The 65,510-nt window shown below is 43.2% G+C and overlaps 1 protein-coding gene across 1 annotated transcript; it reads right to left on the minus strand.

The window, feature by feature from the left end:
• Positions 1–40,496: 40,496 nt before the first annotated feature.
• LOC128716217 (protein pellino) lies at positions 40,497–57,907 on the minus strand (the record flags this gene model as incomplete). The annotated part of the gene is made up of 7 exons (XM_053811140.1): positions 40,497–40,623; positions 40,706–40,883; positions 40,971–41,124; positions 41,219–41,506; positions 44,589–44,780; positions 51,105–51,336; positions 57,810–57,907. Coding segments are annotated over 7 exons (1,269 nt in total), but the record flags the coding sequence as incomplete, so codon positions are not given.
• Between the last annotated feature and the right edge of the window lie 7,603 nt (positions 57,908–65,510).

Genomic DNA, 65,510 nt, shown 5'->3' on the forward strand with positions numbered 1-65,510 from the left:
GCAATTTTCAATTCCCCTCACACTATCAAGTTACCAGGCACAGGCAAATGTTCCTTTCACTCACTCTTCATTACTGGTGCTTCCATCCATACTTGATGCAGTTCGGTTTCCCGTTCTTATCTATCTATCATCCAATGTGAAGCGATTTCCCGGCAATACTGAGTCGAATAACAGAAAAAAAAGCATGGAAATCCTCACCCTAATTCACCCTCAACTATGCAATATGGTATCATCCACATGCTGAACGCTACTCGGCAGAACGCGGAAGTACTTCAACTGACGCTGTATATCGCCATTACACTCGCTTATGGCCGGAGCAGCATTGTCTCGCAACGTTTCGCGACTACCATTCGCCGTTGGTCTGGTTGAATCAACAAGCCATAGTCAGGCCACTAGATACTGGTGAGTGCCCGTCCGCGATGGAGACGGCTTCACATCGTCTTTGAAATGACTCCATTTCGCTGCGAACGTACAAAACATGGAAAAGCTTCCACCTTCGCAGAAAGTTGTGCATCCATTCAAATGGCGTTACCTTCGGCTACCTGTTGGTTTCTTTTTTTTGTGTGTGTGCCACCCGAAGATATCGACACCGTTCTCGGGCAAAATGTTCCACCGAAACCGATGCAATGGCATCGTCTTCCTGCCCGTTCGTGTGCATTCTGGTGTAAAAGAAACAAAAACCCTAGCTGAGCTAGCGGGTGTTGTGATTTTTTATTGAGGAAATAAATAGAAAAACGTCCATCCGTACCATCCGGCACAATTGCAACGAACACACACTAGTAGGGCTTTCGAAGAGGTAGCCCATTTCTAATACTAAATCACACAGCGTTAACAGAATTTCATATTTCAGCCAATTTTCGATCAAAAATGGATTTCGTAGCACTTGCGTTCAATTTCGAATATTCGAGCCCGTTAACGTGAAAGCAAAACAATATACAGGATTTACGATTGTACATGGTGAAGTTGGAGCTTTCTGGGGATTTCTTTGTTTTCAAATTTAACTTCAAGACTGAGCAGAAATATATCCGGAATAATTCCGGGAATTCTGGACCCTTCTCAAAAAGCAGCTGATTTCAGCTGATGTAAAGCTTTCAGTGCGTCGGTCGAGCAACCTTAGATCAGCTTCTTTTGCAGGAAGTCTAAAACGGAAACCAGAAAAAGTTTCAACTTACCAGATACAATCTTAAATGCTGTAATCTGATGCACTTTTCTAGGTGCAAGAATAAGGTACAAGGTTTTTAGCTTATTCTAGCCAAATTAGAGCTAATTCTGAATATTCTTGACTTGGATCTAGAATATGCCGCGGTAGATCTGAACTCCTCTCATAGATCTTGGATTTTGATCAAAGAATTTGCGACTGACACACTAAAAGCTATAAATTTACCCATATTCACTGACCTGACGATCTGCAATCATTGAACATTGAGCAAAAGCTGTGAAATTGTATGAAAAGTGTTTGTTCATCGAACATATTTCCCATGCGATTTGACAGTTCTTGCTCAATGTTTAATGTCTATAGACCCCCAGGTGAGTAAGTCGTGAAAGCTATTTAATCTATTTCCCATTGCAAAGCAACCATAAAGTGCATAAGCTTCCAGATGCACCTGCCCGCAAGTTCAGCGTCCAGATCCCAGAAAAGAAGCCGATTTGACAGGTTTAAAACGAAAATCTTTTGTCATGTTAGTCAAATCGCTGGTGTTATTCGTCCATCTCCTGAGCATATCATAATTCCCAGTAAAAAAGAAATATTGTAATAACCGTTCGAAATCAGAAAACTACTTTGTACCATTATGCATAAGCATCAAAACGCCTGTGCTGTCTCTTTGATGTACCATTCGATTGGTGATAAAAAATGGTTTATTATTGTTATCTTTAATCAAATCACATTTTTACCGGTGTAGAAATTTTACATTTGCGTTTCTCTGTGCCCGTTAGTAGCAGCAAGTAGCAAGTGCAAGGAAGGTAAAGGTAAACCAAATTCAATAACAGATACGAAAACAACCATTTCCCTTCGGCATCATGTTTCATCGGATGCTTTCTCTAGTTTACGGTTCGGTGTTTTATTGTCTTCCTCTCCATACTCGACATATATTTGCAAATCGATGGCCTGTGCTACTGTTCGTACACACACACACACATATGTATATATTTAGCATCCCGCTCGACTGCCATACACGAAATGTGAACCTCATAGCCACAGTGAACCCATTCCAACCAGCGCCAGAGCCACTTATCCGTGCGATTTTTACGATTTCTCCGAATGTCTCCCGAATGTGAGCTTCCAATGTTCCTTCCAAGGCAGTATTGCCTGGGACCTACCGCTAGGAGAGCAAACGAATTTAGATAAAAATATTGTTGAAGTTTATTGGAATTGCTTTGCTCTCAGTTCGGTCGTTCAAAATCCCCAGCATACGGGGCGGCGTACACTCGATACTCAAGATGGTGGGAACGAAAAAAAAAGAGTTATCGCAAGTACCCCACGGCCATTCACTTGCCGAAGCGACTCAAACAAGACAAATTTCCATCCACCTTTCCCGTGTGTTTGCCGGTTTCGTTGCGCATTAGGCCTGGCTCTGCAACTCTTTAAGGCGACTCCATTTTGGCACACAAATAGCAAAAAGAAGCAACAAGAACTACAGGTAAACCACCAAAGTGATACATAAAGAAAGGAAAGATGCCTAAGCGAAGGATGGTCTTGGGACGCACACTCAGCAGCTAACACGGTAAACAAAATCGATATTCTAGTAACTTGAATGGCAATTTCAATCCTCTCTGGGCTACAAGAAAAAAAAAAACAATTGCAATCGAATGAATGGGACATTCTTAGCGGCACGTTTACCATCACGTTGCGCACGATCGTACACAGCAACAAGAAGAGAAATGAAACTAAATAAAACTCAACAGAAAACGAGACTTTCTCTCAGTACCACCAGTGCCGTGCATGTTCTAGAAATCATGATTGGAAAATTGAGTGCATGGAAATTATGTGAAAAAAATGGGAATAGGCTACCGGTTTGTAATTAAAACAGCGAACATCACGTGGGCTCCGGACATGTTTCAACAATACTGCCAATAATTGCACAATGTTCTTAATTTTTTGCCAATACAGCACACGCTTATTGGTTTCCTGATGATCCTCGATGAAACCAGTGAATGACATTTCATGCTACGCTCCATATAGCATATGTCAATTTTGAGCGTTGCTAAGAAACATCAGTAAAAGAAAAAGAAACACCATTGCACGCGCCAACTAAGCAACCGCGAACGTGGGAGCGTGTTTGTGTTTGCTGTTTCGCGTGGGAAAGAAACGATATCTTTGGCTAATTCCTTTCGAGTTTTTTTCAACAGTATATTGTTCAAAGTAATTTCCTAGAAAGAAAAATATGCAACAGCTACTGGATTTTAATAAAGCCACTAATATCTCGTGGATAAATTTGGCCTTCTGAAGAGCATCGATTCTTTAACGATCGATGTGCGCAGAAAAGAAACACGGACTTCAAATGGTATTTTTTAACTATTAAAGCTATCAAATAGTATTGTTAAACCGTACAATCTGTAGCTCGCTACTTCTATTATTAAAAGTAATATCCTAGGAAATGGATAAAGCACCAACTATCGGACTATTGAAAAAACTGGGTGCATCCAGAGGATTTATTCGGTTTCTAGAAGGACTATATGCTGGTTGATTAATGCAATATGTTCCTAATGTAAATACTCTCTCTCTCTCTCGTTCTCTTTTCTCCCTTGCCATTACCTACAAGTTTACAATGATACGTAAATTAATTGAAAAGGATATAAATAAAGCAAAATTTTTGAAATGCTAGCAAAACAAAACCTAAATTATATAAGCATGCAAAAGAAAGTAGAAAACTAAAATTAGAAAAGAATGCAACCAATTTTGCAAAACTATTAAAAACAACACAATAGTGCATCTTTGCTCCGTACAATCAGTAGGACATTTAATAAAACGATGTGACCTAAAAGGTTTACAAAGACCCAAAAAGCATCAGATTCACTTCTTATTCTACTGACACTTTGAAAGCTTTGCAAATGAGTAGGGTTAAGAAAGCTTTGTAAGATTATAACATTTTGTACAATGTTCAGCACGTGAGAAAAATTCCTTGTTCATCTCATTCTCTCTTCATCTCGTTCATAAGATACACATAAATTATTTCAATATAATTATAATTTCAGTAAAAGTCATGATTAAAATGATACATTTTCAGCCATTTGTTACTGCAGAACTCATCGCAATTTGTTTAAGCCATTACCAAGCATCGCCAACATTGTTTGTGATGGCTAATCGAGAACGATTAGCTTAGCCAGAGGAAACGAAAAAACACCGCATCAAACAAACCCAATCAATGTGCTGAAAATATGCTACCACATGCTGTTTCCTAACATCCCGACAACTAATAACTGACATTGATCCACATCCGATGGTTTGCCATCGATAGGGTTGACTGATTTTTACACAATGGCTGAACACCGCCATGCATAGCAGTTTAGTTTGGCTTTGCATGCAAATGTTGTTTTAAGTTGCCGAATGCTTTTGTTATCCCTTTTATCCTCCCAAATGTCCACCGCTGCTACCCAATTTGTCTGTGGGCCACATAAACGATAATTGAACGCATCAAAACTAGAGGCCCTAGATTCCCAACGATCAATTACGTCGTCATGCCATGTGCCACCAACACTCAGCCAGCATCGCCGGAAACACATGTCCGGATGCGAGCAGCCGTGCGGGAAATGGATACGCATGGGTTGTAGTGTACTGCGAAAAAGGGATCCATTCCCCGACAAACAGGAATCGATTAAACGTCAATTTAGGTCAAAGATGAAACCTCAAATCCACGCCCGTGTCGGTACGGGAAGCTGGCATCAGGTGGGTGGGTGTTTGAAGCACATGCGAAACCAGCAGCGGCAGCGATTGCGACCGGGCTGGGTTCGTTGGCGGAAAATCGTCCCTTGCAAACGAGAAACTACGCGACCAATATGCCATTGCAATGATATTGTTTCCAATTTTATCAAATTGATTGGAAAGCTCCGGGAGTAAATTGTTTTGCTGCAACGCCTTCGTGTCCATTCCACGGACGGGATGCATCAGCATCCCCAAAGCATCGGACAACGCTTTGCTGTCCGACACGATCGCAAACAAAGTTCCAATTGCATCACGACTAACGACAGATATCGCTGCTATCATTGGCGTTCGATAGATAGATAAAGCGAGCGGGAGGGCGAAATGACGGAACCGGAAAGGGACGGGCAATTTCTATGACTTATTTCTCGATATAAACATGATCCATTTATTTGTCACAGCCTGGTCCGATACCATGCAACACACCGAATACAATCCTGCCAGGTGGTTCTAGCGGACAACGGGCAGAGTTAATGCTTTCGGAAACCTCATTACCGATGCACTACGAGCAATCCATTGTGCGTCGGTTGTAGAGCGCAACAAATTTCTGAGTGGTTATTATGAATAGCCGCGACGTAAAACACAATTATGGATGATATGATTCTCCATTACCGTCGACAGAGTAGGCAAAATAATTCCTTCAAACCAATCACTGACTTGTGTTACTTCAGAACACTGTGAACAAGTGAAATGAACCACACTGTGCAATGAGCTCTGGTTACGAAATAAGAACCTTTTTTTGTCACATAAACAATAATTCTTTCGGTAATTCGACCAAAAAGTCAAAACTAACAAATGTTCTTTACAATTTTACACAACACACAGGATGTCGTTGGCAGCAGCATAAATAGATACAGATATTGCTTAGTCTCGCTTATCGCTGGCATCAAACGAACCGATATCGTGCATTAGCTACCGAAGGCAAAAGAATCCACACCGCATCGTATCTGGCAGTATCGCTCGGCAAACATACACATATCCCTAACAGCTTCGCGGTCACCCATGCGATCGGCACACGGGAAAGGAGCGGAATCCCATCGGTGGCGCATCGGTGTAAATCTTCAAAGACGTGATTAATTTCGCTGCGGTTTCGCATCCACGGAGCAACGGAATCGAAACCACAGCCTCCCACACACACATACATACACACAAGACATGAGTTAAAAGCAACCACGCTTCACTACAAAGTGCCGGGCTCAACGTGCCACCGTAAAATGCACTGCGCCAGTTTCTAAGACCTGCTTTCCTGCCCTCCCCGGGCCGACCACTTTCCAAAGCCCTATCCGAAATGGTACTCTGTTGGAATTTGTTTCCTTTGAAATTTTGCGCTGCTTAGCAGGAACCAACCATCTACCGATAATGCAGATCGTTCAGATTTACTGCGAAAGTCCCATCATCCTCTGCCCAAGCGTGTCGATGTTCGGCGAAATAAAGAACGCTTAGCGTATGGAAAGCGCTTGGGGAAACACGGTTGTGCAATCACACGCAAAAGGTGTCGCTAGCTCGCTTTCGTAGAAAATGCCTCTAGGAAGATTGCCTTGTAAGACAAAAACCATTTGAAACGGTGAAGAAAAAAACTGTTAAATCTTCTTACGAAATCCCATCAACAGCAGAACTCTGAGAATGTAGCAATACTCTGAAGGGTCATGCAAGAAATTTACAACAGCTGCTGGATATGAATGCCCCGTGGGAATTAAGAAATTCAGTTCCCAAAATCTACTACCACGGTTCGTACACGTACGCGGCATGCTTTCAAATCCATCCAATTCCTATCGTTGCTGTTTGTGATTATTTTTGCCGGAAGTGGAACACTCACTTGCCACAACAACCACTTACGGATGCACTTTGCAGAAATCTTCAGTAGCGGGAAATTTCTCCCACAAATTTCTTCTTTTCCTAATTATGCGAGTATGAGCTACAAGTCCCGCAAGTTTAAAGCGCCAATGCGACAAAGAGCTTCGAATTCTATTTGCAAATTCTCCCTTCCAAGGGACGGGAAAATTGGATTCTTCATCGATCGGTTGCCGTAAAAGCGTAGTCAGCATTAAATACTCGTACGTAACCGTTTAGATTCTAGATGTTCTAGGTTGTTGGCTTCAACACATATCACCAAACTCCCGGTTTTCGCATAATGAGTAAATCATTTTCAAAATCACATTTGTCTTATGGCATTCTTACGCATCGTACCGTATCACACAGATGGCAACGTTCAGCGTCGCTATCTTCATCGCATGATAAGCCCGTTCGGTTTTGATTTGGACACCGGAAATTGACAAAAGTAAAAGCTAGCCAACCGGTTCACCGTACCTCGAGCAAAACCGGTACCGGTCACAGCCGGATGGTAGGCCGCTGTCTACGCTTGCCACGCTCACTTCAAATGGACAGGAAACTAATCCTGCTCTTATCATGAGTTATCAGCCAGTCGTTTTGATACTTAAAGTACACCGAAAGCTTCGGGTTCCTTTCCAACTGACCGAGAACCATACTTGAGGCATAGCAGTGGCAGCAACAGTAGCGTCAGCAACACAGTTCCCCACCACCCCGGACGAAACATCAAAATAATGTGTAATAACTTGATCCAAAATAGTATTCACTCAGGCGTCAAGTCGTGTACATGCGCTTCCTGCTTGCCTGGCATCGATAATCTCCTGCCCTACTAAACAACACCCGAGACGCAGTCGAACTGTGCGATGTACGACCGGTATGGTTTCGTGCTCCGGAAGACGAACTTCAGGATCGGTAAGGATTTTAGAAACGACAAACGATAAGCACTGCTAAACGAAAGTTCATATCGAGAGTGCAAGGAGTTGAATCCTTGCTGAGGTTTTTTTTTGTTCTTTTTTGTTTCCCATCCACCGCTTCCACCACCGTACGCTGAGCAGAGTGCTGTTGACACTGCTGGACGAATAAGTGGCAAAAAGTTCGATAAGAACCCGAAGCGGGTGTCGACCGATTCGTATTTTGGCAAAGCATTCGAATGTGGTCCTATTCCATCTCTATTCAATTTCGTTCGATCTGTGCCATCGCTTCCCCGGCCTCACGTGGCCAGCTCCACTGTTCCACGGCTTCATCTTTCGCACATTCAATAAGGCAATCGTTGATCATTTTTACCGTCCGCCTGCCATGCGGGACCAGCGCTCTCGGAAGCGCCTTATATGTTGTACCGAGGCACATCTCTGCCCTGAATCGAATCGAGACGAAATGCCGGCCAATGAAGTTATCTGGTTTTACTGGTTGTACGAAGCGTTTTCTACCACGGCTTCAAATTAAATCTCCTCAAGGACACAAATCAAGAGTATTAGAATTGGAGTGTGCGCTCATACAGTGCTAGGCTGTGTTGCCGATTTGTGATTGTCGCATTATTCATCAGATGAGGATGGTTTGATTTCAATTTTGGGTTCCTCGATTCGATTGCCGAGCCGATTCAATTTAGCTCTATAGTTTGTGGCTGTTTTGTCGAAACGCTTCGACCGTGTACAGTGACATCGTTTCACTTTCATGTGAGCGGCGTACTTGTTAGTGCGATCGTTCGCTTCGTTTTTATCACTAGTGGCGAACTTAATAAGAGAAGCTAAAATATTTTCGTTGCCGAGGAGTGCCGATCCGATTGAGTAGCTGCATATCATCCTAATATTTTTCGGAGTATTAAATACGTTCTATCTAGAGCTGCTTACTTGGCTGTAAATCTTTGCTGATCGTATGTTTTCATTATATGTTGAAGAGGGCTTTAGGAACTCAATTTACTCTGAACCAAAATTGTCAATTAGATAACTTAACTTAAACTCGCAACGTTCTGGACGAGCTTATGAACTGTGTCTTAATTATTAAAGACTAGGGAGTTTGGTTAAATCTGCGGTTTTCATAATTTTCAGCCCCCGGGCCGCATTGGCCGCACTGCGATAGCGTGGGGGCCACCTACGCATTATCTTACGGGAAATTTACATAGATGTTGCGCTCGAGATAGTTTTTTTTTTACAATTTCTTGTGTTTAATGTAACTGACTATTACAGCAGTGTATATTTGAACAGTTTAAAAATATTACCACTTTTTTTAATTGGACCATTTTTCTAAAATAACAAAAAAGCAAAAAAGTTAAAAGAAACAAAAGCGATAGCGTCGCGGGCCTAACTGGAGGCTCTCTAGGGCCGTAATTCGGTGACCCCTGGGTTAGACAAAGCTCTTGCCGTCAATTTTCAAATCGACTCCATAGCTAGAGAGCTTCATCGAAGCTGGCCTTGATGAGACGAATTGATCGCGATTTATCGAAGCCCCTATGCTTGAAAACTTCGAAGCATTTATTGATCAGATCTATTCTGGAGCACTATACAGTTGCATGATCTCCATCCGCGAAAACTCACTTTGATCGTATTGAGTGGGTGCAACTGCCGTTCACTAGGTTTGCTGTAAACGTTTCCTCGCTGCCTCGATAAGTAACCTTTTATCTATTGCTCGAAATGGATTCTCTGGAAGTCCGCCACTGGCATACTTAATTATCCTTTATTTAAACTGTTCTTCCCGATCATACTGAACCTTTCGCATTACTTCAAATCCATTCTATTTTAAATCCCTTCTCTCTTACTCCGTAGCCATCCCGCACTAGCTACTCCAACTCGGTTAACTTTGGAAGGTCATAAAGGTCCTCCTCGTTGTCGAACTTATCGTTGTAATTCTGTGTCCCATATGATCAATTTTCAACATGCCTTGAAACCACTCGTCCCTAGCTGCTTTGAGTAAAAGTTAATTAGTAAAAGTAGACTTAAAAATTAATGGATATGCAATAGTAATTGTTGTACATATCATTTCTGAATGCGATAATCTGTTATGGTACAAAACATAACTTCCTTTTGCAGCTACTACAATTTTTTACATTTTTAGGTTCGTTTTAGGACAATAATTCCTTTATCAATCCCAATTATGCCATTTATACGAACAAACTGTGCTCAAGAACAGACCATAAGTTGTCGAATTGCAGCAATGAAAGCTCAAGTTGCTCAAGGCAAAAACCAACACCATGTTAGGACTAGTCTTGTTATACAAAAACAAAAAACAAGCTTAATAATTCACAGTGAACCGGAATCCCAACCTTTTCCGACCAGGTATTCGACTTATCTACTTTTCCTCGTAGATAAAGAAATAGATTTGATGCAATTTGCCACATTTCTCAACAACATCAAAACAGAAACACTTTACTGGCACTTGAAAACTACGGTTTGTTCCGTTGCCGAAAAATTCATCATTAAAATTGCTCATGGAAGTAGAATCACTGCAAACCATTTCATGATGTGCTAATGCTGGTTTTGTAACTCAATCGCTTACCCTCCTTTGAGAGTTCCTCCGTAGTCAATTCAAATATCTCGCCTACTCGCCTAGAGATTTGCTCCCGGTCATCCTCGGTCCATGTTACTCCACAAAACCAAACCCGACTGCAACCGGCACAACACGTTCGCAGTACGTGCGGTGTAGTGTAGCATCGTAACAACCATACCATCATCACCGGGTCCCCGGGTACACGGTACGGTACGGTCAATGTACGAAAATTAGGAATATCACATTCACCCATTCACGTAATAACGGGATAATTTAACTTTACTTCCGCTCCGTCGGACACACATGTGCCGCCCGGTCAGCCGAATTAGCCACCTTAAACGATGCTAAATTCACATTTGTGAGCATTTTTCGACAAAACGGATTGAAGCTCGTGTCTCGTGGTGCTCTCCACATACACGCCCTGGGAGTGTGTTTCGCTGCTATTAGCTGGGGAATTTTGGGGAAGCTTTTTGGAATGCGGTGGGGCACGTGCCGACCATCCCGGCACGAACCCCGTGTGTGCCGAACCCCCCCCCAAAAGGCGAGTCTACGTAGACAAAGAAAGCAACTTCGGCTAGTGTTGGGTTTTGCTTTGCGGATCTGTCGCTTGGAACATTTTTAATTATACAAAGGATGCTTCAAACAACAAAAAATAAATTTAGACCCGCAAAGTTTTATCCACTCTCAGCACATGTGTGTGTGTGGGGGGGGATGAACGTGCGCCCGTTAGACGTTTCCATATTAACGAATATTGTTTCCAACGATCCCATGGCTTCGTTCGCACATAAAAAAGGCAAAAAGTGTGTGCGTGTGCGATCCGGACCTCCTCTTCTGAAACTCCTCTCCTGCGATGTGCCCTGTTAATTAAACTTTTACAACAAAATTCACAAACTTTAACCAACCGAACCCCAGCTGCCCTATCTGCGCCCTCTGGTGGTGTACGAAAACCAAAAAAAAATAAAACAGAACAGGAATGGGAAAAGGAAGAGCCCGCGCAGAATATTGCACGTCATCTCTGCTCCGCCAAATGAGTCTTGGGCTGAACGGCGTAAGGCGCGTAAGTCTTCACCCCAAGCATCAAACGCCCGCTCAACCGCACTCTCCCCCCTCCCCCCCAATGGTATGCCCCCTCGTTCGTCATTAGTATCAAAGACAAACTCCTAGCGCCACATCGCCGACTCCGTGTCCCAACCAAAAGGGGAATTCCACGCAACGGAGTCGCAAGTCGTGCACAAAGTTTGTGTTATTTGTATGTGTGTGTGTTTGTGTGTGTGTTTTCACTATTATCTTTTGCTTTTCTCCTCTATGAAGCAAAAAAAAAACACGTTTGCAATAACAAGACGCGAAAGAACTGCCACAGTGCCACACCGAACGGCAGTAAAGAACGGCGACAAACTGGATAATGAAGTAAAAATTCACTCGTAAATAAACATAATTGCCGCCCAGGCATAAGGGATGGAGGGGCGAGTGGGATGTGCCCGTCGTTCGATGTGCATTTTCCGAAGCCAGTTCCTTCGTGGCTTCGCACACACACACACACTCCAAGAAGCAGCTGAAAGCAAATGGCGGAAAGGCTGTCGGTGGCAGTCTAAATTACGGAGCTACGAAATGATGCTTCACGCGCGCGTTTGGCTGTTTATAATCCAAACCCCGTTGCGTCTTACCGAGTTTTACGCCTTTCCTACCCTCCGTACTTCACACTCGTGCATCCCTGGCAACGGGCCCGGTGCATAATTTGATCGCAGAAAGTAGTCGCGTTTGATATCGCGCGCACACTAATGAAATGGCAACGCCGAAAAGGTCGTAACTTTGTCCTTTTTATTCTAATTACAACAGGGAAAGCGTCCGAATAAGCCGCTAGAAAAGTGAGTGTGTATGTGTGTTATGAAGTAAAAATAAAAATACTTCAACACACACACACAGAGAGAGAGAGAGACAGAGTGGAAGTGAGTTACGACTCCGTTGCCGTCGGGTGTGTCTTTCGAGGGTGGAAAACTAATCAACCTAACGCGGTGCAGCAAAAAGCTACCACTTTGCGAATCCATTCGGTCGCGCACTTGCCTATCATACATTAATTTGCGCAAAAGCTCGGTAAAACTGCAAACGCACGCAAAGAAAACTGTTTCGTCAAAACCGGTCGCTCAAAGCGGTGTAGTAGTTTGAGATTAATTGGAACTTTTCCTGCCATTTTTTTTTTGGTTCTTCTGCGCCTCGCTTTTCATTTGCAGCACACGTCGTGGGGCCACACTGTGCTGAATTTAATTCCCTTCCTGCTACACTGTCACGGCAGGGATGGCAACGGAGAGCAAGGAAGAAAACAAAAAAAACTAAATGATGAAGCACATAAAAACAGAGTGTAAACATTATTTCACAACAGCAACGATAAAAACAAAACAAGAAAAAAACGCAGCAGGGAACGCCCTTCGAGACCAACCGCTTCGCTACGCCACGCTGGAACAAACGAACAGCGTAATGAATGCAGCACAAATTACGATTCATCATCTCATTGCACTTGTCTTTTCATTTTCCCACTACGGTGCTGGCATATCAAACTTCCGCTTCAGGAGCGCGTATTTTATGTCACCTTGCGAAATGTGTGCTGCTCTGCGTGTATGCTGTCCTTTTTGCTTCCATACCACACCATTCCCTGGAGCGTGTGTCAATTGCAATGCCAGCATTTGCATTTACGTTCCCTGTTAGCTTTTTAATGGCAGAATGTTAAAAATCTTACCGAAACGGTACACAATATGCATCCCATCACTGGGGCAGATATTAAATGTAGAGTTATGGCTTCGGCGAAATGGTTTTCGGATCAATCGGTCTCAGGGCAATAGCCCATTGAAAATGCAATCAAATATGCAACCGCCATAAAGTAAAACGGGATGCACCGTGAGCGAACGGGCGTCGCGCAACATTCGAAAGCACGCGTACCGATAAAGTGAAGGAAACAAATTTTGATTTAATTCCTGAGCGAGAATTCATTCAACACCAGCACCAGGGTTTAACAAATAACTCACTTGTTTGTTCGCCGGGTTTGTAATTCTACTCCACCCGGCACGCGGTAGGGATCGATCAGCGATCGGTTATCGATTACTAACGAATGCGTTGATTTTCTCACGTTCCATCACGGTGGAGGAAAAAACAACAACACCAACAACATCCACTGCAGCTTCCGATGCCAACTGGAATACAAAGCACTGCAATCGATTGCAATCAAATCATTTCCCGGGCATGGTTTTCACCTGAGGCGCCAACGAAAAAAAAAGCGAACCCACCACAATCTGTGCCCGCTATCGATTGTTTGGAGGTTTTATTTATTTGTCTACCCCTTACTAGCATTTCTTTCCCATAACCAAATTCAATTCGCATCGACAATCGTAACGGCACAATGCCCCATTCCATTCCATTACGCCCAACCATGACTGTCGTCTAACAGGAGTACATCGCAACACATAGACGCACGAGCCAAACAAAAACTATCCGACATTTGACGGGTTTGTGTAACGCCCGGAGAATTCCAACCTGCATTATATCGACGCAACCAGTCACCTGCAGCACGTTGCCTCACCGCCATCCGCCCATACTACCATCGCAACGGAATATTGTCACCGAAATTGAATTCTGCTCCCGACAAGAAAAATCTATTACCCACCGAAAAACCCCCGGCCACAGCCGTTCCCGGCCGCCCCGTTCGGCTTTCTTTCGATCCACTGCGTCGCCGATCTGCCAGCGCAGCGGATCAAACGCGTCAGAAACACAATTTTCTAATTTCCCTACCTGTGCGGCTGCATCGGCTGTTACGGGGCGGCAAAAGGATTCAGGGTAATCTTTAGTGCCGCTAACACTGCGGATACGTGATCGGAATGCACACGCGGGTGACAAAACATTTGCTCCGGGCTTCCCAAACCCAAAAAACGGCACCAAACGCTCGTCGACGGTTGACGGCTAAAGCTACCGAATCGATGACATTCATGGCCAAATCAAATGACAAAATCAGCACAGCACCAACGGGTGAAAGCTTACGGGTTGGGTTGGAAGTAGTAAAACTGTACTCCATACCGAAAAGGCGCAAGTATGTTCGTTTACAAATAGTGCTTTCTTTGAATGGGCTTTAGTAACTGTCCAATAAGCGACAGTCATGAATTCTAATTTGTCCGGACGATATCTGGATGGTACCGGTGGCAAGTTTTTCGTGCAGATATTGTAATGTTCTTAAGATAACAAACTTATGAATGTGTGAGCCATTCTGTCATACTCTGGGATAGGTTCATTCATAGACTTAGGGGTGCAAAAGATGTTGGGGGAATTTTAGATCAAAACACTTGACACCATTCATGTCCAAGACTCTTTGTTTACGGGAAACAATTTAAGTTGCTATTTAACGTCAAATAATTCTTTTTCTGGAAGGAATTCCAAGGTAAATAATATCAGGTTCAAAATTAATTTCAATGAACATCCATGGTGGTGGTTAATAGGCATCCAGGACTCTCGTGACTCTAAGGATTTCTGCTAGCACAGCCAGCAGAACGTACTCCTTTTTCATCCTTACAAAACATCCTATGGTACAATAGTTGACAGAAAGCGATTATTGTTTGCCGGCGAAACAAAATGCAACAAATGCAATGTTAGAAGCATTTTTGGAGTATTCCGAAAAATGAAGCAAAATATTAAGGACTATTAAGGCAAACTTAAGGACTATGAACTCAGAAGGACGAAGTAAATGTCACAAACCACGCATCACTCCAACAAGTTTTCTTGCCCCATCCTGTACTTATGTTCTTCTCGTTTTTTTTTTGGTATAGCAACCTACTAAGATCAGACCGTATGTTGGTTTACTGTACATCTACACTGAAATACAAGACCTTCAAGTGTGAAATTTGTACTCATGGGGCCACAATTCATTCCACACTAAATTTATACATGTCACGAAATAAGAAAATGTGTAGATAGTAAACCCTTGTGTACATACATGTGTATGTTGAGTGTGAGTGAATATTTGTTGAAACTACTATAAAGTAGTCTTTCATCGGGGGTTATAAACATGCGGCTGTAAATCAACGGTCAATTTGACTGACAGCTGCCCGAGCCCACCCAGACTGAAGATTCGACGATAGATGGCGCTGAAAGAGACTGCGATCGGTGACACACGTTATTCCCCGATCACTAGGGGGAATGACCGAGTGGCCTTGGTGGAAAGCACCCGGCCATCGAACGGCACTTTACCAACGAACTCGGGACAATCGAGGTGATTTTTTAGTTTCGCATAATAAAGAAAGTTGCTAGAATACGCGATCGTCTTTCATTAATTTCGGGTGACAAGAGTCGGTTGCCGCGGTGGCAACAGCAATTATTTTGGTAAACGTTTCACTGATTGAGTTCTTCTTGAGTTGAGCTCACCATCCTTCCTTCCCTGTCTTACGGGTGTTTAACAAGCAGTAGGTTATTCAATCTCCTTGAAATGCTTATGATATTTTCAGATTATTCTTATCACATTTGAAAACAATACACGGAAAACCGATACCACCAATCAATGAGATAACCCATCAAAGTGCTTTGTGCTACAAAAAACCGGGCAGAAAAACAAACTTCCACTTATCGATAGCACGGATATGCAACAGTTTCGGGATTGATTCAATTTCTTGCTCCTTCGGCAAGCAAGCGGCCTTAAAAGCCCACCCGTCTCGAGCAACGCTTGTTTGATGTTACGCAGCGTAACAGAAGCAGAGCAAATAAAATCACACCAGGCTAAAGGCTTGCGGTGTACACAAGCCGATGTGTTGAACAAATCCGGGTGGTTTTTTTGTGTGTTATGTGTGTGTGTGTGTGTGTGTGGAGAGGCCGATCATTCTGCGCTTCGTATCTGTTGCTTTAAAAAGGCAAACCCTTTCATCGTGCCCGGCCACGTTACCGTTGAATGGAAAACGATCGATCACCCACCAACGCCGGAAGGGTTTACCGTTAAAGTGAGCAATTCCGATAGGCGTCTTGCTTTGTAATCTTTCAAACGATGCCCGGCCCCGGAGGTGGTGGCATCTTGTTTGCTGTTTAGAACAAACGGGCAAAAGCAAAAAAAAGCTGCTCAGTTTCTTTCATTTCTAGTTGTCTTTTCTTCTTGCTCGCAGGAAGCGATGTGCAGCTTCCTCAACCTTTCCATCGGACGAATCTTCCGAAAAGTCCATTTCTTTTAATATGTTCTTCATTTGTTCACCAAGCCTTCCTTCGGATGGTTCAATAGGCGCTTTTTCGTGCGGGTTCCATCCGTTCGAAATTCAGCACGATGGCATCGGACCATCGTGTGCCTACATTCATTCGCCTTGGAACTCGGCCAACAAAGCCAATAATATTATCAATGCATGGTTCCCTTTTGGGAACCTCCAGCTTCTGCTACCCGCACCGTTCCGCACGCTCCTTCCCACCCGACAACCCATTTCCCAGCAAAACCCCTTTGGTTGGGAAGATTTCGATCGCCAAAGTTTTAGCCAATCGAACAATGTGCAAAGTCGATTGTCAACGATCTGTGCGAGGTAAGAAGTAACGGGGACGTATATCGTCGGTGTGCGATGTGCTTGTTTGCAATTTTGTTCACACATGATTGGAAAGCAAGCAAGCACATCGATCAAAGTCGCACAAAAACGCAATGGAAGCCCCCAAAATGGTGTCAAGCTGGGGTAAATTCAATGCCAAAACCAATCATTCGTTGATAAGGAGATACTTTGCTTTTGTTTTTGTTTGCTGCTGATGTATCTTTTCACGCCAGAAAGGGGATTGTTTAAGCGTGGTATTGGTGAAATGCACGCTTTTGTAATTATTGTTAAATGATGTTTGCACTGAAATTTCTTTTCGACTTTCCTTAAAGCCTGAAACAAAAATCTGATACACTGGAATTTTTACATGAAATATGAGTGTAAACCCGTGAAATTAGAGCCGAACAGTTTCTATCATTCATGGTAGACACAAGGGACAAACCATTACAATATGGTTTACGACGAATTTTATCTGGCAATTTGTACTATAACTTGACTGCCACTTTCAATAATCATAAAATAGCATAATTCACAAACCAACTAACACTTTTCACCCCGTCACCAGTTATCAATCGATGCTAATTTTAGTATACCATGTTTACTGAATGCAAAACCAGTTTGCATCGTGAAATTTCTAGTCAGCTTTGCGCGTGGCGGCAAACCATGCAGGAGATACGATCATTGAAACGGTGTGGTTTCACTCACAACATGTTATCCGCCCGCATAACTACGCACGCGGTCCCAACCGTCAGCTTTCTGATGCTCGAGCAGCGGCAGATACACCCGCACCCAATTTAAATGTCCCATAATCATAATTTCTGCTGCTTTCAGCAGCTTTCCTAACTTTTCCGTGCGTCGGGAACTCCCTCCCAGTGAGTTTGATCAAAACCGGAATAAATATCAAATAAAATACTTTATCCTTCGAAGTCATTTCGGGAGATGCCCATTCTGAGGACATAAGCTCGGCTATGTCGTGCGCCCTTCTTGCTCGAGCCTCCGGATCTGCCCCTTCCTAATCGGCGATGATAAACAAAGCGATCCGAAATCTGATTCCGAACCCACCCCTGGACGACCCCTGGACGAGCATCTGAAACTGGAACGTGTGATTCAGCGCCGAGACCTTGTGCCGATGAAATGTTCCAAAGCCGTTTCCGATGCCAAAATGGATCCATCGCCATCACCGACGGTTGCCAAACGGAACAGGGGATCGCTTCTAAACACAATGCTCCATCCCCCAGCGGATGCTTCTCCCTACACCCGTGCTGCATGCGGCTGTGCACATCATGAATCATTGGATTTTATTGGCAAATAAAACGATTTTCATGAATTTTAATTATTGCTCATTAATTAATTTTAGCATTAGTCGCCGCAGCATCAGCACACTTGTGCTAATGCCAGATTTCGCTGCATACCAATCGGATCGTCCCACGTGCATACACACACGGAGTACTGGTGCGCCATTAACTTCCAACATCGAACGCCCATTGTCGACGATGTGACTGTGAGGTTTAATTATTCTACACGTCATCCGAGACGCTAATGTACTTCCTGCCAGCGCGCCCCAAAAATGGAGCCAACGCAGCATTTGCATCAAACTTCGATGCGAAACGAAATTAGGCTCATTTTTGTGGTGGGTTTACACTGTTTCGGCCGTATGTTTTGCATTGAAAGTTTCTAGCTCCCGCAAAAACTCGACGGCAGTTTACATAAAATTTGACGAGTTCCACCCATTAAGGATGCACGGTTTTGCGAAGCAAACCAATCCCACCTCGTACGGTTCACAGCAAAGCCATCGGTCGGTAACGGCTTGCCATAAATCGATTTGCTCTCGTGAATCGATAAAATTAATTTCTATAAAGCAGCAAAATTGAACACTCGCTCATCTGGAAATGTCCGGACAGGTGGAATGATTTCCCATCAACAGGATTTATACCTCCGCGTTGCTTCTGCACTTGGTATTGCCGTTTCAATTTCAATACAACCGATCGTAAACCCAAGGGTACTATTTATTTAAAAAAAAAATCAATTAAAACGATCATTGAATCGGACCTAATGTACAGCTTGTTAAATGGCAAAGTAAGCCATTTAAGTCCCTTTATGATTGATTTGTAGTCGTGACAAATTGTTGGCTGCATTTAAAATTATTTCAAACAGGACAGTTCGTTGGATAAGTCCACTCGGCAAACAACCACATGGTGTATTAATTCGCAGTGATTCCGTTCCGTTCTATTTCAATTTTAATGTTGAAAGATATTCGTACATAATATTGGATTTAAACAGGTTTATATGGCCATTTTTTTTATTAAAATTTCATAAAAATCAAAAATTCTTTACCGAATATGAATAATATCAACAGCTACATAAGGAGAGTCGGTCATTCTCAAAAAACAGCTTTATAGACAGCAGTTTTTCTTCAGTAGCTGGTTCACCTTCATGCCGCATACAACAATACGGTCAGTGTCGTTGTCGGTGTCAGTGTCGGACACAATGTTGTCCATTTAAAGCCCGCTGTACACCCACCGAAAAAGGATCACTAACTTGGAACAGCAGGCCTTGCGTCTCGTCGCAATGAGGGTAAGCACCACTACCTGTCTCATTCGCCATGCAGATGGAGACAAAATAAGGCTAGACAAGGATGCGGTAATAGGCGCGAACTTCCCCAATTATGAAATAATTTAGATTCGAGTTAGGACAAGCTGTTGATGATCTAAAACATACCGGAAGAATTGATTAAAGAAGAAATAAGGATAAAATACAGGAAACTATTGGGTGTAACAAATTACTAGCAGGAATAGGAAATTTGGCGGATATCCCCCAAAATAACTCAAGCTTCAAGCTATTTACTCTCACTCTCTATAGTCCTGCTGTGCTGGGAACAGTCACGGGTAAACTGTGCGTTGCAATTAGTTTCTTTTTGGAAGCTGGTATATTCTTATCAGACACAACAGCAAGGCAATAAACCGGGGATAATGAGATACAGAGGGGAAAGTGATCTCTTCTAAAGTCGTTCAAATAACTTGTTTTTGTTTTTGTTTCACTGTTCCCTGTAAGCTTTCCTATCGCTCAGGCTTAAAATCAAAGGTCGACGAGTTGCTTGGCCAACAGTTTTTATTATTATTTTTACCATTCCTACACAATGGCAATGATTTGATAAAGGAACAGCATGAATAAAGAATAGCAAAAGAAATCGAAAAGTCACTATCAGTCGTTTCCAATAGGTTTCCCAAATAAATACGGAGGATCTTTTCGGTTACCAAGAACGCGAAAAAGCAATAAATGATCAGTCAGCAGATGTAGATGGGAATACAAAATTTGAGCAACAAGTTGAAGAGGTGTATTGACAATTTATGAAACGAAATGTAAAATGCAGCATTACAAAATGGGAGGCGCGCTAATGGATGATCCTGGTCACGGCACCACTAACTTTGCTTTAAATATTTAATTTACATATTCAAAAAGATGCCAAGAATTGTAATATATCTTCGCGTGAAATGCGTGAAAGAAATCAACAACAACAACAAAAACCAAGATCTAGCATCTTTTATCCCATTTCCCAAAGAATAGCTCTTCGAAACAACACGCATTCACCAATATGAAAATATCGCCTTTCCGTAGCACTATTTACATCTTTTGGCCATATCGGTACCATTCGCATGTGTGCCCCATTCGCACTGCATTGCACAATAGAATGGGGCAAACAAAAAAGTGCCCATTTGCTCTCAGCACGCTTCGCACAGCACGATTTTAGCCTGTTTTCGATCTCGTTAAGCAGATAACACTGTGCCCTGGTTGCCACCGGTACCACAGTAACCGTAGCATCTAATTATCTTGGGCCCTCGGTGGAAAGTTGCCAGGACACCGTCAAGGCATCACCGTCACCACCAGACGCACTGTAACCCGGTAGAACACCAGCAGGGACAACACCACAACCACAGCGCTGGAGTACAATATCATCATCGTCGTCATCATCATCATCGTACCTCGAGATGCCGCTGCAACAAGCAAGTCTTCTGTTTCACGCCCATACTTGGTTTCTCTATTACGTTCGACAATTTGCTGAATGTTTTTGTTCATTGTACCAGGCGCAAAAGCAACGACATCATCTTTGCCGCATTGCTTTCGGTTCACATTCTCTCCCGTAGATTCGTGGCCCATCGCACGGTGTCGACTGATATTGTTATTAGGATTTATGCTACTCACATTACGCTTTGCGAAACTTTTCGCATCCCACCATTTGCCAGCTGGGGCTGACACGGAACTTAAAACAACAGACGGGAAACAACACCAACCGTGGGGGAGAGCGGGGAAGCGGTGGACAACGATGGTAACGTGAGCGAAGGAGTGCAGCGAACTGTTTTGTTTTGTTTGGCATGAAAAACATGGAGTAAAATTTATTGTTAACCGTGCTTTAACCGAAAAGAAACCGGTACTCATCGAGCATAACAAGTGTAGAGTGGTTGAGTGGCAAAGCAAAAAAAAAATGGAGCCCAGCTCGACCCTGCTTTAGGTGAGCGTCTTTCAACGGTTGCACCACGTACACCAACAGGATCAATTACGGGGGTGCATCTTCTTAACGAATTTTTCTGATCCACACAGTCTGATACATTCGCCACCGTAGATGAGAAGCACTTTTCTTCATGTTGCACCAGTTTGATGTAAGCAAAGCAGAACGCTACCTCCATTTCCCTGACTAATTCGTTTACGAAAAGTCTCTACCCACGTGCAACTGCACCATGGCAAGGGAAAACACACATACAAACGCATGATCAAGAACAACAGCACGTCACAACTAGTTTGAGGCATGAGAGGTACGGCCAGCCAGCCGCAAGAGCTTAACCCCAGCTGCCAGCAAACTACTACCGGCTGTTTAATGTGCCCACAAGCAGCAAGCCATGATCTTCCGAGCCCTGGGAGAGGGCGGCGTTCTGGGGTGAAAGTGAAGCCAGTGAATCTATTAACACAACCGAATATGCTGCAAACCACGGACGGAGTTGAAGGATATTGTCCGTACGCACGGCTCGAGTGTCCTCCCGGCTGCCTGGTTTCGGCATTATCGTACAGGGTCGTTCTTTTTCATTAGTGTTCGGTGCGGAAAACTACCCCCAGGAAACTGCCCCGAACAGGGCGGCACCCCGACAGTACATCCCGGATAATAGTGCCTCCGTTTAAGAGATCGAGCGGATGTAGGAAATGGACCATATTCCCACGCTCCCGGACGGAGGGTTTCACCAGTCTCAAACTGTGACATTCAGGCGGCCCACAACCACACTATCGTCGTTGTTTTCTGGGTGTTCCTAGGTGGGGCCGGTGTTATTGGTGCACGTGGTCTGGCAACGTGTCACGGAAACTGGTTTCATTCTCCCAAAACGGTCACTATGTGTGTGTTTGTATGCAACTCGTACTGGTTTTCTCAGGCAGTAAACCACAAGATTCCAGTAATCTGGTTAGACCTAACGCTTCCCTTCATACTAACCATTGTATTTCACAAGCGTTTAGTAAGTGGGATACAATTTTGTTTCTATCTGCTTTTTTTTGTTACACCCACTACAAGAATTGCTTTATTTTCCTCAGGTACTACTTCATCTCAAGTGATGTTATTGCTCAAAGGTCTAATAATCTCGTACTAGGGATTGTATTAAAAAAAACCTTTCGTTGATAAAATATTTCGACAAAAACGAAAATCAATTTTTGTTGTAATTACACTAAAAATCTCGCTCCTGTTTTGATGGCTTAGATGGCTTATGGACCGTCTGGCTGCACTAAACTTCAGGAACTTACTATCAGATTTGGTTAACAAAAGAACATTTCACGCGCTCATTAATAAACAATTGCCAGCTACTCAGCTTCAATAACTGACCTTCACTGTCTGAGGTAGCTAATCGGTTCGTCCTTACGTAATCTTCAGTTGTCAAGTGTACTTACTCTTTTTGCTTAAGTCAGCAAACTGTATTTTGGCTAAAGAAATACGCTCAATTAATCAAATGATCAGAGGTCAGATGGTCAGATTTAAAATAAATACTTCTTTCACGAAACTACCGCAGAATAAACGTTTGAGGCTTGACTATAAAAGTCATGACTATTACTCGAATAAATTTAATAAGGTCGGTACGTTTATCCTGCTGAGAAGGACAACTAAACAGTTCAGTGCCCGGTAAGAGAATCAAGAGGTGAAGGATATAAATTGAACCTGGCCCATCAAAAGAACGGATCAAAGATCTATTACCCCTACCACAAGCACCGCAAGCAACACCACAGCCAGCATCTCAAATCGGTCTGCAAAAACCAAAAAGGATATACGTAAACAACTAAAAAACAATACAATATATAAATAAAAATTATATAGACTAAATAAAACTAAATGAATAATTTATAATTTATACTATTATTATAATTTTATACATAAGTGAATAGATACCACATAGTGGAAAGTGCACACATAACGGATGAATACATTAGTACGATAATAACAATTCATAAACAAGAATCATTCGAGTGCAACCTGACGGGCCAGACCCCGCTTTGAGCAATAAACAGCCGCCGCAGCCGCATATTGTGTGTAAAATATTCACGAACAAATCCCACCATGTCAATACACACTTCACGCAGGATAATTTACGACGTAAACTCGTTGCCAGTGACGGGATAAATATCCCCCGCTCAGGCAACGTGTACCGCCGGTATCCGGCATTCGTTCGAATCAAACCGGGAGGAAAAGTCGAAGGAATTTCTAACATTTCCCGGGGATAAGTCTTATTTGCATGTTGAGTGTCGGTCCCGGGGGAGCGATGATGGCTGAGGGTAATTTGGGTGCACACAAGGGGTAAATCTTTTGAGGCCACACCGGTTCGAGTGGCGGCTTTTATCACTCTCTTTTCAGCGTCACCTGCCACCTCCGGTTGCGAAGAAAGAAGGTTTTCCCCTCTCGGGACGGCAACTCATCCTATGATATGTTTCGTTCGCCCGTCATTTCCCCGTTCCTTGTGTGTGTGTGTGTATCATCCTACCCAGGAGATAGCATACGCTTTTCGTAGACCAACCTGATAGGCCAATTCAAATGGGCCAAAGAAAACGCCGGAAAGTCGGAATAAAAAAAAAAACCCTCCACAGAAAAAAGCTGTGCAGACTAAGATGCTCATGAGCTTGATTATCATACTTGCCGAAAGCATGGATAAACGAAGCACCAACTTATATTTGTATGCAAACAAGTTTCATTTTCTTTTTAGAATCCACCTTTTTGGCCTTTTTCTTTTTGGTTTAATCTTTTGCAGGCAAACGTTCCTCGCACATACACGGGAACGACCTATCCGGTGTGGCGGTATTTTCGTCCACCTTCGAAACCTGGCTGAATCACCCCATTAGGGTGGCAATCAAGGGACACCAAAGCGATGGAGACTTTGCAAACGAGCATTTCTTTGCAGGGCCTCCACAACAGCCACATATTTACGTACAATAACAACAACAAGGACGAAAAAAAAACTTTGCACCCAACTTCTCCTAACCCACACCCCCCGAATCGTGTGCCGTAAAGGTCATCCACATCTCTACGCCGGCTACACAGCGCATATGTATGTAAATTTTTTGGCCAACATTTCCAAGGGATTTACGGCCAAACGTTCGCTTTTCGCTCCGGTGTGCGCACGAATCGGGCCCATCTTCAGCGAATTCATCTTCCGTGCTATTTTTCCGACAAGAAGATGGCTTCGTTCGATGTAATGGGCAGCAATTTCATCGTGCCGGGTTTCTTCTTCAGCTATCTTTGGTTGTTTTCAGATTGCGAACCCTCGAAGTAAGCGACACTCATTACCGCCTGTATGGGCATGACCTACATTGAACACGGTGAGGAAGTGTCGTGCCAATCTACGTGAAAGAACAGAAACCATGGACGATCCATACCAGCGAATGATGGTTCTGTGGCTTCAACGAACGAATTCCCATCACGATCCATTTAAACCTTCTGCTCAGTGGGTTGATTGATACGCGAGGTACGGAAAATTATAGTAGTATAACAATGTAATTTTCTATGTTTATCGAGATTTTATATTACTTAAATAATATTAGTTAATGACATTAAACAAATATAGGAAACAAGAAAAAAATGTATAAACAATATAAAAACTACAAGAAAGTAAATGTGCCTCACCCAAATATATCAAATAAAAGTAAATTACCCAAACAACAATAAGCAACCAGCACTGAAACAAGTTCGGCCACTTAAATAATGAAATAAACGAACGAACGGTATAAGTACTGCCACCGCTCAACGTATCGTTCAACCCTCGCAACGTTCTCAATCATCGTCAAGCATCATCGAAAGTTGCTTTCGTCAATTTCTTACCCACTTACTAGGCCTACCTACCACACAATCATGCAGGTGTCAACCGTGAGCACCCGCACAAATGGCAAACCCCGTTGCGAAAACGGACGCGAAGCGTAAGGAGAGCCAGCTGATGTATGTTAAACCATTCACCTTCCCGGTGTGGCTTTCTTCCCGCATCAAATTCACTCTGCCAAAGGTGAATCACAAATGTCACTACAGACCTGATAGACAGCACAGTACGGACAGCGTACGGACAGGGCACAAGCGCACCGGGAAAAAGCGCGTTATGCTTGCGTATTCCATTTGATGTGCAAATTTCGCCACCATCCACCCAGCCCAGCGCACAAACGTTGCCAGTTTGCGTTTGTGTTCGGATTGTGAAATTTACCTTTCCTCCTGCTGGTCCACACAATTCATCGAACAACGCTCCGGAAAAGACGCTTCATCTGCTTGCTACCGCTCTGCACGGAAACGTAATTTACATCGCTGCCGAGTTGAACGATAGTCGTGCTGTAAGCACACCAAGTGGTGACAAACACAAAAATACATCCTTCAAAATGTCAGGATGCATACGAAATGCTTTCATACCTTTGAAACGGATGCCTTCCGATTGCGATGATACACACCCAGACAGCTTCCAGCAATGGTTGAAACCGAAAATCTTTCAACCCCGATTGACATCTTGACCGGGTTTCGTGTTGCATGTTCGTTCATACCATCCGGTACCGGTGTGTACGATTACAACTGTTCGATCAGGCAAGAGCATTCCTCAGACTCGATTGGAAGTCTTTCAACCTGTCCACCGGTAAAAGCTTCTGTTCATGTAATCGAACAGTAAGAACAACCGCTTCACCGAAATGGCAAACGTTATTGACAGCTTTTCATCACGAGCCGAGCCGGTTGGTATTGTCGATGGCTTGTACTAAATGAAACCTCATTAGTATATGACTTAGCATTTTTAGCCTGGACTCCTGGACGATACAAAGTGTCAGGGTAGCACTGGCAATACTTTTAGGAACTTGTCTCAAAAGAACATAACGAACTAATATATAAGATTATAATGACTTTTTCTATTTCATCATGGAGTAATTAATGCTGTATTAACTATGTGTGTTATTGTGCTTTATTTAACAGGTCTTTTCTGTCCAAAGGTACACCCTTAATTGCTTTGTGTCACAAGGAGGAATAAGGAGGAATATTAAGCTATCGTAGAACATAATTATCAAAAACATGACTTAATATTTCGAAAACGATCTCCATCCAAAATTAATCTGAACTCTTAGGGCAATGTTTTCTATTTCCATACGAGCCTATTCCTTGCAGTCTTTATTTAGGATGAAGACTGGCAACTGTGCTTTTTCAAGCCTGTGCCAAAGACAAATATTATACATAATATTTAATTACAATACAATAAAAAATAAAAAAATAAAAATGGATTGTAACAAAACTGCAATCCATAATTAATCCATAGTAATTATAATATTACTATGCCCAGAGAAAGTATAATATTGGTACGCAAACAAACAGTTTGTCTATTAGCGGAAAAATGACTGACCTGTGTTTAAAAAATTTAAAAAAAAGATCAAACGCGTCGTGTTATTTCATTCGCCGTGTTTCATCGCAACATGACACAATTACAAATTTATTCAACAGACCATTTTTTAATAACATTTTACTACTTTTTCGAAACCAATGTACCAAACGATACAAAGTGAATGTATGTTATACGATTCTTGTACAAACACGCTTGATTTCAATTATTTTGTTTCCGGGAAACGATGAACGCTAGTTGAATGTTGATAAAAAAAAACAAGTGTTGCAGAATTTTTTAAATGCCTTTTAAAGCGAATTGTGGAAAGGTTTCACTCAATAATATATTTTGATTGAATAAACTTTTCATAACGTTGGTCGGTTTGTGTAGTTTGGAAACAGTAAACAAGCGCGTCAGGCGCATCGATGAGAAACACTAGGCGCCTCCACTAGAAACACCAGGCGCCTCCACCAGAAACACCAGGCGCCTCCATAGTTTACCATCTGGCCGGCACAGCTTAAACAGCTTGTCTGTTATATCAAGAAACATACATAGATTCATTCGTCGATGTGGCAACGTACAACTGCAGCACAACAGCATGCACTTAAAGATAACATCAGCACAATCCAATCCACCACTAGCTAGAGAGAAAGATGGAGAGTTGGATGCAAAGCGAGAGAGCATAGTGCTCGTGTGACCCGGTATACATTTAATACTATCAATTTACATTCGATCACTCGTCGTGTCCGTATTCTGCCGGCTAACCTCACCGTACTACTGCGCAGATCGTCTGTACCGTGTGTGGCTAGAACTGGGGATTTAATTAATTGCGATTTGATGTTTGTTGTTTGCTCACCAATTACGTTCATTGAAAGGAGTCGTCAAACAGCGGCAGAGGATGGTATGGTCCGTGCCACAAACCGCACCGGGACACGGATGAGAACGGATGCTCATTCTTATCAGCAGCGCTCAGGTCGACACATCCATAGCGATGAGTCCCGGTAACATCCTCACCAATCAAATCGGTGCGTTACATTAAAGATTTTGCTTCACTGTTGGACGCTTTAAACGTGCCACCAGTCGTCTAGGTGGCCCTCTTCAAAACGCTAACAAGCAAAGCAAAGGAGAAAAAATCACACAAATTGCATATCCTTTCTGTTTTCCCTATGTTATCCTACACACAAAATTCCCCAGTAAAATGACATTCGGTAAGGGGCCAAGAAAGGCGAAGGGATCGTGTTTATGTATCCAATTAAATTGTTAACATCTCGACACAAACGCAAAACCCATCGTCTGCTGCAAAATCCAACGAAGCACTTCGGGGCAAGCAAGACTGTCGCTCGATTGATGGATCCGCTTTGCACACCCGGGTTTTGCACCGGGTCGGATAATCGGGAATGAAGGAACACAAGCAACGGTACGGAAACGAGCAACATACGAATCCAGCGATAGAGGGTGAGGCATCGGGATGGATGTATCTTAAACCGAGATGCGCTTATGCTGCCATTAGTGGTTTAAACTGTAAAGACAGCGTAGCGAGGAACGCAAACGAATGGGTGCGAAGCTGCTCATCTTTAATCAAAGACCAACATCATCGACAGCAGCCGCATCAGCAACAGCAACATCGCTCATGTTTGAATTAATTTTGCCAATTGAAATTATGTGAATTGTGCACCTGGTGCACAAGCTTGCCACGGTGGCCCGCGTGGAAAATGATGAGCGTTGCGCTCGGGGGGAAGGAAATCGTGCAGCCAAGGAGAAGATTAAAGCACAATTTTACTCGCTTCACTAACGCGGTCCTGTCAGCGTTGGATAGATCGACCGGTAGGTGTATTACCCTCCGACGGTACCTGCAATCTTATCTGGGATGATGTGCATGTTTAATCGTATCATCCAGCTAAAACGACTCAAGTTGAAGGATGACGACATGCAAGAGGAACAGAACAGCAACAGATATTCGCTTGCACCGGTTGATTGTATTGCTTAACGGCGTGGGCATTCAGCGGAAATATTTTGTAATTATTAATATAAAAACCTTAAAAAATAATAATTCCTCAACAGCACGCAATCAAATCATCCCAGCTGCTGAAGAATTCAAATATAACCAAAGAAGAAAATTTTCAATCAATTATGTACATTACTTTTCCTTAAGACATGTACTTAGCACAGTAATGACCAATGCACTACGGGAGCTTCGCTACCTTGGAGCAATGGAAGCAATGGAGAAGGAGGCAATCCACCTGCAAATTACAAGTTCAATCGAATCGAATTACACGAGCATCTTATGGCCAGCTGACTTCGTCGGACGGTTAGTCACTTGGGGAGGAGTTGTACCCGCCTGCCGTATGTGACCAGATAAATGCTGAATGCAGCTGGCCTTTTTGAGGAGTTCGTTAGCTTTTGATGATGTGATGATATCACATGACCGTTCACATGATGTAAGTGCTAGACAAAATAAGCTCCGTCGGTCGTGTTTGCCTCGGCAGATGCTTCCGGTGATCCGGCCCCATTTTCTGGTGGTAACCGAACCGGACCCACTTCCTCCCACTGGACACCGGTGTTCTTATTAGCACAAGACGATTACATTTCAATAGGATTGATCTTTTGAAGGAAGCACACACACGTAAATCACCATCGACCGTACTGACCTCAAACAATGGCCCCGCGGCCACTGAACCGGAGCCCCGGAAATTGTCCAGCATAATGTGACACCCCGGTGCTGCACCCGACCGACCGATGTGTGTAATCGTTTCTGCTCGATTTAATGCAATGCGCACGGCAGCGGAATCGATACGCATTTATCTCTCGGGCAGTTCCTTCTTCTGCACGGCTGGCAGCAGATGAATCATCACCACCTGGTTGATTATTTGTCAACTACTCAAAAGGGCTTACACGCACTACACTAATGAATATGAATAACAATCTGATAGATCATGCGTGATGCACTGGGAATGAGAATGTTTTGTTCCTTTTCCATTGTTTTGGTAAGACAATAAGTGTGCAACACGTTGGAGACTGGTGCATGGACTAAGCATGGGGTCCATGGTATATTCAGCCAGTTCTTTCTTATGCGCGTTTTGAAGTTGAAAAGATTGCAAACAGTTAACTTTCTGCATAAACTCATAGCGACAAATTTTAATCCTTAAATTATTCTTTCAAGGTATTTTTTTTATTCATGAGAAACAGGCAATACTGGACTACACTTTAGTTTAGAGACATTTCCGTCGCCAAACAGTGAAATATCGCCTTATTCCGGATGTATTCGAACGAACTTACTGTAGTTCGAAAGCATTTCGGTAAGGCTCACTCTCGACAAAGAGTTGTAAAGAACCAATCACTAACAGCTACATAACCTAAAGTGCCAAATGTAGGCCACAGTATGGACTTCAAACATTTTGCTACAACCGCACCCAATTATCGGAAAATAGAAGAAAATCCTAAACACACTGAATAATTTTGCATTGCAAATGTAGGTCTACCCAAGGAGCGTCCCGGCATAAACATCCAACAATAATTTTACCCCACCAGCTTAGCATTGATCGTTTCAAGTTGTTCACAAACCAAAATTTGATTTGAATATCAATCTTTAATCTAGAATGATTATATATTTTAACACAAAAAACATTGCCTCAGAGCAAGTATTTCGCAATGTTTTTGTTTGCCCTCCCTCGCAAGTTAGTTGAAGCCTTGGGTAGAGAGACCTGAAGAAGCCTGTATTCCTGACTTCTGCTCAACCGCTACGAGAACTAATCACAGCACCAACTTCACCCAATTCCAACCACATCCCACACCTATCGAACCTAACCAAGTGAAACGAAAACAGTTTGTGAAAATTGCAACCGAACAGTTACAGTTCGTCTGTCGACTGCGCTCACTGGAACCAACGCGAAGCGCCACCGAGCCAATCCGTTGCACATAGACACTTAAGATTATTTAAATTACCACCAACGTCTAAACCACTTATTCGCTCAATCACGGATACCCGCCACCCATCATGGTTCGGACATGGTTTACCATTACACATCGCGAACGAACCATTTCGTGGGTTATTCCACCACAGAGGCGATTGAGAGGTTAGGACGAATGGTGTAGCACAAGAAAAAAACAAACAAAATAACACAGCTTACGCCACCTTGGTCATCACGATAGAAATCCAGAAGAAAGGGAACACCAGCGAACAGCTACAGAAGCGAAAGAAAGCACAAAAAAAGTCTCACCAGCAAAAAAAAAAACAGAAACAACCCCCCACCGTGACACACTCCCGTAGACCGAAAAGCGCCTGGATCGCTATTCCGCTTTTCACTTTTCGCTTCAATAATCCCGAGCATCGAGACAATTTTCCACTTTATTGTCATTGCTCGTTTAACTACCGAAAATTTGCATGTAATTTTTGAAATTGTTTCTCTTTACGGTCACCTCCATCCCTTGGGTTTGGGGTGGGTTTGGTTGGCATTCAAACGAAACACTTGGTGGAGGTTTGAATCGTGGCCGTGTGGCGTGTTCCTTCTCGGTGTGCCTGCGCCAAATAGCGGAAAGCTACATTCTTCATCTTCAGTGCGACAGCATCGAAGTGTACGAGAGTAAGAAAGAGAGCGACGAATGAAGCGAACGAACAGACCAACACACACACACACACACATACACACATCACGACAGACACTGGTAGCGGTAAGTACCATTACGATTAGCCCGAAACGTTTACCGGGAAAAAGGACAGCTAGAGCCAAATAAGCAGCAATCTGTTTAGGCGGGTAGACGAAAGCCCAAACGAACGGTACAGGGCATGGGCAAAACTGAGCAAAAAAACGCTCGCGTTCCCATTCACAGCTGGTGGAACGAACCTCAGCAGGCGCTGACATTTGAGCGATCCCTCGGTGCACATTCAAATTCATATGCCCCGAAAACACCCAAGTACCAAAATAAAATAATGAAAAAAAATAACATGCAGACCACTCGCCCTCTAACCCCCACCTCTTGCCCTCCCTCCCTTCATCTCCCGCGGTCAAAACTGCACACGTTTAAACATTCACGAAAGGAAATTATCCCTTACAGCCTGGGACGCCTTACACGGCAAACGCGGGACGGTTCGGGAAGGACAGTAAAGTTTTCGCTACCAATTACCATACACCCACGGCAGTATCCGCGACATTCTCGCTTCCCACAGCGATGTCGTCCTCCGAATGCCGAAACGAACTGACAAAAATGATATCCCATATCGCTCGCAAAGTTTTTCCCGCCCACACCCCCACGAATCCCTCCAGCCGGAAAGTGGCTGTGTGTGTGTGTGGTACTGGATCTATTGTCCACAATTGGGGCCCCCTGTTCTATTAGGGGAGGTGGGTGAACGAAGTCCGATAAAAAACTCCAAACTTTTTCATCCCCACATCGGGAAGGAACTTTCTTTTGATGGTGCGATTTCCAACCGGATGTATTCCTCGTGTGAGTTCTTTTCTTGTTCGCTCCCTCTCTCTCTTTCGCGCACCACAGCACTGTGACGGGACGCTTTTTTGGCCATTACTCGCACTTAAGGACAATGGACAATGGAGGGCATAAAATAAGCATTCACCTTTCTCCACCACAGGGGTCTCCGCATTACGGGGTTTTCCGGTTTTTCCGCTTCTTGTCCGATGTTGCGGAATGTGACCGGAGCTGGGGTGAAAGTGTAATGGTGCCTTCTGCTGTGTCACACGCTGCGAATAGCCCAATTACTGAGTGCAATGAGCGCAATGCAACTTTTTTTTTGGGGTTTTCCATCGCCCCATCATAGTTTCACTTCAAGAAGCTTGAAGGAGCAAATTCGAGGTGATGGTTGATGATGCAAGCTTAATTGTGTGTGATGTGATTTTAATTGTACCGAGCTGGACAAAGTTTTCAAACATGCATTACATGCGAACGGCATTTTATTTTTTACCATCCCCGCTTAATGTGCTTTGAATGTGCAGTTAAATGATGTAAATTGCATGATTCCTTTAGCAGTTGTCAAACAATTAGTGAAACGAGCACTAGAATGGCCACGTTCATCTCGATCGGACGGTTCTATTTATCAGTCAATGCATGTAGGGTCAATCAATTTACTTCAATCTACTAGTTCTTCTTCTTGGCGTCCATCTAGTGCTTCTGGTGTCTGGGTGTCCATGTCAGGCCTTTGCTTCGCTGGTTGGATGATCTTTTGAATTATTAAATAAATCAATTTGCAACGATCGACGTGGCCATAGGACGAATTTTACCCGAATTGAACGTACATCTGGTTGGATTAAGGATCAATTACGCAGGCAATGTTCCTGTCTGATCACGATAGGACCCACCCGGAAAGCATAGTATCAGCTGACGGCAACGAATCTCAAGGTAGTAGATGAGTTCTGAGATGAGTAGTAGTATGAGTATGAGTATGAGTTGATGAGTAAACCACCAAATCTTTCGTGTTTACTATGAGCACTTCTACGATCCAGAAGACTCCAAGAGATACAGGTACATCCTTTATAAGTCCATTAGTCAAGGGTGATACAGATCGAGGACGTAAAACGCTCTCACCATCATCTAGCGCCAGGTGATGCCAACAATCTTTCGCAGAATTTATATTGAGCTCGGTGGTGTATTGGTAGCGGCGCCAGTCTTAACACGACAGGACCGGTCCAAAATCCCATCCTGGTCCAAGCTTCTGTACGCAGGATTGACTATCCGGCTACGGGTGAATAAAGTCAAAGAAAATCAGAAATAGCAGGCCTACACAACCTCTTGAGGTTGTTGTACCGGTAAAGAAGAAAAACCTTTTTACTGGAGCAGACATCCTGACGGTGGCCGTGTCCGGAAGGATAAGATGTTTAGGGCACGCGATGGGGAATGCCTGATTCATGCCCCCTACCCCAGGACCCGTCAAATACGAGGATCGAGCGTGATCGATGGCTGGACCACGTCGGAGTTAAACCAATCGGAGATCGCATGCACAACCTGTGGTGTGGTTAGAAAAAGATCAATTTGTACTTAAGATACAGATCATTCGAATATAAACTGAATTTCGATGACTAAATAATCGTCGTATTAAATAGTCCGATCATTTAAATGGTAAACAATTCTCAAACATTCTGCGTCTATTTCTGAGTACAATTGTACCATCAATTTCTTATTTTCAACTCCATAAAGAATCTACGCACTGTTCTTGTATTCCTCCAATTCGAATTACGCTACAAAGATGAATGGTTTTCAGCGGGTCACAGAAATTAGTTTCTCAACATTGCAAAACGCATTAAAGATGCGTACCGGTGCTCGCTTACCAACTTGTAATCCAATTCCAAACGAATGGATATGACAACGCGGGACAAAAAACAAACTCCCACCCGGAGCGCATCAAACTTTGTTACGCCACGGAAGCATCACGAGTCGCCCATTACCATCGCGTAACAAGGTGAGCAATTTAAAACCATTTCAAAGAGCTTGCACCTTGCACCTTTGACTAACGCGGATGGTTTCATACCGTCCGTTTTTTTTCTTTTTCAAAAGTTTCATTTTAAAATTTGCTAAACCTGACGCACATTGAACGCGACCACAGCGACGTGTGAAGCTGCTAAAATGAGCGCGAAAAGACACCGCCGCCCGTCCGATGAACCGGATAAAACCGGAAGGACAATAGAATGTATGTGGGAGAGGGGGTGTGAAATGGATACGGGACAATAATAGCAGAAAAAAAAATACGTTGAAGCACCGTTAGCACCGACTGTAGCGAAGTTTAAGAGTTTCCCACAACTCGCTTAACAGACCCGAGTCGGATGAGCGCGACTCGTTCCCGTCCCTGTAGGGGAATGCGTGTCGGAAAAGAAAATGCGGGAGTTAAAAAAAAAATGTAAAGTCACATAAACCCCGAACGGCCAAGATAGAGCGTAGCAGGTTAACGGGTGACAGCAGAAAGGGCAGTGCCGAAGGACACATTTCTTTCGCGAGTACGCAAGAAAAAATACCCAAAAACTACCCAAAAAAAAAAAACCCCACCCCAAACGACACTTGGATTGGGTGGCGCACGACACATTTGCAGCAATTGCGGATGTCGGACACCCCCCGTATCGGGACTGTGCGAGCGGGAAAAGACTAAAGAAAATGTACCAGCAGAAGAAAAAAAAAATGCACACACTTACACCAGACCGGGAGGACAGCCAGCATTTATGAAGAAAAATGGTCCGCCAGAGAAACTAACAGCTGCTACACGGTGCCGTATCTCACGCGATGATACATCCGCACAGGGTGAGAAATGGGTTTTCGCTCCGGAATGTCTCCAGGTTGGCGATAGATATATGTATGTGTGTGTGTGTGTGTGTGGGTTCACACTTTTAGCTCACCTTACGGCTATTAGATATTTCTACCCCTATGTCCCTCTTTACTCCACTGGAACGCATCCCTCCCATTCGAAGGCACTAGGTACCGCAACATCAAATGGCTTTCCCGCATTCGCCTTCAACTATGGTTTCTTGTTCACGGCTGTGTAGCGTCTCGACAAGCAAACCTGTGCGGTTGCTTCCGTTTGATACTGGCCCATCATCCTTTTGCATCCCATCCCCGGGTGGGATGGGTGGGGGAGGGTTAAAATGTGCTGACAGCTAATCGTCAATACCGTTCGGAACACGACGGTTCGGAATGCCCTCGTTGAGAAAGTGCGCTATTAGAAAACTTTTCACCAGTAACGGAGCCCATATGTCCACAGTCAGGGGTGTCTCGTCGCGCAGCGAAGCACACTCTCACCGATCCTGATGTAATAAACAGAAACAAAAGATTTAAAATTTTGTCGATTTGATGTAATTGTAACGTTCCGATACTTACTCGGTTGTTGTGCGCTGAGAGACAGAAAAGCTTCGCGATGTATTCTTCCAACAGGTTTGACACCTCTGACCCACTGGAAGGGTAGCTACGTGCCGGCAACTTTCGGCGGCGTGGAAAATTGCTGTCCACCATTTTCCTCCTCGTGTTCAACGATCTTCAACAAAGAACCGCACCCGAAGAGGCCCAAAGTTCTTGGTTCTTGGTTTTGCATCGTCATCACATTCCTATTTCGGTGTCGCACTACAAACGACACGCTCTGCCGCTCCCATGTTACGGTCATTTTTCGCATTCTACTTTCTGTTTTTCATTTTTACACTCTTTTACCGCCTAATAGCTGTTGGAAGAATATTGCAAAAGTTAGTTTTAATTGTTTTAAACTCAACAACTTGCCGACAGACTGCGCGAACATTCACGGTGTGACAACATTTGCTGCCCATGCCCTGGAAAAGCCTGACGAATGTATGGCAAAAGGGGCTTGGCGAAGAGTGGTATGGTGTGTTTCATACTTTTGTAAGAATAATTTTTAACAACTATGTCTCCGCTGCTTGCCGAATATTCCCGCATTTTCCACTTCACTTGGCGGTTCACATTCTTCACAGACGTTACATATCCATCGCCAGTGGAAAACAATTTTGCTGCGTTCTCATCCTTCCAGCACCGGTGCAAACGGGTGTAAAGTCAAGCGGAGCAAAAGTTCCCACCGTACGGGAAGGAAGGAAGGCCAAACTTTACTAATCGAAAGTTCTGTCAATAATTGTTTGTTCGAGTAAGAGCCAACGGGAACAAACGAATAAAGCTTCCGAGCTTCCAGTGTTCAACGCTCAACCGGGTCTTGCACTTGCACTTGTCCGATGGAAAGGTTTTATTGCATTTCTTCAGCCGGGCTTTTCTTCATTGATGCACGTATCCCGATCGGTAAGCGATCAACTTTTCCAATATTCATGTTTACATAATTGCATCACCGTTAGATGGCTCGCTGCAAATGGCAGCGTGGAAAGGAAACATTTTTGCCCCCGAAGCTAGTTGCTGTCGTTTACGGCAAACAAGAAATGGAGTTGCTTTCTGATATTAAACACAGTTTTAGCTACCTTAAGCCGAACTAGTTAAACACATTTAAAGCATTGCGAAAGATTGCGTTCCATCGGTAGGACCGTTTCCCGTCCGGCGAAACAAACGGCATCCACCGTGCCGGGCGAAAGACATCACCCACCACCAACGCGTACAATGTTGTCATGAACAAATGATCGTTTTTATTAAATTTTAATGGAAACACAAGATACACAAAACCTGCACCATTTTCCGAGCGCACTCATTGCTCATCGTCGTCATCGTCGACGGTGTGTGAATGTGCGCGAAACGAACAATCGTACCGCTGTGCAAGTGCGCTACTGCAGGGGCATGATGTAAAGTTACCCCCAGCAACATGCCCAACAATAGTCTTCCCGAGCACATTACAATAAAAAAGCTTAAAATTATTAGTTTGATTTTCCTTTATAAAACCTTTAAAAAAATAAAAATTAGAAATAGGGACGCTTCGCACACTTGCGGCAATATGTAGCGCAATGGTACGTAACGAACATTTCAGCTCACCCTAATAATGAGAATAGAAACGAGAAATTATACATTTTTGTTCCGTTTCGTTTTGCTTTCACTACCGGACGGGTCCTCCTTTTTCTCTGCACGTAATTTCATCGTAAGAACGCGACTACCGGAGCACACACACACAGCACCATCGAATGGAACCAACTTCCGCCCCGTTCCCTGGCGTTTCCCACAAATCTACCCCATATCTATGCTTAATGTTCTACCGGTTCGTGCTTCTCGTTTTCTCACCTTCCCTCACAACCATCCTACCAGCGCTGGCTTTACAGGAGAATATTTCCACCTCGCGACGCGAACAGCCACCGAATGGCATCGATGAAAAATGCATGCAAACGATGAAACGGTTCGGGAAAAGACACCCACAACCAGGCCCTGCTGCTGCATTTTGCCAACGTTCAACTACAGCGAGCAAAAGTTTCGCGCACTTCTCTTGCTCGCGGTAACTCGAAAGGTACCACATCCACAACAAGCGTAAAGAACGGATCCACGCAACGGGGAGGAAGATTACAGTGCACCAGCGATGAAGCCAACGATCATTTTCCGGTGACAAAGCGCGTAACGCTCTCTTTACAGCTTACTTCCGAAAACGAATATGGTCGCACCGATGTGGATGTTGTTGTGAGGGCCCAGGCTTGGGAGGGAGAGTTTAATAAATTAAAAATTATAGCCATCCACCGGATGATAACGGAGATCAAGACGTTGTTTCCAGGCGTTTCCTGCACCGGTACACTGCTCCTGTATCTTCCGGTTAGCGCGCGGCTCTTACATTGGTTACCTTTCATCACTGAAACCATTAAAATGGTTGAAAAATGAGCTTCCCTCCACAGCCATAGACAGACGAGCGATTTTTCCCGTACCAACATCTTTAACTATTCCCGCCGGTCTGGCGGACGGGATGCTTCTCCGAAGGTGTTCCGAAACTTTTCCAATCCTTCCTTTCGACGGATCGCTACAGAGTGGATTCCATTCCTGATAGTAGCATGACACGATGACAACTGTTTTTCTCCTTCCCTGCCCCGGAGCGATGGTGTCACAGTGACAAACATTGGACGGAAAGCAATTAAAATGTTTGCAACTGTCTTGGCGGACGAACGAGACGAGGGGCAAGATATTAATGTGGAGAAATATTAGGACACTCGGCACCATTGTGATATCTAATTAAAATCACAATCATCAAACTCAGCTGCACGAGCTTGTACAAAATAGATAGCTTGAGCATAATGTACAAAGAAACAAAAACAGCAGCCTGTAAACTCAAATAATAATAATAGACAAAATGAAATAAAGCATAACATATGTAAAGCAATTAATTTTACCTGTCCAATACACATACCAAATACGAGCAGCTATAAAAACTTCTCTTATCCGCTCACTTTCGGGTACGAGACAATAAAACAAAACACATTGGCTATTTTTCACGACGCGCACATCACACATGCTTACATTATCTAATTATTTTATGCAATTGTCTTATCAATACTCTATGTACACGTTTCGACGTTTCACCCATTTTGCATGGTGCCCATCGCATTATGAAGGGGTGTTTTTTTTTTGTTTTGTTCATATTTGTGTGTAACTGCATGTTGCTTGATTTCGTTAGTGCGCTTCTCACCCCATCGAGAAAGAGAAGCAATCTTATCGCGTTTACAGAACCGCGAACGAACGGAATTCATTCAATGTTTTAATTTTAAACACACACACACACATTACTTGCGCGTAGTACTCGCTTCTCTTCCATATTGCAGTGCCTTTGTTCGATCACTCGATTGATTTCGTTTTGTTTATTTTCATGTTGCATATTAGCAGCTTTTCGTGGACATTAGCGCCTTATTTCACTTTCGTTCCGTTTCCGTCGACACTCAAAAGATGGCTCTCGTTTTAGCGTTTCAATTATCTCAACACAACCAATTCAATTCACTAGTAATTTGATTTGAAATTGAGAGCCAAATGTAATAGACGAAATCACAAAAATCTACAATTAGCTTCGTTTGTTTTTGTTTTCCTAATTTTAACAGTTTGAGAATAATTGAAATATGCATTTGCACGTATGTTGCTTTTCTCTTTAAATCAAATAACCTGCAATCGAATAATGCAAAGGCCTAGTCGCGAAACATATTCAGTTCGTTTATATTAGGAAATAAATTTTACGATTTACCTTTTTAAACCTTATGCAAGACCATTTTGTTGTAAATTAACACTAACCTTAATATCGAACTAAACCGACAAAATGATGAAGTCGTTACATCCACAGGATCAACGATAGACGTTCCCTTCGACCTCTCAATGCTACAAGAATTGCGTTGCTTGCACATTAAATTGCATCCAAATAGCGCGGTTACACGGTGCCCTAGTTTCTTGCTTTATGTATTAACGTACACAGGTTCCATAATGATCCATAATAGTTATAACGGAAGGCAATAGAGAGAATTCAATTTAATCTAAGACAAGATGGTACTTTAAACACGATGCATTGTAATAGTCGCGGTATGTAGCTTAATTTCGTTATAAATTCATCAGTTTGGATACAACAGCGTAAACACAATCTTCACCGCCTAGCCTAAACATAATTGGAAAACATTAAAAACCACGGTTGTGAATACATTGGTGCCTTATTTCAGCTGCCTTGGAACGCACTAACAAATAGGACCTTCAATGTGCACGGGAGAGGGGTAACCACATAACAAAAACCGAGTGCCGTCAGAGAATGGGAAGGTCCCGTCAGCTCCGTGTTGCATAACTATTGCAGTATGGGAAAAATATCTAACCGACATCGACCCATCAATCTTGTAGCGAATAATAATTATGTTTGGTTTGCATTACTGATTGTTTAAGCCGGTCGCCAGCCAATCCGATGCCGACGAGTGCATTTCATTTGACACTTCATTGAAAGATCAAACACATTAACACATCAATAAACTAGAATACAAAACAAGATTATTTTATGCACTAGCTGGGGAAAAAACAGTTTATACTAAATAGAGACAACACAAAAATGCCACTAGAAATAAAATTCGATTCAGTATGCTTAGAAATGTTCAGAAATAAAACCGCGCTATACACCACCAGATGGCGCGCTACCTATCAACTCAATACGAACACTTTCTCCTTCCGACCGCTAGGTGGCGCGCTATTTTTGTTTTCAATCAATTCTAAGCGTTTCAATCACGAATTTCAAGCGTTTCAACTGGCTCGGGTTTTCGCAAGTTAACCAAAACGAAACTTTTGCACCGTGCCCGGGACCACCTTTGAACAGCCCAAATATTGTCCAAGAGTTCACCGCGTTTCCGCAGCTTAGGACCACTTTTTTGCGCTGTCCAAAGGTGGTCCCGGGCACGGTCCAAAAATTGTGTTTTGATTCGCTTGGGAGTCGCAGGCCGAGCAGCCAAACGTACTAGCACGTAACGCCAAACCGTTGAATGAATGGCGAGATGAGGACGACGACGATGACCATTTGATGTGCAGATGTGGAGAGAATGAGAGACGATGGCGAAATTAATCTAAATTATCCTGGAAAATCAGCTTTATGTAACCGGGAGTTCCTACAAGCGGGGTCGCACAAAATGGGCAAACCGACTGAAAACCGTTGGTACCATGAGGTATATCGACATTTGCCCAGTATCTGTAAGGAAAAGTATGTAAACCAACAATACATTAGTGTCATATTTACATGGGGAATTCGTTCGCGGATGGGAGATATTTACTTGACCGTTTTCTCAGTCGCCATATGGCCGCACGGGTTGAATGCGTACGTTGGTGGACCAGAATCAACGTAAAACGCGGGCTCAACACCCATGCACAGTGTCACCACTGGTCCCACCTCCAGACACATCGGACATCGACGTGCATTTGTATTTTTATCCTGGCCCCAACCATGCTGACCTGCCGTAATTAGAAACCGGAAAAAGAAACACAAGCGAGATTAGAAAATAACTAACACAACTGCAAAGATCGAACTGCAACACTCACCCTGAACATGGCCACAGTTCAGATATACGTAAGGCTGATTGACGTGATCACCCAATGACACTTTTCTAGGAATAACTAACGTGTTTAGGCCCACCGGACACTGTGGCCGGCCAGCATTGATTTCGTCTACTAACTTTTCCAAGTCCTTCTTTGTCTGTGTAAAGGAAGAAATGAAGAAAGTTAAACATCAGGCTGCTGCTCTTCAATCTGTCTCCACCGGGAATTGGCGAAAAAAGTATGACACACACCGGTGAATGCCGCAAACCTTCGGCCGAACGCCACAGCAGCGTCGCGCCGCAGAGATCGATCAGGGTGCCATCCTGCAGCACATTCGTTTCGTCGTAGATCTGCTGTCCCTTCTGTTGTGCCGATCGGCATTCCCGCAAGCTGAAAACATCGCCACCAACGGACGTTTCCCGCCACTGGCCGCAGTCCGCATTTCCGCCACAAAAGTCGCCCTTTGGATGCATTATCAGTACACCGTTTGTAGTGAGGCCATCGATTTCTACATTATCCTGCCATTTAGTGGCTTTCTCCTAAAAAAAAAAGAAGTTTCCATAATCGTTAGTCAAATATTTCAAAATAATTCAAAATATTGTGTGGAGAAGGAAATGTCGTCAGAAAGTGCACATTAGAATAAGCTACCATTACAAGATTTACGCCTTGCCGATTTTTTCGAAAAAATAAATAAATAAACAATTTAAAATATTTTATAAAAATCTATTCAGTCGAATGATAAATAAATGATAAATATTCATATTGCATAGAACTGAACAAAAAAAAAGTTTATGCAAAAGTAATTTGCAATTTTATTGCGCAGCATCGAAACTCCCATTCTTGCAAGATGCCGGTGCACATGATTTCCTTTCCAATTTTAACGAATAAAACGATCGGGCACAAAGCGTTGTACGGCCGCGTTGTAGTACGTGATCGAAGAGGCGCACATCCGCATCGCCGTTCCGTGCTCCGAAGGCGTGAAGCAGTGTGGTACGCGAGACACGATAATCCACACCAGCAAATAATACAAACGCGGCCACAACCGACTACCAGCTGCACACGCAATCGTTGGCGTGGTTAAACCGGCGTTGGAAAGAAGATAAAGAGAACGCAGGTTCGTACTACGCAGTACGACGCTTTGGAAAGGTGACAAAGAAACGAAGAATAATATTTCGTTATGTGCTTCCATCGGCAAGACCCCCGATAGGCGTGTTTTGCTAATTGTTACGGCATAGTTTAGCTAACAACAGCTAACTTATGGCACAAGATACCAAAGAGATTGTTTGTCTCAATTTCTAAGTCGGAAAACCCCGAGCAACATTTGGTAAAAACATTCTATTTTTTTAAATGCCTAAACAATAGCTTAATACTAGAACTACCAAGCGTGTTTCAGTGATGGTCACTTTACAAACAATTCCAAGACAAGACAAGACCTGAATTATGCTTTCATATGTTTTTGGGAACGTACTACAGATTAGACATGTCTAAAATATCAACTAGCATAGATAGTTTAACCTAAAAAATTTAACAGGTTTAAACGGTAGTTTTAATTTTAAAATTTGAATAATGTACTAAATGACCAGTATCTAAACACAAACCAAAAGAAGTGCGTTTCAGTGGCGACAGTACAGTTCTACTGAATCCATGTTTTCCACATCCAGATCCACACTCACTAATACGTTCTCGATCACCTACAGTAGTATTTTCCCAGCCATACACGGTCGATGGGTTGTCAGCTTGAAACACACCTCGATTACCAACAGTACTGTAGTACTGTAACTGTAACTGTAACAGTAGTACTGTTGGGTTTGCCCAATTTTAAGGGAAACACAATAACTGTACTGAGCATTATTCATGCACAGAAAGCATTAGCATTGTAATGCTGCATTCTCACAGTTTTATGTAAAATTGTTTTCCCTCAGAATATGTGACTCACTACTGAAAACTACTACTAAAACACAAATTCCCTGGAATTTGGCCTGAATAAAGCAGAATGGCGGGAGTCCGTACACGTCTGGAAATGTCTACAATATTATAAAACTAATCGGTACCATCGGTACTTATTCTTCTTAAATAATATTTGATAATTATCATAACATTTACATTCTCGAATGAAATATGCGTACATCTTCACATATCATCTTTTAATACCATTCCATTTATGACGTTATCTAAATCGCACATAAATTGTTAGCTAACCAAAACCTATCTTTATTTAATTATCTATTCATTTTTCCCGAAAAAAGGTTTACTTATGGTAAACTGATAACATTTGACGCGTTTCTTCCTCACACAGCCATATACGACACTGTATAACTGTCTGTGGCAGTTTACAGCAACGCTTGTTTTACATACCATTTCTAATAGACAATACTATTATTTTACAAAGTCGTAGACATAGACGCTTTTGATCCCTGGATGCATTCGTTAATAGCGCAGCTATTTCGTCAATAACTTCCAACCCCAAACTCGCAGGCACTTGCGTGCAACTTGCGGGTAACAAAATATCGCCATTATATTAACGAAGACGTAACAGCATACGCCACACACATGCCAGTTATCTAAGCGACAGAAAAGCATCCCCAGTTGTCCATTACGATGTACCTCTCACTCTCGTTCACCTCCGCAACGCCTTCGACATGCTTCACATGACAGCACAAACATTCAGCTGCTATCGCGACGGGCCAGACCAATCCGAGGCCCGGTTGTAAGCCGGTTGTGATTTCATTATCATTACCAACGGTATCTGTTGCGCTGTCTGGTGCAAAAATCAAACACAGATTCCACTCCAACCATGTGCACCATGCACCGTCATCGAAAGTCCTCAATCGTGCCGCTTATAATCACAACGGTAGGAAGTTCAAAGAACCATGGTCATGGCAAAAAAAAATGCGCCAACCCGGTACACGGTCGGATTGATGATCGTGCTGCGCATTTGTCAAACCTGTTTGACTCTTTCCCTTTCTGGCTTCTGGTACATTTCCGATACCAATGTCTGGTGAGAAAATGGCAGGACCAGCAGCTCGCACAACCATTACGCACCATCATCGAAAGACGATTATCCCAAGTTACTGATATATCTAAAATATTCCCCTTTCACTAGTGATTGGGTAAAACGTGTGCCAACGTAAGACCGGTGCATTATAGGAAGTTTTTCCTATTGGTGCATATTTACATCCGTTTTCTCCTTCTTTGTTAGATGCCTGACCACGAATTGATCTTTCTGCAGGTGCAAAACAGTTTTCTAACCCTGGTTTACACTTGCAATCAAGTGTCAACTAAAGCTTTACTCCTAAATTCGACTACTAAATAGTTTTACGCTATCTGTGATTACACTGAGTTAAATGATCACGAAACATCGAGAGATTATCTCTTATCGTTCAATGTTTAATAGAAAAATAATAATCAACTTTACTACCTACAATGTCTGTACGACTATCTAGCACTTATTTGCCATATCTTAGCTTACTAATCTTGTAAATACTACTATATTTCTTGTGTATTTATTGCTAAACCGAATATTTCGCTTCCAAACTAAATAGCTCCATAAATCAATAACGATAACATTATTATGCGCGACAAAAACTAAAAATAAAAACCCATCTTAAATTACGAACGTACCCCGAGAAATATGTTTCTGCTAGAATCGAACCCTGCTGCATATATCCGCGCCTTGTTGCCATCCGCTCGGTCCACCAAAATTCTGCAGGCAAATCTAGAAATCGTGCTCTGCACAATTTTAGCATCTTTCTTGTCTCCTGGGAGTGTGTCCATCACAACGAAATCGATCGGCGATTCGGATGATCGTCCAACCTGAAAGAGATGTATAAAAATATGCGTGAAAAATCAATTTTGAAGGAAAGCTTATGTTGTACAGGTTAATTTCAACAGCAGGATTAGTTCATTCATCAGAGAGCAGCACAAATTGTTCAACAAATTTCGAAGAAAACTCTAGACTAGAAAAGCATAATTTGGCGTAAAAACTATCTCCTTTTGGTAGATATTCAAGCGTGATTTCAACATATTACACACAACTCATTAAGTGAACTGCGTAAGACCCCGTGAAGATTAAAGCGAAAATATCAAATTAATTACCAACGACTAAAACCCACAACAAATCATCTTTAACTTCATTTCAGAAAAACGTGATTGTACAGCTGGCAAAGAAAACATGGACGATTTCCTAATCCTACTCAGTCACACTCAACACACCCACTCGAGGCAACGTTTAAGCGAAAGGCTGCTTTTTCCCTGAGCTTAAGAGATATATTTTGCCACACGCTTTGACCTTCACACCATCGGATTTCAGCCCTGTTACTTTATGTTGTCTTGTGCATCATCGGCAAAAAATAAAACAATTTACGGACTTCACGCACACAGCACACCGATATTTCACACAGAGCGCTACTTTAACTTTAACAAATCGTTCAAAATTGGATTCCTCTGCTGCAATCGTTCCTTTGCTGGTGGAGAAAAAGTACTTTATTAGCGATTTCAAAAGCAGAAATGCATTTTCGTCACACCAAAAAAATGGAAATTATTCAACAACACAGGTCAACACACGCTTACAATGTTATATCATAGTGCAGGTCGAATTCTAACCAAAGCACACGAGAAATCTCTTCCCAACTCCCATGATCAAGTTGGTTAGAAGATGCCATGAACCGAGACCAGTTCCAACGGTGCCATATCATGACTCTCGTTACAAGTTTTTCACTGTTTACAAAATGACACAAAGAAAGTGCAATGCTCCAGTGACCATCGCGGGATGATGCTCATGTATCTTCCAAGCAGGAGCGTAGTATTTGTTCTGCTTGCGTCTCAAGGACGAGCGTTCAACCGAGCAAAGGCGTTAAAAAGCATCGGGTTTTTAGTCTGTGGTTGCAATCGGGGCCAAACCGAAGGCCAAGCATGCTCCAGCACAAAAGAAAAGCTGAGGACACTTGTCTCACCGATAGGTTGGGTGGCTTTCATAATCTTCTGACTTTTCATCACGAAACTATAAATCACGTGAAGTTCAGGGCATACGCTCGGACTAGCAAACGTGGAGATCAATACTGAATATTTTACTAAATTGGTAAGAGGTATTTTGTAAGGAAAATATCAAAGTTCGATTATATAAAATAAAAGAAACAAATAGTATAGCTTACGGTTCTGAAAACTTTGCAACAAAAATTATTTGTAATACAATTTCTTAAAAAAGCAATTTCAGTCACTTTCAATTTTATTACCGGGTTAGGTTTTCTTACATGATGTTAATTGAAATATTCAGTGAAAAAATTATCAAACTGATAAGTATCTCCTCATTCCCCATTGGTGGTTTGCAGCTCACACAATGCCTTGTTGAACTACACACATCAGAGACAACGTAAGCAAAGTGCAACAGAAGCACGAAAAAAAAACACCGATAACCATCGGAGTTAACATGCATAAAGTCAAGCGATCAACGATCGCCGTCTGCATGAATTTTAATCAAATCACAAAAAATAAATATCAAAATCCCACAACCTTCATCACAGCAAGTTCTCAAAGCAAGAAAAGCAAATAAATATTATCGAAAGGGAAACATCACAACCCCTTTTGTTTTCAAACAGTGCTACGGCGCAACATTGTAATTTATGTTATTTTTTCTGCGTATAGATAGCTTTTGCACGCCTTGTTCTCATTTCTACAATGTAAGATTTTGTATATACTAGTAGTATATTTGTTAATTTCCTTGGAACGTCCATACCGACATGATGCTGGTGTGCAGATTATGTTGATGCCACAATGTAAAAGATCATTACAAATCAAACACTAAAAATAATAAATACTTTCCAACTGAATGTATAACAATAAACGATCGTTAAACAAATGACTGCAAACATTTCAGCTCCGAAACTGAAACAACTTTTACAGCCCAACAACATTTACAGCAATCGTTATCTACATGCGGCAAAGAATGCTCTTTCTTTATGTTTCATGCGACATTTTACGCATCAACCATCGATGGCAGAACCTTCGTTTTGTTTTGCTAGAAAGCATTATCAGTAATAAATGAGACACTTGCATGGGAAGGTAAATGTTAGACAGCAATAAAAAATGTGTCAAATGAAATGGACATCAAACCGACTTTTCAAACCAATTGCATATGGTTTTTTTCCCCTATGCTTGTGCCAAATAAACGTCAAATTTTGATTTCACTATAGTGCATATTGACAGTCAAAGAAGCGATCGTACGCATAACCTTGGAACTTCCTCTTTAGGCGTCGCTGTAAAAAAAATGGCATCCCGTAAAATGCTCCTTTGTGGTGCCGATAGGAAAAAAGGCTCTCGGAGGAAGCCCTACTAGTCGTTGAGGCCGTCGCCGGCCTACGCTTTTACCGATATGATTAAGCAACTTTACTTGCGACAAACGTTTACCTAAGAACCCAGCAGAAAACGGTGCTCGATTTGTGTGATAACCAATGCAAAGAAAGAACCAATGACTGGAGCGCCATCTTTCTATGCATACACGTTTCGGGTCAGTGAGTAAATAGCGAATTATAAATCGATTTCAAGATTGCACAGTGACTAACACAGTTATGAGCAGGAAACATCATTTAATGGGAGATACAGGGTTTTCCATTTCAACTGGCAAAGCCAAAACCATTTTCGGGGTTTTATTCCCGAAAATTAACTGAAATGTATTCGACATAGATCTGGTTTGAATCCTTGTGGAACTTTTGTTCAAACAACAGCTTTTCAAGAAAATTTAATACCGTTTTGAAAAACGTTGTTTTGACACGACTATTTATCACATTGTCTATTGTTATATGGAATGCTCCATGGACTGTTGTGTTTAGTTCCATTTTATCTTTCGCATTTTTTCTTATCGAACCAACTGTCTAACTCCTCAAAACATCACAATACCTGCAAGGCGTACCATTATAAGCAAAAATTGCCAAAAAGATTCGCTTCACTTTACGGTAGCGATAATTTTGAATGTCATTTTTCCATACACAGCCACACAATGAGTCACCATCAAGCAGGAAATGACAATTATACGCACAAAACCCACAGAAGGGCCAAGTATAGCAAAATTAGCATTAGATTCTTTACATTAACAGTAGCTGAAGTATGAATTATTCCACCCCACAACTGACGCTATTTTAAAATTATAAACAAAATCACCTTTCCCCTTGTACCGTCATGCATTGGGTTTAAGATCCAAATTTACACTGCACATAAACGAATTGGCGATCATTCGTGGCATACACATCATCCATGTTTCTCATTCCCTGATATTCTTGTTTTATTTTCGTTTCTGGTGAAACTCCGGCACAAACTCTCAGGGTGCCAGCCAAGCAGCGCACCCAAGCGGTGCAAAGGTTACATGCGGAACCAGCAGCATTAGCTGTCGCGTTGTTGTCGTTTACACCTAGCCACCGAGCCCTGTGTGCCAGGGAAGGCGTAAACCGCGCACCACCACCAAACGGCACACCCGCGGCATGAATCAGAAGGGAAGGAAAAACAAAACAACACCGGCAAATGAACAGTTAGGCAAAATGCCGCCTGACCGGTGTGTGTGCGCTTAATGCTACCCTTGACAAACGGGCGAGGGAGGGTGGTGATCACTATTTCGCAAAACGGGACAAACGCGGAAAAGGGGAACCAGTTACCCATTTACAATGCACCGTGTTTTGTGCTGGTGGCCGTTAACAGTGTGCCGTGGTCTCGCTCTCTCTCTCTCTCTCTCTGTTTCTCCGTCTAAGTTCGCTGACTTTTTGATGTGAACTATTTTTACCTTACATACAAAAACAATAAGTCACACCGATCGTGGCGTGCGTTTGGGTGGATCGGAAAGTGAACGGCCGGACAGAATGAAATGCCTACCAGCATATATCGACAGTGTAGCTCGAAAGTGCTTCCAACCGATTGACTTCAACTATGTCAAGCAAAATTTGTTTTAGGATGTGAGCGTTGGAATGATTGTTTGGAATAGCGACACATTATTATCTTGCAAATATACTATTTTTACAAAATTAAACTTCTATGGGCTACATTTATCAAACACACTGTAAGAATGGCCATTGCTCTCAGGCCACAATATAGAAAGAATAGAGAAAAGCGGGTAACAAGTGCAGCATTGACGTACGGAACTGGTGAGAAAACAAGGCACAGGGGTAGGCAGCAAGGGATGTAACTCTTTTCCTCTGCATTGTTTCCTCCCAACATACACTACAAAAGGGCAGGTGTGTGGGGTGATCGATGGAATGGATAGTAAATGCATCATTGCAAAACCGGTCACAAGGTACCCCTCCCGGTTGAGTTATGTTCTCTTGGTGTACTGTTTTGTTTTTTTCCATACTTTAGCTGTATTTTCCTTTGCCTTCAAACGACTCACGTGTGTGGGCCTACAGCAACCACTTGTGTTACCGCCGACAGCAACATTAATGCCCATTATGTGACAGTTACCGCTAAGCAAACGGGGGCACAACCAACACCCATTCATGCCATCCCGTGCGGTTGATAATCGTAATTCATACTTTGAATCATCTCGCTTCTGAGTAAAGATACAATTAGGGAATTTATGAGTCATGTTTAAAAGGTGACTTATGTTAAGCATTGCTCGTCAATAGATGAAAGCTCAACGATGAATCATAATGTCCGTTTAACATCGGTCAAATCAATCCAAACAAAATTGTGTTAGCAAACATCAACATCATCCTCCAATCCAATGTGTGTGAATATGCGTAGATCAATACCTCACCAAGCACAGTAATACCACGAGGTACTTCACTTTAGTTCTTTAAGGAAACACAAATCAACTGCGACGAAACGCGTCGCTTTGCGAGGTATTGCGCGATAGACAAATCCGTCTCCGAAGGTCACCGAAGTCGCACAAACAAGATAGTGTGAAATGCATTTGTACGCGTCGTCTCCATTGTCCGGGCGCATTCGCCCGACACACTCACAAACCTATTTGCTTGACAATCTTTAAACGATGAAGCAATTGGTGCGGTGGGCAGAAGTAATAACTTCTCATTAACTTTTAAAATTAATTTTCTTCACTTTAGCAACCTTTTTAGTTATATAATGACTTACTAGACTTATTTTACGTAATCAGATTATCAGTAATTACTACGAAGGAATAGCTGCAATAGGCTTTCCTGCCGATCGTTCGGCCATTACCACGACACTGCTAAGCCGATTTATTTCAAAAAGTTTCAAGCTTTAAGTGTCTAATCTTGAGATCAATTCATTCAGTCAATCGAACCGAATCCAAAACTGGATGACCAAGATCTTGCGAGGAAGGCAAAGATTCAGACTCCCTTCAGCCAAAATACGGTAAGAAATGAAAAAAATGAGTAGACAACAACGACCGACAATTATTTCATTCAATCCCATAAAAAATTATTGCTCAATTGAATGCGCTGGTGGTAACACAAGCAAAAGTGACAGATAATCAATGGCAGAAGATAAAAACAGATCTCTTCAAAACAAACAACATATTGTAAGCACTCGCCCCTAGTCTGGTACACGTAACTGTAGCGTGGCAGAGCTGCTAAAAGAAAGTGTTTCCGGTCCAATGCGGTGACACGCTGTTCAAATTCGCCGGCAAAACGTAACCGGATGCCTTCAGTGCGACGCAACGTCGAGGAACCCAACCCAACAAAACACACAACACAATCGTTCTCGGGGGCCGGAAAAGATTTTGCCGTTGTTAACACAGTGTCTTTGATTTACGGGAAATGGTGACACACTTTCATTCACTTTGAGTCTTCTTTTTTTTGTTTTGGCTCGATGCTCGAGGGAAAGGCATCTGCGAATACCAGTCAAGTCTCCCTAAGGTAGTATCTCTCCAAGATAGTAAGTCTCCTTTAGATGAACATTTTTGACAGTATTTTCATTTTCAATACATTTTATGTCTCTCAAAGCTGCAAGTCTACGATAACGGACCCTTTAGGTTGCAGAATAGAGTGACTTGACTGCATTTCTTTTCATTGTGTAACTTTTATATGAAGAATGTCGAAAAACAGAGGAGTTGTCGACTCAATTCCCTTTTAGTAAACAAACTAAACGCACGCATTGCACAAACTGCCTTTTATCAAGGTTTCAATTGCGGGTATTGTTACGGGTTGGGCAAACTTCTGCCCATTAGCACATAAAGCTCACCTGAAACATATCCGTGTCTGGGTCCTCTTTGTACTCTACGATGACGGCCTGATTGCGGGAGAGCGTGTACGATATGGAGTGCTGTTTCGCGTCCAAGATGGCCTGCGAGGACTGAGGCGACTGTACGATGTAGTGTTTGGAGCGTTTGACGCCATTTGATTCGACGCGCTTGTACAGGACGAACTTTGACCGACGTCGGCCACGGTCGCCCTGTGGTAGAAATCCATTATATCTATAACCGGGAAAGGAGAAAGAAATAACAATGCATTCCGTTAATCGATTGAAAGACATATTGAAATGGTACTGTAAATCGAGATCCACATACGTATTTTTTCAAAAATAAATTAAATAAATTAAAAAATTAACTTAAATTTAAATTAATTAAATAAATTTAATAAAAATGATGAATACAAATCATCTACATTTCTTGAAACAAAATACTACCTAGCGGTCGTTGAAGGTGTATCATTTTAACTTCCAACCAAAAGTCGTCCAATCCGCGCCAGCTCCCAATTCAGGTTAATGTGTGGCACAACGACGGAAAGCGACGCTGATGAGGGTTCACGACTTCATTAGCGAGGATCATTTAGACAGCAAAAGGAACATTTTGCCTTCCGCCTCTCGTTCGCAACTTCAAACTTGAAGAAATTGTCCAATGAACCGCAGATAACGTCCCTCTCTTCATTAATCTACCTTCTTTTTTGTATGTGTGCGTGTTTCTTCCTTTGCTGTGCTCATTCCACCCGCTTATGGTGCGAAAAGGAGCGTGTACCGCAAAAATGGACTTGAAAATGCTATCAAATTACAACGCGTTATGACTCTGGACGGGTAGAGTGAGGTGATGAACAATTAATTTCCCTTCTCCACTCGGGATCTTCTGATCCTCGTCATCGTCTTCCTTCCAATGGGTTCCTCCGACACGATGATTATGCACTGTTTTAAGCGGCGATTGAAAGAATTTAATTTATCTTGATGCGCAACTGTTTAAAGGTTTCGTTACTTGAAGAAACACTACTCCGAATTGTCACTGACCAAGGACTGCCATAACCAGCGTGATGGATTTAACGATCCATAGCAATAATACATCTGACGCTCAAAACGAAAACAAAAAACACATTAAATCTCCGACTTTGATACCCGCCGAATGAAAATTAATTCGTTACAATCTTCAGACCAGCGTACATTACAATTGTGTACTGGCGCGGTACAGACGAGCAATGAAGGCACATAAGCAAACCGCGCAAAAGTCGAGCCCATCGGAAGGCATATCTTCCCTGCGGAACCTTGACTTAGAAATGGCCAGCCGTTACACTTGACCAACGCTGGAACGAATCGCAAAACAGTGTGCCGAAATGTAGCGCAGCAAAATAAAAAAGGAAAAAAAGGCACACGAAACGAGAAGTTAACCCCGCCAAAGACATGAGTGAGTAAAGCGGAGCATATAAAAACCACTGCTACTTCCGCTGTATGTTTCCTTCGCAATGGCTTTGGCCGGAATGATGCCTCACGAATGGTGCTCGATTGGAACGCCACAAAAAAAGGCCACAACACAAGCGCCGTGCAGAACGAATACAATCGTCAAACGGTCAAGGCTTCTCAACGAAATTTCAAACCAAAATAAAAGCTCCCCACAAGCATGGATGGACCACCGCTTGCTTTGCTGCTGCGATCGATTCGCGGACCTCCGCGGAACACCACACCTGGCCAAGGCGACCCGAACGTTGGCGCTGAACGTCGACCAAGCGGGCAGAGGAGTGGGCAGGCAGGCAAGCGCAACGCCGTATTATCGACCGGATGGTATACGTTCGACCGTTGGATTATTATTTTTCTCCCTGCCTTTGCAAACGCTCGCCAAACCGATGATGATGGACAAAGAAACTGTTAACCCGGCCACGCGGCAAATGACTGCAGGTTTAACCTTCACTGAATGCCCCAGAAACCGAAAGGAACGAACCTTTTTAGCGCCTCTACCCCCAAGTTTAGTTCGTTAGAGCGGCAGCATCGGAAAATTTTCTCTTCAGATTTGTAAGTAATTCTATGCTTTTATTTTCAATATCTGTTTTTCATGTTATTTTTTCAAATGTTCAATTTTATTTTTCGATGTCCTTTTTTTATTTCTGTTTCATTATCGTACGTTCTACTTTTTTCTATTTTTATTTCCTGTTTCATTACTGTAAGTTCTATTATTCTTTCGTCTATTTTTTATACTTGTATTACACTCCCTGTTGTTTTATGCTGTTTTGCATTTTCATTTTTATTTTTTTTACTATTTCTTTCTTTTTTGCATAATGTTTTTTTTATTTACTTGATAAGCTTTACCCATACTAATTATCCAAGCTATTACCAAAGTGTTAACAAAATTGTTAAACTTTTGTTATTCATTTGTTACCATACTCAAATAACACACAAAAGTTCAGTCAAAAAGTATGTCTGTTATGACCTTGCCGTTGCCACGTAAATTCTACACTGCTTAATAAACTTGTATGAACCATACACAAAGAAAAGACTATGGACTGAATAAATCACTGTAGAAATCCGTGCCCTGCATAGCACGGTCTAGCAAAATTGAGTATCTATTTGATTTACATTGCTCATTATCCTTGCCTTACTTAGCAATTGAAGCGTGCGTAAACGAAAACTTAGCAATGTAAACATTATGCATTAAGTATTAACATATACTAATTGCTCATACTAACATACACTTCCTTTTACGATAAACGTATTTTTCCCTCTTATCGCGTTTTGCGAACAATTAACGTACAATTCTATTAACTAATTATTTGAGTTAAAATATCCCGACAGCAGTTGCAAGCAAAGTATCGGTCCAAAGGTAGCCATCATCGACCACATCTTGGAGATGGTCTATGATAGAAGGCCATAAACATCATCTATCACATCCTTGCCCGACGTGACATGTGACTGGTCATCCGCTCTCCCGACCCCGCCACACCTACACACATTGAAACGTTTACACATAATCACACACTGGCGCGACTGGGTTTTCCCTTTTCCCTGCCCAAAGCGACATCGAGTGGCAAAGATCCCTACGCGAGAGGGATCAATTTCATCCTCTTCCACGGGCTGTCACCTTGAGGAACGCAGATTAATGAAACATAAATTGGGCCCAGCAGCTCATCCGTGGCAAAGATGGGCTTGACAAACCTCATCCATTAGTACAGTTTGTGCTTCCCATTTCGTTCCGCGCAGAATTCGATAGTTACGAACGAACTATCCGGCTCCGGACCTTTGTATAGGAGCAGCACCACGACGCATGTGTGTGTCAGCTAACGCATTTAATGATATTTTGTATGCTAACCGTTCTGTGAACTTTCTTCATCAGAATTCATTCGATGCGGACCGATTTCGGGCGGTGAATCTGTAAGGAGGTTGTGGCCTTTCTACGAAACACACCGGCCCAAGCTGCTTTGGAATGATGACTGGAAAAAGATCGATCCTTCATCAATTCGGACACTTGCCGCGTTTGCGTGGAGTTTGCTGTTTCAAGAGTTACAGTCTGACTCGTTCTTACGGTCGGGACAATCCCGTTCGAGGCCTTTTTAATTCTACTGACCCTCCCCCCGTCTGACTGTCCAGTCATTCTTAATCAACCGCAAATCGTTACAGAACAACCAGAACAAATTAACTTCACGCCGCTAGCCCTGTTTTTTTTTGTATTCTTATTATTATTAAAACAGAAAGAAATATGGTATTATTTTGGAAAATATGTTGATAAATACATCAACTCCATACTGCAAAAGCATGTATAATAACTGACCCTCTGGCATAATAAAAAAACCCGCCACGAAAAAAACGCACATTAATTAAACAGCAAACGGGAAGATTTAAGCCACAGAAGGCAACAGATTTTCAATAAACGATAGCACGTTCTTATTTTCAATCGCTTTAAAGGCTCGACCTACCCCATTTCTCGGAAACACAAACATAGAGCCACCATACGGCCCAAATTAAATTTAGTATAAGCAACTTATCTTCCACCGAAATCTGTAAACGAGTTCTTGTCTCGCGCGTTCAAAAACCAGCGTCTTTAATTTATTTTTATGTGTTCTCCGCGGCGTGTCTATCCAAGCTTTACCGCGGCGGGTATTGCTGTGCCCCGCATGGCTCTAGACGACGCACACGCTACAGCAACAGCCATACAAACACATATCTCCAGAGGCTCTCCAACTTCAGCCATAACTTCAGCAATCGCCGTCTTGGGTGGATCGCACCCCAAAAAGCGGCCCTGAAGAAGAGGCTTTTGCCGGGTAGAAACCTTTTCAGCGTGGTACATAGAATGATGGAGCTTTTGGAAGCACGAGCATAGCAAGGTAAGTAATATTGAATGTCCCTTGGTGGTGTTTTAATGAAGCCAAACTATAGCCGTCGGTTTCTTAATGACGTAGCCACACGAGAATCCAACGTTTGACAAAACCTTGAAAAGAAGAATATGTGCCTATCATAGCAGGGAACGCAATCGTTCTCGATCGACCATAGGGCAACTTGGTATACTGGGTGTCATTCAAAACGAATCTCCACCAAGAAATTGTCAGTAAGGATTGGGGTAGCAAAAAAAGCGATCCAATGCGCTCCCCCCAATCTCCATTTGGATGGTCAAATTTGTATAACCCTAAGCTTTAAATTAATTCAAAACGCAAGCAGAATGTGAAGAATGAATGGACAACATTGTAGCATTGTAGCACCTTCATCGCGGTTTACATAAAACGCGCTTCTAGCCAGCAAGTTTGTACCGCACAATCTTGACGGTAGAATGCCCGGACACTTTAATTGTGAAGCTGCCTCCCGATGGCAGACACATTCGAACCATAAGAGACGGAGATACCGAGAAACGAAAACCCTAAAGATCACGAATTGTTTGCGCGATTTCAAGTGATCTTATGTGGTAAAGATCACTCACGTTGGCTTCCACGGGGCGTCGGCCTGCAAAACAAACACAGGCAAAAAACCTACGCTCCAACATAACATTAATGCCAGCCAGAAACACTCACCCGACGGAAAGGCAACATTTGTTGTAAGGAAAACAACAAAATCAACCCTGTACTTCCGATGCTGCGAAGATGAATTAAAACATTTGCTGGCAGATTATTTCGAGCGTCAATCTTCCAACAGAACTGACCGCAGTGAAAACAACTTACGCCTACCATACACACACGCCAAGCCACTCCCCCCAACCGGCATCCCCTCCGTGCAGGCACCCGCCAGGTTTAGCTCAATGAAAGAGACCGATTCATCCGCTTCCCAATCCCGGCCATCCCGAGGGCGAGGTCTGTGAGCAGCAACACGTCGCGCACATCACTTCCATACGGACTCTGACGGGCCTCAGGCCCCGGAGGAAAAAAAAAACAGCACCCAACACGAAAGAACTTTAATGGATGATTTTGGTGAAGGCGAGCGAGCCCTAAATTTAAAGCGGGCGCACGGAACATGTGTGCACGGAAACAATGTTTCGGTCACTTCTCTTCTTGTTCTACATGGGTTTTCTCCCGTAAGGCGGATCATTAGTGTGATGGGAACGCACAGCAGTTGAGCAGGATATAATTTGGAACAGGTAGATTAATAGTCAATTTTAACAAGCTTCTCTTACTCCGTTGTCGAAGTTTGTACAAAAGTTTTATTCATAATCAATGATTATTATTGCATTGCTGTTATTGGGTACGCTATAGCGTTTAGAACAATCAACCGATTTCGTGAAATAAAATTATAGATCTTGATCAAACCCAACATCATAATATGTTTGCCCGGTTTTTGATCAATTTTAGGCCAAACCGTTGCTTCCAATTCCATATCATTTCTTTCTCCCAAATACCCTGCGCTTGACAGCAATCGAAAAAGCAAATGATGGCCTTACATAAAAAAACCACCCCGACAGACATTCCTTCTGCTGAGCACGATTTACCCACACGAGTAGCATCGGGGTCGGGTTTGGTGGTGGTGCCCCGGCAGACACGCCGGGGTTGGGGGATTAACCGGCCGGCAAGCTGATGAACTTTGAAGCTTTAACATTTAACCAGCAGAGAACAAACCTTTCAACCTTTACTCCTCCATTTCGGGACCTACTTCTTCGCCGTTGTCGAAAACGGCGTAATGGCGTAATCAAATAGAGAAACTAATGCTCCCCACTTTCGCTTCGAAACTGGCCCGCCGTGCTGACGCGATACACACACACATTCGAACCATTCCTTTTTTTTTGTTGTTGTCCACCGATCGGAAAAGTGACGACTACGTGGATGTCGGAAAAAAGCACACGATCCATTATTCTGACTGCCAAAGGGGAGCTGCCAAGACAATCGTTGTCTTCAACCTCGCAAAACGTTACGTGATTGGTGGTACAAGATATTCCCTTTCGTGTGCCGTACGTTGAGCTGCGGTGCCACCACGGAAAATGGCTATCATTTGTTTTTTTTTTTTGTATCACGGTCAGTAGAGCACGCAGAGATTGGCACTGCTTAGGCACGCTAACGCGCAGACGCTGCAGAGTTTCCAATCAAATTCCAACAACACGCACGCACTCTGGCGGGGCGCAAACGGATGAACTTTGGAATTGGAGGAGCACGTAAATTTACCTCGCCCAAACGATGGATTTCGTCGATAGAAAGGGAAAATCATAAATTTGAAAACCACCCTTGCACCCCTTGCCAGCTTAAAACGGAACACGGTTCCCCCTACCCCCTCCAAAGCAAAACTTACCCTAGTATCACGAGTTCTCCATATCTCATCCGCGGTTTATCCGTATCTGCATCGCTCTCCGTAATTATCGGAGACTCTGTGCCGTCAGTTCTGGAAGAGAGAAGAAACACAGAAGGTTATTACATCAGTGCAAAGCCGGCAATAAATCGCTCCAAAATGTACGCCTAATAATGGTATTGAAATGTTGAGCATCACTTGCAACTAATATCGCAAAACATCGCACAACAAACCAGCAGCTAATAGCCCACCAAAACCAAACCTTCTTAATAGTCGCCACTCGTTGCCGCGAGACGAATTTAAAAATGTTTCGCAAAAGCCCACAACCGGAGCCCGACCTGGGGTTGGGGTTTCTCAAGCAAATCGGCGGCCCTGGGCGATTTCTAGGCATGGCCATACGTAAAAACCAAACATCACGAAGGGCTCCCTCCCTGTTCGCGAAACCAGCATAATCGGCTGTCCGGCGTCGCAAAACCCGTCCCCCCGTCCACTGGCTTACCAGGAAAGTCGCGCTCCTTCTGCGCCCTGCTGGAAAAACGCGTTCGGTTGGCCTTCAAAAGACACCGAGCGGCCGAAGAAAAATCGCAACAACAGAGGTAGGCGGGGGGGAAAAAAAAGAAAGTACGCGGGCTCTCGTTTTGAAAGCATAACAATAAATCTTGCTACACAGCACCGTTTTGCACCAAAACGCAATGGCAAATAAAAGATGGACCCATAGTATGTGTGACGAGTTGTTGCAAAAAACCAAGCGCGAAAGAAAAACCAAACCCCAAACAGTGTTACCGGTGGGGTAATTAATTATTATAAGCTTATTTTTATTGTAATTCTGCTTCGTTCAACAGGGCAGCAGGCAGTAGTGGCTTAGTGATGAGGGGGTTGTACTTCGGACGACACTACCGATATCTAATCGCATCCGAAGAATTCCAGAAAACACTTGCGCTAATATTTTAAGGTTACAGAGTCAAAAATAATTGTAAAATACCTTTACATATTCACCAACATCACAAGAAGCATTGAAAGGGAAAGCGCATGATGTTTATTAACTAATAGCTAAAGCTCATATCATAAAATAAGAGACATTCACCAAATTACCAATAATTCTAAGTGTATTTCTAACCATGTTATAGGTCTAACAATCGAGCTCGAGAACAGATTTCTTCCTGGAAGCAGTCCAAATAATCTATCCGGCCGCTTTCCAGATGCCGCGTACTGTAGCTTACAGCGTAACATCTTGATTCTACAACCACCAGCATAGTATGCATCAACTTCATCATCATCATCGTCAGCATCATCATTACGATATGACCGCCATGAAGCTAAACCGATAGATCTACCTCCGCTAGAGGTCTTACGCCCGCCTTACAAGTAAAAGACAACGCAAAACACCAACCATCGCCAGCTAAATGCCACCAGCAGCGGTTCAAGAGAGCCTTCGGGGGAAAACTTCTTGAGGGAATCTATTTATGGGATTGCAGCAAAAAAAAACATATTTCAAAGCGTGAATAAAGGGAAAGCGAGAGAGAGAGAGAGAGAGAGAGAGAGAGAGAGAGAGAGAGAGAGTACAGGAGCGCGTAATCCATCGATGAGACAGCTGTCACGCACCGTGGGCCAAAAGGGTAGAATATTTCCTGTCATACTTCCAATGGGTATATGGTATAATGGGCGTGCGGTGGATGCTCTTGGATGACCAGATTGACCCAGAACGGTAGAACCAGCAACAAAAAACGGTGCTGGCTTGTTGAAAGTGCTCACGTATCACTCGAAGTTCGGATAGATGATCAAGATAAAACATCTGATATTTGCTTTGATTCATGTCTATTTCATATTCTAAGACGTTTTTTCGATGTACTTTCGAAGGCTAGACAACGTAGTAGAATATCAGTTAACACTACTCTAAGCTACTTTTTTTATAAATATAAAAACGTAAATAAATATTTCTTGAAAAGTGTCTCAAAATGTCGTACCGACAACCACATGGAACTGTGTCCAATAATTCACCCACTCCCATCATTACACCCGTAATGAGTTCCTTCCCGATCGCTGCTCGACTTTAAACCTTCGATTTTGTCCACCACCACCCCCCTCATCATCATCACCACCACCGTTCCCGCGTGCCTCTTCACCCGGTCCCACAAGCGCGCGATGCACGTGCACGTTTAGCCCTCCCCGGACACACAAAGATTAATGTGAAAGTTCAGTGACACCTAATGCTGCCACTGGCAATGACGCAGAAGAACGCAATCGAACGACGCAACATCACCACCACCAGCAGCATGCAAGTTTGGGACGACAATTTTAAAATGTTCTTCTTCTCGACGCAACGCACGAGAAATCATTTCCCCCCGCTGCCGGTAAGATTTCCGAACCTCCAACACACGGAACCGTTCGGAACGGTTGCGAGAAAAAAAAGGAACACAGCGCATTCGTTACTGCTGCCACATTTTCACAGCTCCGAAAGGCGCCATTTGGCGACGGTGTGAATGGTGTTGCCGCGGGGTGGGGCCAACCATAAAATCCCTCTAAACAAACAAAAACTACATCCACATACACGGCGCGATAGTTAATGTGGGGAGGCAACTGCGACATCGCATCGATTTCGACCATTAAAGGTGGTCTGCAGTGCTTTTTTTTTGTTGTTAAATATCATCCATCCAACACACGTCCCGCGGGTGAGAGAATGGAGCAGAAATTTGGAACATTTTATTGATTTCCGTTCGTGGGCTATCTCCGCTCTGCCGTTAACGGAAGGGAGTGTTTTATTTAGATTGGTGTTGGGTAATTTAGACATTTTCAGCCCATCGAACACAAGTACCCTCCGTGTTAGCCATGTTCTAGTCTGCCTCAGGAAGAAACCTTTCGGCTTAGCTGATGTACTGATGGTCAGAATCGAAGGTACTGCCGGCGTTGACTTGGCCTGGCATGTACAAAGCTAGCTAGCCGGCAATAAAACAGTGGAAGGGCAAACCGCATGAAGCAGGAAACTCCTTCAAACGACATCTCAAACCGTACGCTCCTATCAGCTGTTAATTATTGAAGCGACATAACAGCTTGCATTCGTTCGAATGCGTTAGCGAGGCTTGAGTTCGCTTGGCGCTTTTCCCGGTAGTGACGACGAAACGACGTACGTCACCAGACGTGACAGCACCGCAATCGAACCCCGCAAAAGGGGGGGGGGGGGGGGGGAGTTCGACACCAGAAAATCCGATACCATACAGCGTGCACTACGTAGTAATGCCACCAAACGACGTGAAATATTCACGCGATGGAAGCAATGTGTTTCTTCTTGATGAAGGTTTAATCGATTACGATAATGCTATGCACGATCAAGAATAGGACCATTACAACCATTCTCTCCTAAACACACACACACAATCATGGTAGTAGTTTAATATGAGCACTACCAGCACTCGATAATTACCAGTCACGAACGCAATCAGTACTTCCAGCGAGTGAAGCGAGTGTTCCCACGCACCTCCACCCTCCTCCCCATTTATACCCACATAGGAGTTTCGTGTCGAAACCTGTCTAGTCTGGCACTGGTCACACACACACACACTAAAACCGGCTCGTAACCGGCAGCTGATGCGGCAAACTACACTCAACAGCCAGTTGACGTCAACATATGCTCTCCTCTGTGCCGCACAACAACGCAACATCCCAGACGGAACATAGGCCAACGCTTGATTGTTGCAACCGATATCTTGAACCCCTCCCCAACCCCTCCCTTGGGGGTGCTAGTGGTACACCCAGGATATGGGAAAAGTACAAAGCGCCGATCATCGATTCTTACACCCGGCACCGTTAAAAGCAATCGCAACGCACACGGTGTAACTGCCTGAGCATCGCATTGCCGATGTGCAGCAACGGCGAATCTGAGATCGCAAAACGCTATCAGTGGAAATGCGGCTTGCCGGTGTAGGAATTGGAAGCACATTGCAATGATGCACCGCAGAGCCGATGGCGTAAGATTGAGGCGGGCTGGCGAATGCTAAAGCCAATCGGAACCCTTACATTGTGGGGATGCTTGTCGAGCATCTTGTCGATAGGGAAATTCAAATCAAAACAAACGCAGCGCGCAATGGGCTCAAGTGAATGTTATCAATGCAAGTCTTCGCCTTCGTTCAACATGTACATAGGGATCTTACTAGAGATGGGAAATTTAATTCTTTTCAAGAATTTCAATCCGAGTTAAAGAGTTAGAATGAAGGTTCAACTCTCAAACTCACTCCTCAAGACTTCAATAATTTCAAATAAGCGATGGGAGGGAAAGGGGGGTAGGGGGGAGGAAGGAGGGCGGCCTTATTCTCATCGTTCATCCTTCCTCAACATCTTTCCTGATGTTATCTCACTTAAATCGTGAGTTAAAGATCACCGTGAATAATTAAATCCCACATGAGTTAACTCACGTTAACTCACGATTCACTCACGTTAACCAACAAGAGTTTACTCACGATTCAAATTGTGTATTGAAGGTAACCGTGAAGAGTTACATCTTAATTACTTTGAATGATTTAATTCTTTGTCAATGAGTTAAATCGTAAAGAGTTATAAAGACTCTTTTTGGAGATTTTAATGAACTCACTCCCTTCTTCTTTATCGGCACAACAATCTCAAGAGGTCTAGAGGGCTGGCCATTTCTAGCACATAGAAAGGACTTTTGAAGTGACAGAAAGGACTTTATTTACCACGTAGCTGGATAGTCAGTCCTGCATCGGATGGGATTTTGATCCGGTCCGTTCGTGTGAAGATCGCTACCATTATGCCACCGGCCCGCCCCTAAAATTCACTCCTTAGAAAGATTTAAATCATTCATTCATTCTAAACCATTGTGCACATCACTAGATCTCTCAAACTGCACACCACAACTGATGATAAAATCCCAAAAAAAACAATAGTTTATTGCAAAACTTTCGCCCCAAGTTGCAAGATTGTAACACGCCATTTTAATCCATCAAATCTATAAAGTTGAATGATAAGGTAACCTTGCGTTAGATAAAGAGAAAAGAAACAATTCATGAGGTTCAATTAGGTTTTTATTTAGACAAACACTTAACGTCAATTAATGCTTCAGTTCCGTCCGCGCTCGGGATGGTTCCTATCGCGATAAGGAACTGCATTTTGCACCACACACCATGTGTACGCAGCGGTTGAGTATCCTAGTCCACACCACGAGACGCGGCCAGAGATAAATGGATGCAACGCGTATTATCACTGGCACAACGGTGACACACAAATGGGTAAACAGTGCTCTTCAATTAATGCTACTCCAGACGTAACCATCTTCGCTCGGACGTGATAAGTATTGTCACACACACACACGCACGCACACCGTGGTTCGGGAGCGGAGATAGCACCGTACACAACGCGAGCACAAAAGTTCAATGAGGTTTCGTTTCCGTGGCCCGTGGGGCCACCTTACAAAAGCCACACTCGCGCAACGACGAGATTTCGTTACGCCAGCCACGCTTACCGGGTGTACTTAATACGTCCGGGCTAGTGATAAGCAAACCGGGAAGGGAAGTGGTTACACAAACAAGGGGCGGGCGACGGCTGATAATTCTCTTAAGTGCAGCAAAGATACCAAAAACCAAACAGACGCACAACTCAATCAACAACGTGAGTGACGCCACGCGCACACTAACCTTCTTGGGCGAGAGGAAATTTTGCGGAAACAAATGGAAAACCGACCACTTTATCCGGCATTCTAGCGCCATTGCCATTTCTCTGCCCATTGCCCATTGCCTGCAAACAAAGTACATTCTTGTCCATGGTTCTTTGTTTCGCCTTTATGCCACTGTTCCAGGGCAGAGACAAAACGTGCGAGACGCTAAACTGCGCAATAGCCGCTAAGCATGAGCGCAAGCTAAACATACACAACAAGCGCAGCCAAAAGGTTTGCTTTTGGCACAGAACACCACCGCCTCATTGAATTGCCACCGGATGATCGGTAGCCTAAAGGAGTTCGGATGACAAACCTCGAAACGGCGTGTGTACGTGACTTCAAAACCACCCAAAGAACCGTATTAGACGTCAAGAATCCAAGCACAATGTGCAAGCACACCTTCCCACTTATGTCTAATTACAATCACTTAGCCATATCACGTCCGTGCCGGGTTGCCGAGTTACCTTTGCAAGAATATGCAACTGTTTAGAATTCCAAATCACCCTCGAGATCAACGATTTCATCGATTCCACCACTTTTCTCGAATTCCAGCCATTTCTTCTACATTCTGCAATGAAACAAAACCTAGCTCAAAGCAGATGCAGATGGTACCGTACACATGAAAGAGGGTAGTTTTTTTCTCTCCCAGTTATCGGTTAGTGTTACTCGATTCCGGTTTGAAATAACACACCGAAAATTAGAGCTAATTATTCAACATTCTCCTTTTTTTTTTGCAAATCGCCTTCACCTGCCGGTGGTGTAGTGTGTGCGTGATTCTGGCACGATTGTCGAAACGAAGATAAAAACCATTCCCCCAGTGGCCTAAATTACAAATGATGGGAGGTTTTGGTTTTTGCTTCCAGAAGTAACGCACACTGTTTGATATCTAAGATACAGCGTTGACCTGATTACTTTTTGGTTTGGTTCGTGACTTTGAACCAGCTCCGAGTGTTTGGTGTGAATTTTAGTTAGATCCGAAAGGTTGCAAATCGTAGATCCACAATTGCACAAATCCACTTTACAAACACATTAACAAACATAAATGGTGAGATATTGAGCATTTATAACGCATTTATAAACATAAATGTATCCAAATTTAGCCAATAGTAATTACCTGGAGAAAAGCATTATTTATTAGATCTTTAAAGCAAATGGCAAATTTGGAGCCCTCATTAAATTCTGTTGAAATTCCTCAAGAGCCATGAATTCTCAACTAAAACATGACGAGATGGTTCAGGAATATTACTCACTTCCTCGAACTTTTCCAAATTGAAATCGACATCTTTGTTTGCCAGTGATTGTTCAGTTCGTGAGCATGCGATATTCGACTAAAGTTCCCATATTTCCACTTCAAAACTCTTCCACGCCCAAGGGTGATGTGCGCATCGTCCATACATCCAACACACTCACGCTCCAATGTTTCAAAAACCCATATGAAACGAATATTCAGCGGAGTTCTATACCGGGGAGCCACCGGCAATGAAACGTTCTACCCCTTACAACGTGCACAGCTGCCCTCTTTTGCTGAACGGCGCGCGCACACGCTCTCAATAGCTCACCAGTTCTCTCCCGTCCATAACATACCGGGAGAGCGTTTGCCCTCCGAAAAGGGTTTAACGACCGCACGGACAAAACTGTTAGACCGTTCAGTTCAAACCCGACGCCAGCTGAACCCGGAGTCGGAGGGCAGAATCGTCGCCATAAATCCATAGGCCTAGATGAATGGCCCGAGCTAACAGATTAACTGTGGAGAGTAGGGGGGACGAAACCAGCAGCGTACAGGAAGCAAAGAGAGTAGGAAATAAGTTGAATTACAACCAAGTAAAAATAAAAAAAACACCAGGCAGACGGGTAAATAGTTACATACTGTTCAGAACTGGAACTCAAGTTGCGGAAGTGGATGTCGAAAGAAAAGGTCCATGAAAATCATTCTCCACACGTTTAACCCATTAAAAAAGGGGGATAGCCTGATAAGATGTCGAACAGATAAGAAGGTAGCAGCGATAATAAATGTAATAATCGATAGTAACGCAACTTTACTT

This window comes from Anopheles marshallii, chromosome 2 (genome assembly GCF_943734725.1).
Source record: "Anopheles marshallii chromosome 2, idAnoMarsDA_429_01, whole genome shotgun sequence".
NCBI classification, from domain to species: Eukaryota; Metazoa; Arthropoda; class Insecta; order Diptera; family Culicidae; genus Anopheles; species Anopheles marshallii.